At 56.4% G+C, this 69972-nt stretch overlaps 2 protein-coding genes across 3 annotated transcripts; one reads left to right on the forward strand and one right to left on the reverse strand.

The window, feature by feature from the left end:
- Positions 1 to 3291: 3291 nt before the first annotated feature.
- On the forward strand, positions 3292 to 19628 carry SPACA7 (sperm acrosome associated 7). The gene is made up of 7 exons (XM_068984380.1): positions 3292 to 3379; positions 6476 to 6532; positions 7961 to 8089; positions 9042 to 9146; positions 11083 to 11175; positions 18821 to 18901; positions 19420 to 19628. Exons 1-7 carry the CDS (start codon positions 3292 to 3294, stop codon positions 19626 to 19628), a joined length of 762 nt encoding a protein of 253 aa, XP_068840481.1.
- Positions 19629 to 22846: 3218 nt separating this feature from the next.
- On the reverse strand, positions 22847 to 57199 carry TUBGCP3 (tubulin gamma complex component 3). Of its 2 annotated transcripts, none has more exons than XM_068984407.1 (22): positions 57081 to 57199; positions 51491 to 51598; positions 49715 to 49782; positions 48176 to 48253; positions 46887 to 47074; positions 45559 to 45731; positions 44731 to 44849; positions 44011 to 44136; positions 43095 to 43163; positions 42618 to 42750; positions 41947 to 42113; positions 38408 to 38518; positions 37978 to 38086; positions 36112 to 36301; positions 34882 to 35017; positions 34496 to 34564; positions 32504 to 32639; positions 27759 to 27847; positions 27479 to 27610; positions 26207 to 26347; positions 24333 to 24449; positions 22847 to 23779 (listed from the first exon to the last, which is right to left on the reverse strand). In XM_068984407.1, the coding sequence occupies exons 1-22, from the start codon at positions 57154 to 57156 to the stop codon at positions 23621 to 23623; spliced, it is 2694 nt and encodes an 897-aa protein (XP_068840508.1). In that variant the 5' UTR covers positions 57157 to 57199; the 3' UTR covers positions 22847 to 23620. The 2 variants fall into 2 exon arrangements, with proteins under 2 accessions (XP_068840508.1, XP_068840507.1); XM_068984406.1 differs by having other exon boundaries at positions 46887 to 47104.
- Positions 57200 to 69972: the final 12773 nt, after the last annotated feature.

A 69972-nucleotide genomic window follows, 5' to 3' on the forward strand; every position in this document is an offset into this window, starting at 1 on the left:
GGACAAGAACAGAAGCTCAGCAGACGCCAGATCTGAAACAGCAAGTGCGAGAAGTCTCTGCAGAGGATGTGGGACCAGCGATGGCAAAAATGCTTCAACAAGCATTTACAAACACAGTGGGAACAAATGAAAAAATAGAAAGTCTCAACAAAGACAGAGAAGGTTTCAGCAAACAAAGAGAAGATGCAAGGCCGAAGCATACAGACATTTCAGAATTAACAAACGCTGCGTCTAAAAAGAATGTAAAACTCAAGATGGGCTCAACAGCAGCATGGAGAAATGATAAAACAATCTGTGACAAAAAGATAAGACTGTGGAAATTCCTCAGTATGACTGGCCATCTTAGCAAGCTAATGAAGAAAGAGTCACTCAGTCATATCATTTCAGGCAGAAAAAAAAAAATTTTAATAAGCCTCCTCAAATTGATATACAGGTCTCACACAAATTCCAGCAAAATATTTTGCAGATATAGACCAGATTATCCTAAAATACATTCGCGTACGTGTACTCAGTCACTTCAGTCGTGTCCGACTCTGCGACTCCGTGGACGGCAGCACTCCAGGCTCCCCTGTCCTTCACCATCTCCAGGAGCTTGTTCAAGCCCATGTCCATCGAGTCGGTGATGCCATCCAACCATCTCATCCTCCGTCGTCCCCTTCTCCTCCCGCCTTCAGTCTTTCCCAGCAGCAGGGTCTTTTCTGAGTCAGTTCCTCACATCAGGCGGCCACAGTATTAGAGCTTCAGCTTCAGCATCAGTCCTTCTAGCGAATATTCAGGTTTGAGTTCTGGGATGGACTGTTAGCAGTCAAGCTAACCCGCCTTCTCCGGGAAGCCCATAGATGTTTATATAGAGATTTCTTTTAAGGAACTGACTCACAGCTGTGACGGCAGGGCAGGCGAGCAAGCTGGAGACCCAGGGAGGAGCTGGTGCTGCCTTCTGCACGAGTCCCTCTTGCTTGGGGCACTTCAGGCTTTTTTCTTTCTCTATCCAGGCCTTCGGCTGATTGGACAGGGCGCACCCACAATCACCCAGCTTATTTCTTAGTTTCCTCTCATGCCTGGCATTGACTGTCACCACATGCCACAGGCCCTTCCGTGCACTTTACCTCCATACAGCTTCCCCTCCCAGTTTGGAAGACAACATAGCATAAACCCTAACACTCTCAGCATGCTCAAGTGTCAGGTTCCGAGATATGAAGTGCAGTCCTGGGGCTCTTCAGCCCTCACCCCCATCCTTCCCCAGCTCCTTTTTCGAAAAAAAGACATTTCTTTGAAGAGCAGAATATACTTAGAATTATTAGCTTCTAAAAAGCCCGTTTCTGCCAAGCTTTAACTCTGCAATTCCATATTTCACACAAACTAGTTAAACCGTTTAATGGGAACAGCCCCATAACTCTCTTTATCTTGTGAAACAGAACGTCCGTCCCCTTTGAACAGTCCTCATCCCACCCCTCCCCGCCCTTCTGCTTTCTGTCCCCACGGCCCCGACCGCCTCACGTCTCTCATACAAGCGGAGCTGAACAGTACATGTCTTCTTACTGTAACTGCAAAGCCCCCCCACTTGAAACACCAGTCTCACTCTGAACAGCCTCACAGAAACATCCAGAATATTGTCCCATCCATGCAGGCGGTGTGGCCCACTCCGGCTGGCACACGCGGGCGCCAACCAGGGCACTACTGGTCACGCAGGACAGGCAGGACGGGCTGCGAGGAGGGAGGGCAAGGATCGCAGCCCAGGAAAGCGGCGCCTCCCGGGAGCAGGAGGAGGAAACAGCCCCACGGGGCCCCCAGGAGGCACACGGCGCTGCGCGCACCTTCACCGTCGCCCCGGGGCCCCGGTGGGGGCTTCTGCCCCCAGAACCCGCAAGATGACAGCTCTGTGTGTTTGGAGCGAGTCTTCAGGACACCCCTGCCCGAGGCGGCGCTGCCCACACCCTCGCAGGGAGACGTCCGGAGCTTCCTGTGTGTGAGCCAGCTGGCTCTGCTTGGTCTGAGCTGCAGGTGGAGGCTAAACCACGGGGAAATGTCAGTTTCTGATCCAGCCCAGGCGGGGGCCGACCTGGATGGTGGCCGAGACAGCTTCACCTCCGGAGCTGGTTGCCGTAGTGAAGCTTCCACCTCCTCGGTTTGGTGCGGGCGGTGCGCTCCCCCCTGGACGGTCACTGTGGACGCTGGCTTCCCTGCTGCCTCTGGCTGCCGCAGACAGCGGCTCAGACTATGGGTCCTGCAAAGGTGCTGTTTCCCCTTGAGGATGCTGGTCCAAGGCCCTCAGACCACGGACTGGCTCATGTGGGACACGAACCCGCCATGCCACCTGTGAACGCAAGCTCTGTTCACGTTTGATAAGACCACGGACGCTGGGAGCGCTCGCAGCATCCTCTGGGGCCGCTCCTCAGCGTAGACTGCTGCCCACCCGTCCACGTTAGCTCCTGGTATCCTCAAGAAAAACACCACAGTCCTCCAGCAGGCGTGCCACCTTTAGGGTCCGTCCCAGGCTTGGGGGGCACGGCCGTTGTGTGTCCAGGACCGTCGCCCTGTGGCTGGAGGATTGTCCACCTGGGCCCACCCTGCCCTGGGGGAACCAGCCACCCTACTCCGACCCCAGACAAGGGAGGCGGTCCAGGATCCGGACGTGGGATGGCTTAAGGCCCACGGGCCTCCCTGGAGGCTCCACAGCAGAGTCTGCCTGCCAATGCAGGAGACGCAGGAAGACCCCCTGGGGGAGGGAATGGCAGGCCGCTCCAGTATTCTTCCCTGGAGAATCCCATGGACAGAAGAGCCTGGTGGGCTACAGTCCACACGGTCGCAAAGTCGGACGTGACTGTGCACACACACAGGGCCCAGCTGGGCCCACCTGAGGGCTTGCCGTGGGGTCGTCTCACTGGTGCGAGTGGGGCGAGATTCCCCCGGGGTGGAGAAGGGGGCTGGCGCTGCAGGGCCCTGGGGACGTGGGGAGGCCTGGGCGCCACCCCCGCTGCCCTGCTGCCTCCAGCTCTGCGGCTGGGTGAGCCCCAGCCTCCTTCCAATCACCTGTTTTGCCCGAAGCAGAATTTCTGGGTTTTGCCAGGTCCCAGGGCCGACAGGCCTGAGGGAGGGGTGAGGAGAAGGGTCCCCGCTCCCCACCGTCCTGGGGGGGCCCCTCTTCCCTGTCGCAACCCCTCACACACGGGCAGGACCCGCTCCTCTCCTGCCATGATGTCACACACCCTGGGCATTCCGCTGTGTCCTGGAGACCGAGGCGGGAGAAGCTGAGGGGCCTTCAGGAGAGGGTCCTCCCTCTGCTCGGGGCGCATGGCGGCCACCACGGGGCTGACCCTCCTGGTCCTGCTCCTCTACTGCGGGCAGGGAGCCGAGCTCCCGCCGATCAGCATGAGCTCAGGTACAGCCTCGGGGTTGTCGTGGCCGGGAGGAAATGGGGCCCCCGGGTGAGTCCGGGGGCACGGGGTTCTCCCAGGCCCTTCCCCTGCGTGCCGCCCCAGGTTTACCACTCATTCCTGCAGAATGGAGCAAGCTGCCCAGCTATCCTACATTCAAAGAGTGTTTCGGAGGGGAGAGTAGCATGCATTATATACTTTAACTTTTATGATGGACATTTCTGGCTTACCCACTAGTAGAGGAGTCGTGGAGAGACGCTCCATTACCTGGTTTCAGTCGTACACATCTTGCCATCTTGTCTTACACACACACACACACACACACACACACACACACACATGCTTTCGTGGTGGTTGGAGTATTTTAGCATCGCCCAAAATGCCTTATGATTCCCTCCAAATGCGTCTTGCTAAGATAAGGGCATTTTTCTTTTACGCACCTTCAGCGTCACTGAGGCACTAACAAAATGCAGAAAACTCCCAAGCAGGGCCACTCCTGGCCCACGCCCAAACCCCCCCACCCCCGGGGTTCAGAACGTCCTCTACAGGCGGCGGCTTCGAATCCCACCCAGGCAGGCCCCGCTGGGCTCCGGCCGCTGCATCCCGACCCCTGGGTCGAGGAAGACGACAGTGGACGCCCCCGTCCTGGGATGTGACTCGCTGCCCGAGGAGTGCGGGGGGGCAGGAGACCTGAGCCTAGGCCCCCCCCACCCTCCTCAGAGGGATAAGCCCAAGGAACGAGGCCGTGCCAGGCCCCCTGCCCAGTGCCCAGGGGACGAGCGGCCCTGGAGGTCCGCACAGGGCTTGGGTGGCTCCCCCGAGAAGGACGCGGCCTCGGCCTGTCCCCAAGTGACCGGGGAAGCCCAGCCCGCTCCGGGTCTGGGGGGAGGGCAGGGGGTCCCTGCCTGACCTCGCCGTGAAGGAGCTGGTGTCTCCAGCGGTCTTTCCTCAGGATACTGAGTTATGAGGCACCTGCAAGGAGGCCTCCCCTGGGTGCCGGGGTGTGGGGTCTGTGACGGGCGGGGACGGGGCTCACCCCACGCTGGCTCCCCGCTGCAAGGAGGCCTTCCCTGGGTGCCGGGGCGCGGGGTCTGTGACGGGCGGGGACGGGGCTCACCCCACGCTGGCTCCCCGCTGCAAGGAGGCCTTCCCTGGGTGCCGGGGCGCGGGGTCTGTGACGGGCGGGGACGGGGCTCACCCCACGCTGGCTCCCCGCTGCAAGGAGGCCTTCCCTGGGTGCCGGGGCACGGGGTCTGTGACGGGCGGGGACGGGGGCTCACCCCGCGCTGGCTCCCCGCCCCCGGCGCCGTGGGAACCGCTCCGGCTGGGACAGACCCAAGTCTCCCGACGTAGCCCTGAGCCCGTCTGGCTCTTTGTCCCGACAGAGCATCCGCGGCGACCCCAAGGGCAGCTTAGGGCCGGTCCTGGGCACAGTCTCTGCTCCAGCCTCCAGCCTCGGTGGACACCGGGCTGGTCTGACCCGGAGGGAGCTCAGGGCTGATCCCAGGCCGTGGTCTCTGCTCCAGCCTCCAGCCTCGGTGGACACCAGGCTGGCTTGACCCCGAGGCCCGGAAGGGTGAGGGCCTGGGCCCCGGGGGGACAGAGGTCACCATCCTGCTTTCCCCGGGGGGAGCAGCGCACATCCGCAGCGCTCCACGGCGAGCCCATGCCGGGGGCCAGGACGCGCACTGTGCAAGCACGGAGCAAGCAGCGTTGTCCCCGCGCGGGCACAGGGCCGGCGGACCCTGGACGTTGGGAGGAGACGCAGGCAGCCACACTGGGCAGGGCGCTGCCCGGGCCGGGCGGGCGTCACAAACATCAGTATTTCTCTGCACACGCGCGCGGGCGGGCCTGCACAATGGCTCCATTATAATTAGGGACAGACGCGAAACGAGAAGAATATTTTTAACAAAGCGCTCGCAGGAGCAGCTGTGCCCATCCGTAACGACTCACTAACGTCGCCTCCGAAGAGGACTGTGCTTCTGTTTGCGGCGCTGACGGAGGTCAGCACACTGGGAAGCGATTGTCATCGCAGCGCAGACCTTTCTGTGCAGTTTCCCTGCATTGTTCTGAGCCCGCGTGTGCGCAGATGAGCGATTGCTATGCAGATTGTCCGTCATTAAAACCGTTTCAAAATCAGCGTCGTCATTGGTTTAGCGCTGGAACTTGAACGCCTGCAGACACCACCTGAGCGCTCTGTGTGCAGCAACAGGAAGGCCGCCTCGCCCGGGGTCCTGGGGGGCGGCCGTCTGCTCTCCCAGGGTCCTGGGGGTGGCCATCTGCTCCCCGGGGGTCCTGGGGGGGCGGCCGTCTGCTCTCCCAGGGTCCTGGGGGTGGCCGTCTGCTCCCTGGGGGTCCTGGGGGGGTGGCCGTCTGTTCTCTGGTCTCCTGGGGGTCCCGGGGGTCCTGGGCCGACCGTCTGCTCTCTGATCCCCCTGGGGTTGAAGGATGGGGCTGATCTTGATCTTGAGTGGAGGACGTGGACCCCGATACCAGCTCTGAGAAGAGTGGGAGGCGCCCTGGGGGTGCAGTGGGGACCAGTGCTCAGGGGCTCTGCACCCTGCCCGGCCCTGCATGACTGACTCAGGTCAGCGAGGCCGGGAAGGTGGAGCCAGGGGTCCAGGGCCCCACGGGGGACTGGCTTCCAGAGGCCCGCCCCTAGGGACAGAGCCCCCCCACCGGGACCGCTGTTTACAGACGAGGGGCCACAGGGGCCGGGCTCTCAGGTCCCCAAGCAGAGGGGCAGAGGGCAGGTGGCCGTGCCCATCTCCCTTCCTCCTTGCCACATCCACAGCCCCAGACAGGCTCGTGGCTGGAACCCGTCATCGGGGAGGAGAGTGTGGTTTTCACAGAAGGACACGTGTGCCCCTTCTTACCCTCCCTGAGAGCGGTGCCAGTGAGCCTGCCCAGGAGCGGGGTTGGTTCCCAGAGTAGGGCCACCTGTCATCACCCTCCAACCTCCTTCCAGACCAGCCCTGAGGGGAGGGCTCCCTCCCCTCAAGCAGGCTGGTGGCCCTGCAAAACCAAACCTATTTGGAGGAAGTCGGTGCCAATTCGAGGAACACTGTTAACCTACTAGGGTTTTTATTTCCCCGCCCCAGGTACAGCAACTACAACGAATAAGACAAAGGTTCAGGAGGATATGCCTGGAGTGTTCGGTAAGGAACATCCTCCCCTCAAACACGGCCGCGTCTGGGCGGGGTGGGGGGCTGGGGGCCGTCGCCCAGATGCCCTGGTGCAAGCCGCACAGGCGGGAAGGTGGCCGGGTCTGAGGCTCCGCCAGACGGGAGCGGTGACGGGGACGCCACTGAGCGGGGCTGCTGCTTAGACCCAGGGCTGGGGTCAGGCGCCCGCTTGGGGAGGACCCTGCTCCGCCAGGTCAGGGAGCGGCTGTGACTCATGCTGTCCTGGAGGGTCTGACAGTGCGGCTGCGGGTGTCTGGTCTCCAGGGCCGTTGCGGGGGCAGAGTTCAGCGTCCTGCAGGTGTGACGTCCAGAGGCCGCCGGCTGCCCCAAGGGCAATCACACGGGGGTCAGCGTGCTCTCTGTGTGATGCAGGTCTGGTTGTTGTCCGTTTGCACGTTCAACATCTCATTTCTCTAAAAGGAAAGTTTAAGTTAGAAAATACATGAGGTTTAAAAGCACAGGCGTTTCTCACCTTGCACATCTGTCCGGCTCATCGCTACCTGGGATTTTTTCCAGAGACAATTACGTGTATGACGCCCACAGGTGTGGACGTTTCCATGTGTCTCCACGTGAGCTGGAACCGGGGGCCCAGCCGGCCTCCTTGCTGGGACCGAGGGGCTCCTGGGACGTGGAACTTTCTTGCTAAAACAGGAAAAGCAGGGCAAACCAGGGCGGGTTGGTCACCCCGCCGGGCGGGAGTCAGCACAAGCCCAGCGCGTGGACAGGCTGGCCGGCTGGGCCGCGGGGTTCGAAGCTGGGGCTCGGCATTGATGTGTCCTCAGCCCCCACCCTGGTCCCTGACTGTGTTAACCGTGTCCTACACGCACGGCTTCGTTTGAACCTCAAACAAATCCTGATGAGGTAAGCGCAGACCTCATCATATAGACAAGGAAGCCTGAGGCCCGAGAGACACGTGTGTCAGAGGACGTCCAGTGAGCGCAGAGCCAGGTGTGGTCCAGGGTTGCCCCACACCAAGGCCAGGGCCCGCGTTAGACGCTCCCTGGGTGGGCGCGGGGATGCACAGGCAGAAAGCAGGCCGCCTCGGGTAGAAATCAGGAAAGACGCTCGCGCCTGCCTGCCTGCCTGTGGGGCACAGATCACAGAGGCAGGGTGTCTCCAAGGGGACAGAGCGGCCCCGGGGGCAGAGGGAGAATCAGGACCACACAGGGCAGGTGTCCAGCATCTTACCTCCAGCAGGCGTGTCCAGGCACCCAGATGAGCTCAGGTTTCCAGAAGTTACCTAGGGAGGCAGTGGTCTCCCCACCCCTGGACAAGGTGTTTAGAAACCAAGTCCCTCTCCCCCGTCCTTGGGTCCCTGTGTCCAGCCCTGCTCTCACCGCCTGCCTCAGGGCCGCGTAGAGCAGAGGGGTGTAACATGCGTCCTTGTGTGCTTTTCCCAAGATGAAATTCTAGTCCAGGAGATGTTGGAGCCAAACAGATCTTCATTTTTTGAAGCACAAAAACCACTACCAACATTACCAACAATAACAACCTCAACAACCTTAACAACGACTCCGACAAAGAGAAAAAGCAAGTATACCCTTTCCAAGCCTTAATCGCCTGTGTTCCTGGAGGTCTGTGGAGTGTGAGCACAGTCCCACCTGGCAGTGTCTCTGAGATCAGCTACTCCTGGGCGAAAGCAGACGGAGATGTGAAGGACACAGTAGTCCCATGTTTTCTGTCATCTTCCCGAAGCCGGAAGGCCAAACCCAGATGGGCAGAGACAAGCTCCTGTCTCTGAGTGGTCTCCGGGGGCACGTGCAGGAGAGGCCTGGTGCTTGGGGCGCATGTGGGGTTTAGCCACTGCAGGACCCCAGGATGCATGCAGGTCGGAGCTTCCGACTACCCCGCGAGTGTGATGCTCCCCTAAGCCTCCTGAGAGCAGGGGCGGGGACTTGACCCCAGCCGACAGGGGACAAAACTAGGGTCTGAATGGCCTGGCCCTGGGCCACAGAGCTGGTGGCGAACAAAACAGCCGCTTTTTCCAGTGCAGCTTTGTTGCTGTTCAAACGCTCAGTCGTGTCCGACTCTGCGACCCCACGGACTGCGGCACGCCAGGCTTCCCTGTCCTTCACCATCTCCCAGAGTTTGCAGCTTAGCGTAGTCCAAACACACAGAAAAGGGAAATAGCACCCTGAGGTCCAAACAGAACATGCGGTTAACCCTCAATGATGGTGAGAGCGGTGTGTCTGAAATCTACAGCAGAGCCTGGAATGCGTTCAGCAGCAGGAAGGCCAGCGTTTTCTTGAAATTCTGCATCCAGACCTCAATGCCAGTTCCTGGGATTAGCTCTCAGAATGCCCGCCCAACAGCTGGGTTCACAGAGGTCAGAGAATGCCCGCCTGTGCATGTTGACTCACTAGAGCACGTTGTCAGGAGCTGGAAAGTGTGTTAGCATCCCCGCCTCAGGTTCCAAAGCGCAGTGTGGGTCAGAGCATCCTTGCACTCATGCTTTCCCGTTTTTCCCATGCTCTTCATCAAGATGCCGGCATTCATGAGAGCAACCAGCTCAGTGTTCCTGAGGGTTTCCACAAGCTTGCAGAATTGTCACCAATATCCCTGGAGACTGAGGACAAAATTCTCAATGGTAAATGCACCCCGGCGGGCCCGCACCTAAGCTCAGACGTGGTGGGAGACTACAGGGTGCAGACAGAGATGCCTCTTCCCGGGACGAACAGCCCAGGCTGGAGAGCAAGGCTGCTTTCCACAGATCACCGCTGCTCGGGAGGGGAGCTGCCTTAGAACATGTTCCGGCCGGCTGGCTGAGTGTCTCTGCAGGCAGGGCCCGGGGATGTGCATTTCAGCCCGTCCCCCCCGGTCTCTCTAGTGAGCTGGCGGCTGGCATTTGGAATACGGAGCAGGCAGAGGGCTGATATTTCTAACATCCCAGAAGGCGGCACACACTCAGTCTTGTGCGGGTCGCCGCAGCCCAGTGTGGTGTTGGCCAAGCAGTGGTGTTCTGTTTCCATCACACATCTCTGCTTATTGACCGGGGTTCTGCTTTAAGAAAGAGCTTGCCCCTTATAAATATGTGTGCATGTGTGTGCGTATTTAAATGCTTCTTAATACCCATTCACACTCATATTTACTCCATTCGGTCAATTTTAGCACGTTAACGTCGTTATTTTCTTTGTCCACATTGCCCCGAACTTGCCTTGGAAGGCCTTCCGTTTAGTTTTTCTGTCCTTCGTCGCCCCAGCCTTTCAGGCACGTCCTCACTCTCTGGCAGCACAGCACGCCCTGGGCAGAAGCAGACTCAGACACACGCCCACACGCACAGACATGCACCTCTGTGCTGGGTCCCTCGTCTGCCTCCCTGCTCCACTTGTTTCTCTCTAAACCACAGTGCACCCCTCGAGCATCACGGGGTTCTTTCAGGACCCTTCTTGAAGCTCCTTTTGGTACCACTTTGTCAGAAACCTGGCCCCCACTGTCCACAACATATTCAATCACTGCTCAGTCCTGGATTCAGGATGCTGCCCCCACCCCCCCTAGAGAAAATCCAGGCTCCCCGCTGCAGAATGACACCCGTGGTTTAGCGTGGCCCGGGGCTGCCCCTCCCCCCCAGGCACTCTGCACGTGGCTTCTTTCCACCATCAGCTCCCTGCTGCTGTCTGATTTCCATGTCACTCCCTTCTTCCTGTTAATTATAAATACTTGCTTACAGACTTCCCGGGTGGCTCAGACGGTAAAAGCATCTACCTACAATGCAGGAGATCCGGGTTCGATCCCTGGGTTGGGAAGATCCTCTGGAGAAGGAAATGGCAATCCACTCCAGTATTCTTGCCTGGAAAATCCCATGGACGGAGGGAGGAGCCTGGCAGGCTACAGTCCATGGGGTCGCAAAGAGTCAGGCGCGACTGAGAGACTTCACTTCATTTACGTTTGACTCTGCAGCACCACCCTCCCAGGACCCCACCCGGCCGCAGGGGACCAGCCTTGTCAGCTCCACCCTGTCCTTGCCGGTCTCGTTTTGCACAGATGAGGAGATGAGGGATATTCCCCTCCCTCGCTGCTGCAGGGGTTCACACCGTAAGTCTCCTCTGGCCTTTTTCCCCCACTCAGCCTTGAAACCTGAGACTCCCTCCGTGTAAGGACGTCCCGTCTCGCTCTCGCAGCTGCGCGGTGCCCACGGGGTGTGAGCCGCACGAGTGCGCTGCTATCTGCGCGCGGCCTTCTCACCCCTTGCCACCCTCTGCAGCTACGAGCACCACAGACCCTGCTGCGATGAACAGCCTGGCACGTGTGGATGTTTCTGTTGTTGGCGATGAATCTCCAGGGAAAATTCTTAGGACTGGGATAAGGGGTCAAAAAAGGAGTGACTCTGTAATCTTAATAGTCAGATAATGCCTGACCCCGGTATTCATTATACATAATAACTTCCCCAAACACTTTCCAATAAAATCTGAAAACAAGAGTGGTGTTCTAACCCAAACTTCTCAAGACAAAGTGTGAGCCAAGATGTCGACAAGTATGTAATCACGCAAATGTTTCCCCCTTTCTCCCCATGATCTTCATCCAAGAACCCAGTTTGGACGCATCTTACCGAACCAGTGGCCCCGAGGACTACCGTGACTCACAGACCTCAGGCACTACAGACAGTCTTCACAGTAACGGTAACAGCAGCCGGCCGACCCGCCCCTTCCCCGCTCGCACCCCGCATGCAGAGGAGAGGCTGTGGGACCCAGCCTCCCCTCCGTGCGTGCTCACGCTGGTCAGTTACCGCCAAGCTGGTGGGTGAGGAGTGTGTTCCCGTCTTGTTTTAATTTGCAATTTTCTAATTAAGAGTGAGTTTGGACAGCTCATATTTTAAAGACCATTCTTTTCATCAAGATCTTTCCTTCTATTCTTTCCTTTCAGTCATTTTTCAAGGCTTATGTTTAAAATACAGTTGAAACATACGGTATAAACTCTGTAACTTGCTTCTTCAGGCAACATTACAGTGATTTTCCTTTTCCCTTCCAGTTGTATTAAGGCAGAACTGACACACATCACTGGACACGTTCAGGTGTACGGCGGGACTGTCTGACTTACATACGTCACGGAACAATGACCACAGGCCAGGAAGCTCCCTGAGTGCCCTGCTGGTGTCCCCGTTGAGGAAGCCCCAGGAGAAGCAAGCGTCTGGGTGCTTGAATCCTGACAGAGAGAGAACAGTCTAATCCCATTCTCTTACATGTCGCTGTGCAGTTTCCCCAGCACCATTTATTGAGGAGACTGCCCTTGCTCTGCTGTACAGTCTTGCCTCCTTTGCCGTGGATTAACTGGCCGTAGGTGTGCGGGTTTACTTCCGGGCTCTCTTCCGTTACATGGATCTGTGCCCACTTCTGCACCGGTGCCACACGGCTTTGATTGGTGTAGCTTTGCAGCACTTATCTGAAGCCCGGGAGGATTATGCCTCCAGCATTGTTCTTCAATTGCTCTGGCAATTCTGGGTCTTTTGTGGTTCCGTGTGAATTTTAGGATTATTTGTTCTGGTTCTGTGAAAAGTGTCGTGGGTAATTTGATATGGACTGTTAAATCTGTAGCTTGCTTTGAGTAATACATCCATTTTAACTGTACTAATTCTTCCAATCCAAGGGCCCATCTTTCCTTTCTTTTTTGAATCTTCTTCAGTTTCATCCATCACTGTTCTACGGTCCTCATCATATGTCTTTCATCTCCTTTCCTTTATTTCCAATCTTTCAGCATCACTTGAAGCACACAGCACATACTTGCCTATTGCTTTCTAGGGAGTGTTACCAAAAAATAACTTCAATGCCTGAGTTAAGCTGATGCATCACTGATGTGACTGGTAAATCCTGAGAGTTTCACACTCACAGAACTTTAAAGCAAACTGCTAACTATGGGGTAAACCCAAACAAGGATTCCTGACTCAAACAATAATCAAAATAAAGTTTAAGATGTGGCCATCTTACTCCGATTCGGAAACGGACTGAGGCTCAGGGAGGCTCGTCTTCCTTCCTGTGTTCCTTCCTCCCGGGCGGTCAGGTCGCAGCCCCGTGAGGGTGATACCCACGTCCCCGAGAAGAGGGCTGCTCAGGACAAACCCGCTGCAGCTCTGGGTGCTCAGAGCCCATTGCAGTTTAAAGTCCACCCGAGCACCCCGTGAGGAGCTGCGGCCCTGGAGAAGCCACGACTCAGGTCCTCCGGCGTCTGAGCCTGGACTTTTTGCTCGGGCAGGGTGCCCGCGGGCCTCACCAGGAGCGTGGTAGCTCTCATCTGTGGGCTGAGAGTGCGTATCTGCCTGGAGCCTGGTTGTCGGGCAGGAACGTGGAGCGAGGCAACAGCTCAGCTCTCGGATGTGAGATCTGAGGCCCCGCCTGGGAAGTCCTGGGGCTAGAGCCCAGGAACCTGCAAGAGGCCCCTCTCAGGGATGCTGGGAGACCCCCAGGAGAGAGTTTCCCAGAGGCCACTGGTGCAGGGCAGCGACTCCGACTGCTCCCCACCACAGTCCTTCCTGCCTTTCTCTTGGGGGCTCCACTCGCGTTCGTTAGTGAGCCAGAAGCGTTGCCGTGCAGAACAAGGCAGGCTCTGCCTTGTAGGTGTGTGCTCACGCTGGACCTGACATCATCAGTCTAGAAGCCAGCAGCCAGCGCCCAGAGACACAGATTTATCTAGAACTTCCTCCAGCTGCCAGAGATAAAGCCACCTCCATGAAACTGCTCCTGATCCCGTGACACTGCTTTGCCTCCCTGAACTTCTGTGCCATCGTCTGTGAGCTGAGGCTGCTGCTGCTGCTAGGCCGCTTCAGTCGCGTCCGACTCTGTGCGACCCATAGACGGCAGCCCACCAGGCTCCCCCGTCCCTGGGATTCTCCAGACAAGAACACTGGAGTGGGTTGCCATTGCCTTCTCCAATGCATGAAAGTGAAAGGTGAAAGTGAAGTCGCTCAGTCGTGTCCAACTCTTAGTGACCCCATGGACTGCAGCCCACCAGGCTCCTCCATCCATGGGATTCTCCAGGCAAGAGTACTGGAGTGGGGTGCCATTGCCTTCTCCGAAGCTGAGGCTAGTGGTAAATAATTCACCTACCAACGCAAGAGGTTTGATCCCTGGGTCAGGAGGATCCTCTGAAGAAGGAAATGGCAACCCACTCCATCCAGTATTCTTGCCTGGAGAATCCCACGGACAAAGGAACCTGGTGGGCTGCCATCCACAGAGTCTCAAAAAGTCAGACATGACTTACCATGTTGTTGCTGTGTTGTGCCCGACTCTTTGAGACCCCACGGAGCGCAGCACGCCAGGCCTCCCCGTCCGTCACCAACTCCCGGAGCTTGCTCAAACTCATGTCCATTGAGTTGGTGATGCCATCCAACCATCTCATCCTGTCGTCCCCTTCTCCTCCTGCCTTCAGTCTTTCCCACCGTCAGGGTCTTTTCCAGTGAGTCGGCTCTTCACATCAGGTGGCCAAAATACTGGAGCTTCAGCATCAGTCCTTCCGGTGAATATTCAGGACTGATTTTCTTTCGGCTTGATGGCTGAGCAGACACACACAATAGAGCCTTCCCCTGTGGAGCTACTGTGAGGATTAAAGAAATACAGGTAAAGAACATGGGCAGACAGAGCCTTGTTCATAAGAAATGTCGGCCTTCGTGAAGGTGTAACTTGCATGCAGTGAAATCCACCTTCCCCAGCGTCCCGCTTCCTCAAGTTCTGACAAATAGCGCCGTGTCGCCAGCCCCGAGAACAAGACACAGAAAAGGCCCATCGCCCAAGCGCCACGCCTCCGTGCAGTCAGCCCCCGGCCTGCCCCCACCCTACAAAGGCTGGCCTGTTTCCTGTCCCTCCGACGCTGCCTTTCCTGGAATATGGACACGAGGTGAGGTGTTGTTGGCTGCGTAGACCGAGTCTGGTCTCCTCCATCAGCGATTTGCCCAGTCACGCGTGCGTCTGCCACCCCCCTCCTCCTGCGTGAGTGACGCTCCACTTGAACCACAGCTTGCTTATTCCTCACCAGGGGAGTGACATCCGAACTGTTGTCAGGCTTTGGAACATTAAATAAAGCCACTGCAACCGTGTCGAGTAGCTTTGGGGTCGACACCAATTTTCATTTCGTTTAAATGAACATCTAGAGGCATGGTAACCATGTTTCACTTTGGAAGAAAACTGTCAAAACGGGTGTTCCTGGATCCTCCCCAATACTTGCTATTTCTACTATTTAACAAATCTAATGAGCCTGCAGGGGCCTCTTCTTGTAGTGCCGATTTTCATTCCTCTAGTAACCAACACGTGAACCGTGAACGTCCAGATGTTCAAGCTGGTTTTAGAAAAGGCAGAGGAACCAGAGATCAAATTGCCAACATCCGCTGGATCATCAAAAAAGCAAGAGAGTTCCAGGAAAATATCTATTTCTGCTTTACTGACTATGCCAAAGCCTTTGACTGTCTGGATCACAATAAACTGTGGAAAATTCTGAAAGAGATGGGAATACTAGATCACCTGACCTGCCTCTTGAGAAACCTATATGCAGGTCCGGAAGCAACAGTTAGAACTGGACATGGAACAACAGACTGGTTCCAAATAGGAAAAGGAGTACGTCAAGGCTCTATATTGTCACCCTGCTTATTTAACTTCTATGCAGAGTCCATCATGAGAAACGCTGGGCTGGATGAAGCACAAGCCAGAATCAAGATTGCTGGGAGAAATATCAATAACCTCAGATATGCAGATGACACCACCCTTATGGCAGAAAGTGAAGAGGAACTAAAAAGCCTCTTGATGAAAGTGAAAGTGGAGAGTGAAAAAGTTGGCCTAAAGCTCAACATTCAGAAAATGAAGATCATGGCATCTGGTCCCATCACTTCACGGAAATAGATGGGGACACAGTGGAAACAGTGTCAGACTTTATTTTTTTGGGCTCCAAAATCACTGCAGATGGTGATTGCAGCCATGAAATTAAGACTCTTACTCCTTGGAAGGAAAGTTATGACCAACCTAGACAGCATATTAAAAAGCCGAGATATTACTTTGCCAACAAAGTTCTGTCTAGTCAAGGCTATGGTTTTTCCTGTGGTCATGTATGGATGTGAGAGTTGGACTGTGAAGAAAGCTGAGAGCCAAAGAATTGATGCTTTTGAACCGTGGTGTTGGAGAAGACTCTTGAGAGTCCCTTGGACGGCAATGAGATCCAACCAGTCCATCCTAAAGGAGATCAGCCCTGGGATTTCTTTGGAAGGAATGATGCTAAAGCTGAAACTCCAGTACTTTGGCCACCTCATGTGAAGAGTTGACTCATTGGAAAAGACTCTGATGCTGGGAGGGATTGGGGGCGGGAGGAGAAGGTGCCGACAGAGGATGAGATGGCTGCATGGCATCACGGACTCGATGGACATGAGTCTGAGTGAACTCCAGGAGTTGGTGATGGACAGGGAGGCCTGGCGTGCTGCAATTCATGGGGTCGCAAAGGGTCGGACACGACTGAGTGACTGAACTGAACTGAAGTGAGTAACCGATAGTGTTGCGCATCTTGTCCTGTTCACTTGCCTGTAGGAAATGCCAGTCCACCCCAGTGTTCTTACCTGGAGAACCCCATGGACAGAGGAGCCCGGTGCGGGCTACAGTCCATAGGGTCGCAAAGAGTTGGACACAACTGAGCATGCACGCATATGCCTATCTTCTTTGGTCAAACCTCTGTTCAAATATTTTTTCCATTATTAGTTTCTTTTCTTATTGCATTTTGAGAAGCATCTGTATGTTTTGGATACAAGTCCTTCATCAGATACATGATTGGAAAATATTTTCTACCAGGCTATGGTTTGCTTTTTCATTTGCATAACATTGCTTTTCAAAGATCAGAAGTTCTTAATATTGATCAAGTCCAATTTATCAATTTTCATTTTCTGGATCATGTTTTTGGTGTCAAATATGTGAAATCTTTGCATAATTCAAAGTCACAAATGCTTTCTGTTTTTCTGGACGTTTTACGGCTGCAGCTTTTACGTTGGGACTATGGCCAGTTAATGGTGCACATTACACAAGGTACGGACGTCTTGCGTTGGTCTTTCTCGCACATCAAGGTTCCATTGTTTCAACACCATTTGTTGAACAAGCTCAGCTTTCTCTGTTGAGTTGCTTTTGCTGACATTTTGCTCTTGAATTGCCAGATGGTGTCCATCAGTCAAAGGCATGTGTGTGGGTCTGTTTCTGGATTCTCTCTTTCATCCCATTGACGTAAGGCCTGTTCTTTCCCAGATACCACACTGTATCCGCCACTACATGCTTACAATATTTGAAATCAGGTAGTGCGAATCCTCTTACTTTGGTCTTGATTTTCCAAATCAATTTATCTCTTCTGGTTCCTTTGTTTTCTCATAAAAATTTAAGACACAGCTTTTTAATTTCTACAAAAAACAATCAGATGTGGATTTGATTGGGATTTCTACAACTCCACAGACCACTTGGGAAGAAGCCGACATCTGGACAATATCTAGTCTTCGAAACTGCAGTGACTTCGTTTCTTTAGGTCTCCCGTGCCTCTTCTCATCAGTGATCAAAACCGTGCATGTATTTGATAATACTTATACATACTCATTTACTAATGCTTGGTGTTGCTGCAAATGGTACTTTTCATTCCCAGTTGTCTGTTTCTAGTGTATGGAAATGTGGTTGTTTTATACTGATCCTGTAACCATCACCCTGGGCAACCCGCCCTTCAGTTCCAGGAAACTGCCTGCAGAATCATCAGGATTTTCTTTATAATCATATCATCTGTGAACAGTTGTATTTATATACATATACATATATACATACATATATATCTTCTATTTATTATTTTTTTTGCCTTATTATCCCAGCTCCAGTACAGTGCTGAATGTTAAATAGGAGTGGTTAGAATGGACATTCTTTGCTAACTTAGAGTGAAAACATTAAGAATGCTTTTACTAAAGATGTTAGCTGTGGGCATTTTTAACAGAGTCCTTTCATTAGGCTGAAGAAGTTCCCGTCTACTCCTAGTTTACTGACCGTTTTGATGGTGAAGTTCCCTTCCTCCCCGAGTTCACTGAGCATTTTGATGGTGAAGTCCCCGTCCCCGTCTGCCCCGAGTTCACTGAGTGTTCTGATGGTGAAGTCCCCGTCTTCTCCTAGTTTACTGGGCATTTTGATGGTGAAGCTCCCGTCTGCCCCAAGTTTATTGAGCATTTTGATGGTGAAGCTCCCGTCTGCCCCGAGTTCACTGAGTGTTTTGACGGTGAAGCTCCCGTCTGCCCCGAGTTCACTGAGTGTTCTGATGGTGAAGCTCCCGTCTGCCCCGAATTCACTGAGCGTTCTGATGGTGAAGCTCCCGTCTGCCCCGAGTTCACTGAGTGCTCTGACGGTGAGGCTCCCGTCTGCCCCGAGTTCACTGAGCGTTTTGATGGTGAAGCTCCCGTCTGCCCTGAGTTTACCGAGCGTTTTGATGGTGAAGCTCCCGTCTGCCCCGAGTTCACTGAGTGCTCTGATGGTGAAGCTCCCGTCTTCTCCTAGTTTACTGGGCATTTTGATGGTGACCTATTTCACTGAGCGTTCTGACGGTGAGGCTCCCGTCTGCCCCAAGTTCTGACGGTGAAGGCCCGCTCTGCCCCGAGTTCTGACGGTGAACCGGGTGCTGAGTCTCAGCCAAGTCTGTTTCGGTGCCTGTCGTAGGCACAGTGGACTTTGTTGGTGAAAAGCCAGACGGTGCAGAATTTAGCCTCTGGGGGCAACGTGGCTCCTGCTCCCACGGCTTATGTATCCTGGCACAGAAGCAGCCAGAGACGACACACGGAAGCCTGGGTGAGCGTCTCCTCAACAAAACTGCATTCATTAGAATAGGTGCTGATCCACCCTCATCAAGAGAAAAAAGGCAAGAAAAGCAGAGGTCACTGCTTTTAACACAATAACTTACAGCCCACAAGTCCTCATTCACCAATCACTGATCTTTGGAAATGATCAACTGTTTTGTTTTTTTAATGCTTATATGATGAGTTACACGAAATTGATTTCTGAGTGTTGACCCAGCCTTGTATTCCCAGAATAAACCCAGTTGGTCATGACAGTTTCATTGCTATACATCTTGGATTCAGTTCGCTACAATGCACTGAGTTTTCCCACCTGTACTCGATGGCGATAGCTGCCTGAAAGGAAGGGTGTACCCACGGCCCTGCCCGAGGCCACAGGCCACGCCACGGGCTCCGTGAGGTGCTGCTGTCTTGAAGCTCATGGTTTTTTAATGTTGAATAGATGTTTGGAATCTTGCCTTAACTTTCAAAAGGCTTGATTGTTCTATTAATTTTTCCCCCAGGAAAGAAGCACCCCAAAACTGACCAACAATTGAAACAATCGGTTCTGGACATGATCCCTCAAAATATCGGAAAATCTTCAGGTAAAGTGAACAACGGTGTGGTGACGAGAGGGGTCGTCCCCCTGGTGAGAAGGGAAGCACTGAGCCCGCTCAGAGGACCCACGGGAGCCGTGAGCAGCTCTGAGAGGAGCCTCCATCCTAGGGGGACCCTGCGAGCCCCACACCAGAGCCCACAGTCCCGGGGTCACCAGCCACCTGCAGGCTCCCCACCCTCCTTGGCTGAACTGAGCAAGACTGAGCCTCTTTCCAGAGATAACGGGGCTGAGGGGGACTGTCACACACCCACGTGCCCTGGTGCCCAGGCCCAGGGAGGTCATCGCACTGGCGGGCAGCCACGCCCCTCGCCGCCGGCACCTCCCACCTGGGACCTGCTTCCCAGGCCTTTTCAGACGCCTCGGCCTCTGCCTCTCGAGCCTCTGGAGCTGCATTCTGCATCTGCTCTTCGCTCGCTGAGAACCTCCCCTAAACCCACCCTCCCTCCTCCTCCTCCATGCAAACCCACCTCGTAGCCTCACAGCCCTTCCTCTCGCTGCCCGCAGACCAGGGCATCGCCAGTCGAGCCACTGGGATCCCACAGGAGGCTCAGGGCGGAGGTGGAAGCCCTAGAATTTCTCAAGGAAATCTCTCTCCGCACAGGAAACTCTCTCCAGTAAGTGGCAGAGAAGGAGAGGCCCAGAGGCGTCTTGGAGAGGGGTCCGGGGCTGTGCGCTCCGAGGGAGCTCCCGAGCGGGACACCCAGACTGCGTGAGCACACACCCACCCTTGGCAATAAAGAGCATATGTATGTACATACATCATGCTGGTAACCGCTCTGCAGAAGAGCAGAGTTCTGTTCTGGGACCTTAAGCAGTCCCTTTAAATGTTAAGCTAGAAGGTGAGGGTTTGTGTAAAGAAACAAGAAACAAACAAATACATTTGGGAAGAAGAGCATGGAGACCTGCCTCTTCGCTGCAGGGCAAGGCTTGGCGACCCTCGAGGGTCCTGTCCATGAAGAGCCAGTCTGAAGGCCTGAGTGTCAGCCCTCCCGCCTCCCTCCTCCGGCAACAAAGTGCACACACATGTGCGACATGCAAACACGCGCGCACACACACACACGCACACTCACATTCACATAAACACACTCACATACACACACACACTCCACACACACACACACTCACACACACACACTCCACACACACACACACTCACATACACACACACACACACACACACACACTCACACACAATGCTGTTGCGTCGCCATATTTGCCAGGCTGGGGAAACACAAAGTGGGGCTCCGTGCAGGTTTTACGAAACGAGCGTGAGAACACGGAGGAACACGGTCAGGGGTGCGAGAGGATCTGGGCAGCAGCACCTCCGTCTGACCCCTGCTGCCCCCACCACGGCCGGCCAGGGTACTGTGCTGTGCTCCTGTCTGCGAACCCTCCATGGACGTCTTTCCGTTGGATCCCATTCCGCTGAAAAGGCGCTGTGTGCAGCTGAAAGTCAACCTCTCCGCAGCTAAGCCAATGTGTCTGCAGAGACCTCTGCTACACAATTACCAGGGCAGCCTGCACTGTCTTTGTTGAGCTAAAGAGAGGACAAGAAGAACCTCTAAGGGAGGGCAAGCCGGGGAAGAAGGCAGGACCACCTGGAATGGAACAGCTTGTCATTTACTAATCTGATCACTCTCTCTACTGCTCCAGCCTGGGTCAACACGCGGACGTCGTCCCCACCACAGAAATCCTGAACCAGAGGGAAGCAAGGTCTGCGTGGCGGCCAGGAGGTGGGGATGGAGACGCGAGGGCCTCGAGGCCACCACTGGCAGCCCGGTGTGCCCGGGAGGTCCAGGGCCTCCATGGAAACTCTTATCCAAGTTTCACCCCAAGCGAGACTCGGCGCCAGAGGAGGGCGAGAGGTAGGCACCGGCTGTCCACACCTGTCAGACCAGGTCCAGAAGGCCTGGGTCGCAGGGGTGCAGCTGTCCAGACAGGAACCGGCAGGGGCCAGGACCGGCCCCCGTGGGGTAACGAACCACCCGTGGGACCAGCCCTGTGCCCACAGGGGCGTCTCCAGATACCCGGGTAATATGGAAGCCGCGACGGCCGCAGGGGATGCCTGGAGTAGGGCGGGTCCCCCGCAAGGCTGGTCTGCACTCTCGTAGGGAGGGGAGGCCTGAGGGAGGCGGCTGGCCGGCATGCCCGAGAGGCAGACGCAGGCTGTCGCGCCCTCTGGGGACCCTCATGGTTGGGGGCAGGAGTGAGGTTAGTGGTGGAGCTGGTGAACCCCTGGGAGGACACCAGGTGGAAGCTGCCGTCAGCAGCACGAAGCTGGGCTCCAGGCAAGCTGCTGTGCGACTTTCCCTCCTTGCATTTTTATTAAAACCTTAAACCGGAAGAAAGGCAGAGAAACGCATTTCTCTTCCTGAAGAGACACCTGGAAACACGGCCTCAGAACAATATCCACAATCACTCGTACCATTTGACTCAATTCTCTGGAGGCAGAGATCCCCATGTGCTCACGGCCCTGCTCCCTGGGTCCACCCCCCGCAGTGCCCACTCCAAGCAGGCGGGGGTCTGACCCCGAGGCCCGGGGCCCAGCGCCAGGTGACCCCGGCATGGCACCTGCTGCACCTGGGTCCCCCCAGAACACACAGCAGTGGAGACGCCCCCAGGGCGACCACCCCCCACCCCTGGCCTGTGGCGGCCGTGGTTTCCGCCCCTCTTGCCCTCATGCGGACCTGGCGCCCTGTGACCCAGTCTGAGTGTGACCGTCGCTATTCAACCCAAGACTCTTTTCCCTGCAAGTGGGGTTTTCCATGGGCTGTGCCCTCCTGTCCGAGTCCAGTCTGGAGGACACACCCTCCCCAGAGACAGGGAGTCGCCCACAATGGAGTCTGCTGGGGACCAGGCCCGGGGGACAGGGCACTCGCCCCCCAGGACGAGCAGCCAGTCATCCAGCAGGAGCCCAGCCTTGGGGCTTCGGCCTCAGCAACTGGCCCCCCTGGGTGGTGGCGGGGGCCGGGGGCCCCTGTCCACTGAGCGCAGGGCCCCTGGCCAAGGACTGCGCACTGGCCCCATGCAGGCTGTCCCCCGTGACGACCTGGAAGCTGAGAGCAGTGATCACTTTCTGGTGGAAGCAGTGACCTCCCGGGGCCACAGGGGGCTCCTGCCTCCAGACAGCTCACTCACGGTGGGCTCTCCCCTCCCCCGCCCCAGGTGGAGCCCCCACTCGACGCCAACTCTTCTGGGTGAGACCCTGCTGGGTGACAGGCTGCCTGACCCTCGGGGCCCAGACCCACAGCCTGTCCTGAGGTGTGAGAGCCTCCACCTGGCCCCGCCCCACGGCCCTGGCCCCGGCCCCAGGAAGCTCCTCCTCAGCCCACAGGCCGGCCTGACTGCTTGACAGCTCTCTAGACGCAGAGCGGAATGTGAGCGTGCTTTCTGCCAAGGACTCATCTCTGGGAGACGCTCAGGACAGAGCAGAGGCAGGCTCCAAGCCCCTCGGGCTCTGGGCAGTCCGTCTAGCAGCACACAGTGGCCCCTCTGGGGAGCTGTGCGCTGGAGAACCTGCTTCCCAGCTCTGCCACACGAATTTCTAAACCGAAAGTAAGGGTGTATCCTAGGGAGCTCTGCCCCTCACCCTGGGTCTGCCTCTGGGCAGCCGGGGCCCCTGGTGCCCCCCGTCCTGCGGGACCCTGCGCCCCGAGGAGCCAGTGTGGGTGCCGGAGCACCGACCTCCCCTCACCCCGCCCGGCGCAGGGGCCCTCGCACCCAAGCCCGAGGGGCGCACACGGCTTGTTTCCTGGCTTCACAGCCCGTGATTCCCGTGCTGAAGCACAGACCCTGCTGACCCCCGGCCCTGGAGCCCAGAGACTGAACTGTCCTCAGACGAATCGAGAAAGAGCCAACACGTCTGAAAGATAATTGCTTTTAATTGTCTAAGTTTTCACTTATGCAACATAATAAAGGCGGATTTATGTGACTTGATATGACATTTTTACAAAAAATGTCCCCCCAACATCTGGACACAGTATATAAATATTTACAATGAAAAAATAGGCAAGGAAAAAGGGAATCTTCATTATTCAAGACAATTTCTTTCCAATGCTTATCAGAATCCTGAAAATAAAGTACTTCGTTAGCTTTTCAGGCATCCACATTCACACGGAGCTCCAGCTGATGTTCAGAGAATCGAGGCATCAGGACTCTGCCCTTTTCTACACTATTTCCCAAGGTGTCTGAGAGTAAATGAGATACAAAAATGTCAACTTTGAAAGAAGAGAAAAAAGGATAAACGTGTGAACACGCTGATAGAAAGGCCCTTAGGTTAATATTTTACAACACTAAAAACCAAAATAAAACGCTCTGTTTCCTTGGTAGGGACATTAAACTTCAATTTAATTTGGTTATATTAACAAGAATTGCCTCTAAAGAGGATGTTAAAAAAATAGCAATGACATTACCATCTTAACTGATGAATATCCATCGCCTTAATTTTCTCTAAAAGAAAGTGTGATCTTTTAAAAAGTGACAAATATAAATTATATTGTGGAGGGCTTAAGAAGCCTCTAAGTATGGTATCCTTACATATGAAGACTCTAAAAAATAAATCCGGATAGTGCAAGCCAGCCTGTCTAACTTAGTGACGTCACAGACACGGCCCGCTCCGCTGTCTAGAAGCACGTCCTGCCTCTGGCCGAGCCGGCCGTCCCGGAGGCCCCGGGAACGTTTCCATGGCGGCCCCCCGCGCTGGGCCTCAGGTGTGGGAGCTGCGCCGGCCGCGGGCGCCCAGCGACACACGCAGCCGCGGCTCCCGCGCCCGGTAGTGCTCGTTGAAGTCCAGCCTGAAGCTCAGGAAGCGCAGGCTCTCGTCGGGGCTGGTCGTCAGCAGCACCAGGAACTGCTGCACCACACCCTGCGGAGACAGAGGGGGATGCGCTCGCTCAGGCGCCGTCGGAGCCCCCGCCGTGGAGCCCCGTGGGGGTTTCCAGCAGCTCCCACCCTGGCAGGGTCCCGGGACCAGGGGTCACACCATCGATGGAATTCACAACAGCAGCTTCACGGGAAAGGACTAGCCAACAGACTTCCCTTCTGGCCCTTAAGCTCTACAGGAGTCGGGGAAGCCGCAAGCAAGCACGGACAGGGCACCTGTCTTAATTCCGAGCAGGAAAGCCCGCTCACCTTCCACGCGCCTAGAAAGCACACAGAGCCAGGAAGCCCCGCCAGAGACACTCGAGAGCTTAAGGAGCAGACGCGCGCTGGGAACCACGGCCTCAGGGCCCAGGGCCAGGGCTGAGTCGCTAGAGGGGCCCCCGCTCACACCACAGATCCTCCTCCACTCGGGGGACGCGTCTGGGAGTTCCGACCCGTCTGAGCCGCAGAGACGAGGCCGCACTGACTGAGGGAGGCCTGTCCGCCCCTCGACAGCATGTGTCCTTGCGGGGACGGCACGAGGTCTGGACACGCACCTGGTAAAAATGGGTCAGGATGCGCAGCTGGGAGCTCATCTTCGGGATGGACTCCCGGAACTCCCGGACCCTCTGGCTCTCTTGCTCCTCCTCTGCTGCCGTCACGCCCCACTGGCCCTGAGTCAGGAGAACCAGAGGTCAGACTCTGAACGAAGACGCACGCGGGCTGGGGTAGACGTGGGTGGGGGAGCTGTTTCAGGGCTGTCTCCGCGGTTCTGACGCGCGTGGTCAAGGACGCGCAGCCGGGAAATCGCCCTGCTGCTACACCATGGGGGAGAGTCCGGGACGCCCGCTCCAAGACCGTGGCATGCACACGTGTGCACAGGTATGTGCGTCGGGGGGTGGGGGTCAGAGAGCAAAGAGAGGGGTGGGTTCCTGCTGGAAAACAAGACTTCCAAACACGAGACACACAGAAGGCTCCTGTATGTATCCTAGACACCTGACCACATCCGCGGGTGCTGCAGGAAGCTGGGAGAGAGCAGAAAACAGCTCCCCAGGCCCCCTGCACAAGCCCCCATGTGCAGGCCTCAGGTCTGACAGCGGCTTCTTGGGTCACGGCCTCCTGAATGTCAATCACTCCTCAGGCACAGTTTCAGCTCTGCCGGCTCCTGCCGTCTGGACACAACACACCGAACAACCCGCCTCACTATGCAGGTCTGCTCCGCAAGGCGCTGGTGCGCACAGTGGGTGCCGTCTGCAGAGGGGCCTGGCCCAGAGCACAGGCTCACGGCTCCCGGGAAAGGGCAGGCGCTCCAGGCCGGGGCGGTCTGGGAGTCAGCACGGCTGGCTTCCCCAACACTGCCTGCCTGCCCAGCAGCTGACACGGACGAGCACGTGAGAACGGGCACCCCGGGGAGTGTGTGTATTTATCCTCACTCCCACTTTGTGAATCAGGAAATGGGGCTCCGGCAGGGCAAGTCAGCAAAGGCAGGAAGCCGGAGACGGGCGAGAGCCTCCAGGCTTCCCTGCCCAGGAGGCCCTGCGGGTGTCCCCAGCTCTGATGTCTCAGCCACAAACCCTGCTCCTGGCAACGCAAGTGGGGTGAACACACGTTCAGGACACATACAGGAGCCTTCTGTGTGTCTCGTGCCAGCAGGAGCCCACTCTGCTCTTTGCTCTCTGACCACTCCCCCCCAACACACACACACCTGTACACACCTGTGCACACCTCGGCTTCAGAGCAGGCGTCTTGACCTCTTCCCCATGGTGCAGCAGCAGGGTGATTTCCCAGCCACACGTCCATGACCCGGTGCGTCAGAACCGTGAGGGGACGGCCCTGAAACACCTGTCTCCACATACACGGAAGACAACGTGCCGGACACGCTGGATTCTTCCAAGTTACACCCCCACTGACACAGACAAGGAAATACTCAACACAGAACCGAACTGTGGCAGCTGAAAAGCCATCTGTCACCACCCCGAGAACAAGCACCTTGAAAAAGCCAAAGCCTGTACAGATTATGCCCCATACAAGGAGCCCCACCAAGACCCACACTCATTCAGCATTTGCACTCCGAGGTTATAAGTGAAAGACTTCAGGGAGGTCGCTAAACACAGCCAAAGGGCAGAAATCCAGCTCCTGCATGCACACCTGTGTCTACCCGCTCCAGATGAGTGCGTGCAGTCAGGTGTCGCCCATCGGAGACACCGACGCAGACGGGCGTCTGGACACTCCCTGAGGGACACTGGCCGGAGACCCGAGTTTCCCGTGCACTTGGCCTGCATTCGTTTTTAAGCTGGGTGACGGTGACCACCCAGCTCACTCAGGGCCCAGTGGGGCACAAGGCGGCCGCAGCAGAGCCCCTGCGGGCTTGCGGTTTCCACGGCAACTGCTCACCACCTGAACCAACACGCCAGCCGCCCCCAAACCACACCTCAGCTTCCCGCTGCTGCTTCTTGTCCTCAAACTGCAGGCGTCTCTGCAGTTCCTCCAGGGCGGCCCTGCAGATGGCATCCTGCGTGCTCTGAAGCTCAATGATCTGGTCGAAGACGGCTCTCAGCTGGTTGAGAAGGGCCTGGAGAGAGAGAACAGCCTTTTCTCTTATGAACAGAGCCCTCAACATGCGTATTAATCACTACACCTTTCAAATAATACACTGACCATTAGCGAAAAACCACTGTAAACCCAGACATCGACTCTGACTCTCAGGGGCTCTTAGCTGTTCTCACTCATCCACACCAGTCCCCGAGCCTCCACAGTGACGGGAGCGGCCAGAGCCAGCCCCGCCCACCCCACCTCCTGGCCCCGCCACGACCTCGCAAGCCCCCACGTGCCGCCCAACCCCTGGAGCCCGGAGCCGCGTCTGCAGTGCAGCCACTCTGAGGGCCAGAAAGAGATGGGAAAGCATCATTTTTTTTTTTTTTTTTTTGGTGACACATGCCAAAACCAGACCCACAGGATATGAGAGAAACTCTTTAAAAAATGTACTGATTCTGCAAGGATTTTCAGAAAACGGGATCATACCAGGCTTCGCACCAGGAATGGAAGGGCGGTTCTGAACAAGAATGACAGTACGTCTGCTTAATTCCAAGAATCTTTGCCCAGTCACAGATGGCTAACCAGCAGACTCAAAAACTCAGGTGGAAGGAAAGGCCCTGCAAACATCATGCTCCCCAAAAGGGCCCCCGAGGCGAGCACAGGTTTAGTGGGGAGCGGCCCTCCGTCAGCCTGGCGTGCCACTGAAGTCACACAGTTAAACGTCGAAGATGCACTTGAAATTCTACCTCCTACTTCACGTTCATCTCAAGTGAAAGCGAAGTGCTGCTTGTTTCCCCAGATTTTTTAATAAAATGGAAGCTCCCAGAAGCCTCAGCACACATAAGACACAACGTTCAGAGCAGGGCCTGCAGGAGGGACAGTCAGCGACAAGGGGTTATCCTGACAGATGGCCTGTCCTGACTGCAGCCAGGGCCCGAGGTCAGGCTTCCACCTGCGCCCCCGATGGAGGGGCAAGCCCTGAACGCTCATTCCCGAGCTGCCTGGGGCTGTGTGGCTGTCAGAGGTCCCCATCCATCAGGACAGCTCCCCCGCCCAGGAGGCGGGCGGTCACAGCACTCTCCCTGCCTCACGCCCGCTCCTGCCTCAGCCCCACTGCCCCAGCAGACACATACACCAGCGCCGTGACAGGCCCGCCCGGCCACCTTACCCTGGAGTCGGCGTCCAGCAGGCAGCGGGAGATGACGGTGCCCAGGAAGGCCTCGTGTGCAGCGATGATGTGGTCTAGGTCCTGCGCCTGCTGCACCTGGTTCCACAGCTCGTCCCAGGAGCACTCGAGCACCTGGAACCGACACCCAGGCCCAGGGGAGTCGTCCCAGGAGCGCTTGGGCAGCTGGAACCGACACCCAGGCCCGAGGGAGCAGGTGGCGCGGCCTGGCCTGGCGCGGTGGGGCGGGGCCGCGGGGCGGGGCCGCGGGGGCGGGACCCACCTCAAAGGTGATGTAATACTGCATCTGGTGGATGAAGTGGACCATCTCGGAGGCCAGGATGTGGCAGTGGTGCAGCACCCCGGAGAACTCTGCAAGAGAGCGGGGCGGCTGTCAGGCTCCGGGCAGGCCGCGGGGCAGGGCGGCCTTCCTGTAGCGCCGGCTCTGCCGCTCGGCCCCACGGCCGGCAGCCTCCCCGAGCCAGCCTCCACGCGCAGACAGACAGGGCCGCCCAACTGAGCAGCACTCCCACGGAACACGAGGGTCTGACGAGAAACACAAAGCACAGAGCGTAACCGAGTTTCAAAATTAAAGAAAAAGTCACTTTATAATAACGCAGTATCTTGAATAAGATCAATTTTATGGTTTCTTTACAGTTAACTCGGTCTGCCCACAGTGTGTGAGACTTTCACTATTCCCTAGCTATTTGGAGACAAAAATGACACCCCCTTAAGGAATATGACCTTGTCACCTGGGAGGAACGTGAACTTGGAGGGGATGGGCAGAGTCCAGACTCCACTCCTGTTCTTTACGAAACCAGCAAAAGGCTGGCGGGTCGCCAGGGAGCAGCCGCTGTCTGCTTGGAGTTTTCACTTACTCAGGGACTCTGCTGGACCATTATGAGATACCACTGTCCCCAAGGCCCCATCAGGGACTGGCACGGGAGGGGCACCGGCAAGGAGACGTGCCCCGGCACACCGCTGGGGCTGCTCCCGGCCTGTGCTGAGCTGCCCAGACAGCCCGCTCGCTGCAGCTGCGGCTCCGGGAGGAACCGTCTGCACCCCTCCTCAGACAGGAGCAACCCCGCAAGACCCACGAGCAGGGTGAAGAGAACTGCACGCTGTGCGCCCAACACTCCCCTCAAGCTGAGGCCGGGCCACACGCAGGGGCTCTGCGGGCCACAGCAACTCCTGGCCGGGGAGAAGCTGAGGCGCGGGGCCGCTGGACTCACAAGCTGTCAGCTGGCCCTTCACTCCGAGAAGTACAACTCACACCTGAAGCAGCCCTGAGTCTCTTTACCCAGTGCCGTGGGAATACGTTTAAAGCACAGTTAAAACATAAGTACTTCTGTTTTCACTACTAATCCACAAATACGCACATAATTGTAAAAATCCCAAGAGCAAAGCAACCTTCACCCTGAGGTCCAGTAAGGATGCAAGCAAGCACCCCTCCCGCTGGAGCGAGTGGGCAGCAGAGAGCTGCACAGACACCAGGAGGGGCCACCTCCCCTCCGCTGACCCAGGCGTCAGACCGTGAGTGATTCTCTACTGCCCCCTCAAGGCTGCAGGAAGAACTTCAGGGCTGGCTTCAGACACCAGCTCTCAAGGGCTTGACCCCTCCCGCCTTGGCTGGCCTCTGAGCATCTGCACCGGACGCTTCTGCCAACTGGAGAAGCACCAGAAACAGCCTTGACAGTTGTTGAAAATACAAAAACACCCTAAAACCAGGTATTCACAAATTCAGAATCGCCTCCTCCCGCTTGGATCTGCAGCGGACACAGCAGGGTTTGAAAGTAGCCTCACCCCCGACCCTCGCGGCTCGTCTCAGAGCCGGATCCGGGGCCTCCGATCAGAGCCAGGCCTCCAGCAGACCCATCTGACATCCACCGTGCACTGGGGCCCCGGAGCGCTGCACAGACCCCTTCCTGATGGCCGGCCCGGCGCCCGGGTGCGGCACTGAGGCAGGAGACCAGGAACCAGCCGAGGCCATGGCCCCGCTGGGCACCGCTGCCCAGCATCTGGGCAGAGCGCTAACCGCCTGGCTTAGAAGCTGGCAAACAGATGAGGACGACCTACCCATCCACAGGGACAGAAACGAGACACAAGGGGAAGCTCACAGTGAAGAAGGCCCACCGGCCTCAGAGGCACCGTCCCACAAGCCTGGACCACTCCAAGTGTGAGAGGAGCCGTTACCATAGTCATCGCCAGGAGAGGAAAACAGTCCCGAGGTGACGGGGAGCCAACCACTCCTCCCTGCTCAGTTTTATGTCCAACAAGGACCAAAAAGGGGCTATCTGAACACTCCTCTTTGGGGAGGGGGCCTCCCTGCACTTCCCCCAGACCCCTGACACCAAAGCTGTTAGAAAGAACACAGGGTGCTCATCACCAGTGACCCGGGACTGCACGTCCGTCTCACCTGGCTACAGCTTATCTGAAATATAAACCCAGTTGCCACTAACACCAACAGTTTTGAGATTCACTGAATCTAATGAAAGAATTACCATTTCTTTTCAAAGAAAAAAAACCTCTTTAAACCATTTCAGATCAACGTTGTCTTTTGTCCAGTTAAATATATATAAATGGATTTAATCATGTAGGCAGACCATTATCAAAAACTCTTTTCCTAAGCAAATCATTTTCAGGCCTAACTATTTATTCCAAACAGCTGACCTTGACGAACATTACTGAAAGGACACCTAGGATGCTCATCACTGACACTGTGCACGTGACCAGACAGACAGGCTCAGGTGTGAAGGGCTCACACGCCGTTTACAGGAGCATTTTGTGCGTCTTCCCGTATTTCTGCCTCAGGTTTACAGTGGGAAGGACGTTTCTAAACCTCCTGTGCTAACAAGACAAACCACCCAATGGATCTCTGCTCATCAAGCTGCCTGGCCGTTAACAAGGAAAATACTGTCCTATAAGTTAAGTTAAAAGTAAGAACCCTGTACCCCAACAGAATCATGGGCAAAAAGGGCAACTTGCTGGGAAAGGAAACACCAATGACACATGAAGAGGCTCTGCAGGCAAAGGCGATTTTAAAGCTTAAAGGGAAGGAAGTGAGGTTCCAGGGTCCTCCCTGGAAGGGAGATGCAACGGGAACGCCCTCAGTGGTAGGGCTCTGCACGCCCACGGCAGGGGGCACAGGCTCCATTCCTGGTCAGAACCAAGATCGTGTATGCTCTGGGGCACAGCCAAAAAAAAACTTAGAATAACAAACAATAAAAGTAAATAAATGAACCTCAATGTTCACCTATCAAACTGACAGTCTGAACAATTTAATATCCAGCGTTAGCACCCCCTCCCAAAAAAACCCCAACCAGCAGCACAGACAGCTTTCGGCCAGTGAGAGCTCTGTTTACGGGGATGTGAACGAACTGGTACGGCTTTCCTAGAAAGCGATCTGACAGTGTGCACCAAGGAGCTCAAGTGAAAAGACTAACAGATATAAACGTCAGTGAGCATAAAGAGCAGGAGGCGTACCTGTTACCCCAGCAATTCCACTCCCCATTCACCTATGCTGAAGAAGCATTCAGAGGCATGTAGATACGCACTGATAAGACACGGCATCATTTACACTAGTGGAGAATAGGTAAACAACTACTAACCAAAGAGAAAAGATAAAATCTGTCCACATGAGGCCATATCATGCTGTCAGCAGTGTTCTACAGGAAGTTTTAATGACAAGCAAAAAAGGTTCAGTGAAAGAAGCTGAGACTGAACACAACATAATAGAATTATGTTAAAATTACACAGAAAATTGATCGAGTAAGTGTGTAGTTATCTCCAAGGAGTAAACTCACTGATGATTAGGCAAAGGAAGAGAGAAGCCGGTTCACACAGACACTGCTGACACCCCCATGAGAAAATGCACCACAACCAGCTAACACGCTCAGCTGCTACAGAGCTCAGATCTCCCCACGTCTATGAACATCACAGCTGCTTATTTAGAAGACTGAAATAATGACAGAGTCCATCCACCACACTGAACGGACCCACATCAGGCAACGGGGAGGATGGGAACCCTGGGCCCACAGGGAGGAGGGCAGGGCAGAGGGAAGGTGGGACGGGCCAGGAACACGCAGGGGTGCTCCTCCCGAAGGTCCCACAGGTGAGGCAGCGCACGGCCACTAGAAGGTGGACGCTGAAGGCATTTACCGTCCACAACCATGGCAGGATCTAACGGGACACGTCCCCTCTGGCCTCCGCCCCAGCTACTTCAGGGGCCCCACTACCCACCTTCTTGGACATGAGCCCAGAGAAAACTGGGCCAGGACCACAAGGGCACCACGGGCCACCGGCCGGGTCCCGGGGATACGGGCAGCAAGGGCATCCAGCAAGCCCTCGACTCCGCACAATCAGACAGAGCTGGGTGCCTGCCAGCCCCAGCCTCAGGGCTGCCCCTGACCTGAACTCGGGGGCCTCCACCTGGTGAACAGGCAGAGCCCACATGGGCCCCCTTACAGAACCTGCTTCCACCACCCGAGGACTAAGGGTATGACTGCCTGTTCTTCTGGTGACATCATTGGTGGAAATACTTTCTCGAAGGTTCTGATCAAATTCCTTTCAATACAAAGACTTCAAAATTACAACTGAAGTCATTCAATATTTATAAAATTAAAAGAAACTTAACTATATGACATGAGAGTTTTATTACAGCTTTTAATTGTAAAAATTATAAAATCTTTTCATGTTCTGGTTAATGATCCAAATCAGTACATAAAGCAATTTCCATATAGACTTTAATTAAAACACTGATAAGTGAATTTTAAACGAGCTGGTGATTTACTAAACAGCTTTATTTCCTTAATATTTTTTTAAACATGTATGAACACTATATGATTCTGTAAGAAACTTCATGGCCTAAAAAAAAGCTAATGACTCAATTTGTTTTTCCTGATTTGCACTGAAGTCAAGATAGCGATATTACAAACGAGCCTCTTCACGAAAGACAAGCCCACCAGCACACTTTTCAATCTCTTTAGGGACCTCCGCATCAGGCTGCGGACGCCGAGGGCGGGCAGCTACCTGGCAGGCTTCTCAGGAGCTTGGCGTTGCACATGTGGCCCTTCCGGATGTCCGTGAGGATGTACTCCATCCGCTTGGCCCTCCACAAGAAGTTGAACACGCGCAGGTAGTGGCTCATGCACTCTCGAGTGAACACCTGCAAAGAGCAGAGCAGGCTGACGGGGCGCAGGACACGCACGTCCTCCCGGCAGGGCTGCGTCCCCTGTGTGCTCCCAAAACAAGAAGCCAGGACATGCACGTCCTCCCGGCAGGGCTGCGTCCCCTGTGTGCTCCCAAAACAAGAAGCCAGGACACGCACGTCCTCCCGGCAGGGCTGCGTCTCCTGTGTGCTCCCAAAACAAGAAGCCAGAGCACACAGAACCAGCTCTCACACCTTCTAAGCAGCAGGTAAGCACGCACACAGTCCATTTTAGGAAAGCCTCCTCGTGTAACAGCCTCACTGACCACTAGTGTGCCAGAGCAGACTCAACGGCCTGGCCTGATGACCACAAGTTCCATGTGAAAGACATTGGCTGAGCACGCAGCAACCCAAGACAAACGCCCACCCGAGGGCTGGAGGGCAAAGACCGGATGGGCAGCGGCCACTTCCCTGCGAGTCCCTGGCGGATCTCCACCAACGACGAGACCCCTCGTCCTTCCAACCCAGACTCTCTCATCGGACCACCAACCCACTGGAGATGGCATGGAAACTGACGCCTATTAGTCACAGGTAGGATCTATCCCAAATTTCTTTTCAAATAAATCTACGATGCTAACTTCTTTTCCTAACTCTACTTAAGCTTTTAAAAATCTAAAATTCTGAAGACAGAACACTGCACAGTCGATCGTTTATGCAAAGTCCACAGCACAAAACCTCGATACTACAATAATTAAGTAACCATATATGCAGACCAAGTTCAGTTCAGCTATTATTCCAGACATGTTCTGTGAAATAATCGAGGCAGCTGGCTTTGCTGTGGTATCATTTATACTACAAAAAAAACACATGAGTATACAATATTAACATGGTAGATGATATGACAGTTTCCAGCAACTTGTTAAAATATCCGGTTTTGTACCCTAAAATTACTAGAACTGTTTAAGATATACGTTAATGGGGAAAAAACTAATTTGCATATGACCAAAAATAAAGCTTGAGAGCAGCTATGTATTGAAAACACGGTAGCTTTGATCTGGGAATCTGTGTGTAAAAACCTGCCCCGGCAGCTGCCACCTCGGAGCAGACGGACGGCAGAGCCGGCAGCCTCGGGGGAGCCCAGCCTTGGCGCCGACAGTCCACCCGGCCGGGCTGAGCCGCTGGGGACAGGCAGGCTGGCCAGGACGGCACCCACAGAGGCCACGAGGGAGCCGCTGCAGAGCCAGGGACGCGGCGCCTCAACACGGGAGCTCCCGAGAATGAGAAGAAACGGGGGTCCATCTTCAATACTTCAGAGGGAAAGCGACAAGCAAGGCCAGAGGGACCTCGGTCAAGGACATCCTCCCGAGTCTCAGTAAGACAGACTGGGCGTGAAGAGGGTGTCTAACCACAGAGGCAGGAGAGAGCCCTGCTGGTCACTCCCATTCAAGCCAACAGTGCTTCTGTTTAAACACAGTGAAAGCGCTACACACAACAGAACAGCTATGCCCTCAGCCATTTAAACGAGTAATAAACACCAAACGTTACCCAAGGAGCAAAAATACGACTCCCCCAAAGCACACTTCGTAGTTCGCTCCAAATGATCCTAACTTAGTCGATCCAGTCTAAGAATAACGGAACAAAATGAATAATCCATCTATCAAGTACCTGCTGAAACCTACGATAGGATAAATGATATTTTTAAGAATTGTTAAGATATTAAAGCACTTAGCACTCAGTGACTGCCTCACACATACACACACACGCATGCCCCTGGCTTGAGTGCTCATTCAGCGGGTATGTCTTGGTGCCAAGTGATCACTTCCAAGAGAGGCTGTCAGAGACGCAGCAGCTCTGAAGCTGCCCGCGGGCCTTACAGTGGCGATGGGGCCGTCCACGTGGTAGTCCAGGCTGAACACATCCCAGCCGGTGTCCCCCGGAGAGACCTGCGGGAGAGCACACACGCTGCAGGGCCTCCAGCCCCGCGCGGCCACGGCCCTCACGCGGCCACACCCCAAGGAGAACAGTAAACGAAGCCGCTTCTAAACCCACTCAGCGTGTGGAGCGCCAGCCGTGCGCGAGCAGAGACGCGCAGCTCTGTCCACACGGCACCGGGCATCACGTGCAGGGATGAAGGGCACGTCTGGCTCAGACTCACCCCCTCCCTCTCCAGACCACCCCCAGACCAGAGTAGCCTCGAGAGCAGGGCCCCAAGCCCCACGAGGCACTGCCCGCAGCCCCGCGCGGGGCCCAGAGTCGGCACCTCCAGCAGCCTCACGTCCAGTCGCCTGAGGATCTCCGGGCTGTCAAACTGGGCGTTGGTGGCTCTGACGGCGGTCTCCAGAATTCCAGTCAAGTTGTGCTGGTACAGAGTCGTAGCTGGACGGGCAAGCTCTGGTCTTCACAGATTCGTATAAAAGTAAAAGAGGACATTACTTGAATTCACAATAATCTCTGGAGAAACTTAAAATTAGAGAGCTCAAATTATAAAAACACAGATGGAAACGACACAACCCGGGAGCAGAAGTTTCACAGAATCAACGGCGAGTGAGATTCCATCGGGCACTGGGGGAGTAAGACATTCCTTTAAAAATTAATTTCGATTCAGCTTAAAACTGGTCTTGAGAGTTTCGATTCCTAAAACACTGAACCACGTCACATGTTAAGAAACACAGCTCCTCACTCCAGCCCGGCCCTGGGGCAGCGTGAGCCCCGGCACCGCCTGCAGATCCCCACGGAGGACAGGCCTCGGCTAAACCAGAGCAACGGGACGTGGGACACCCAGAGCCGCACCGCCAGCAGACCCTGAGGACGCGCGGCAGCTGCGGCCCCACACACCACACTAACAGCTCTCTGGCCGAGCCCACCCTCCCCAGCGGGGCGCAGAAACTGCCCCGCAGCCTTCAGGGTGCAGGATGTCGGCAGGAGAGGCTGAGGAGACCAACAACGCCAGCGTTGCTCAGGTGCCGAGGCAACCTGGCCAGGGATGGCGCCTCCTTTTAAATTAGAAACTGGAAACGCACTTTTGAGAAGAAATGAAGCTTTTGTTTGATACCAAGGATGAGATGCTCCAATTATTAAAACCGAGCAGATGGCAAACACAGGTAAGTCACCCAGAGGACGAGATCTGTAACGTGGCCCTAAAGGTTCAGAAACGCCCGTGTCCCCGCCCACCCCCCCACACCTGCCCCCCACACACACTCACGTTTGCTCCCATTTGCCCTACAGACAACTTCCACCCAGAGCTAAGCCAACAGAGCAGGGCACACACCCCTTACACATCCGTCGGGGCCTGTATTCACAGGCACACGAGCCTCCGCAAACAAGGCAAACAGAGCTAGAGGGGCTGACGTGACAAGGCTTTATCTTCCCAAGGCTCTACGCGAAGTCAACAAATTTCCTCTAATGCCACTCGCTCTTTAGACAACAACTGCCAGACCCCTGGCCTTGCTGAACCCCTGCACACGCATGGGAGCACCCGGCGCCGCCTTACTTGAGCAGGTCCATCAGGTGCCGGATGAAGTCCCCCTGGCCGAGCAGCAGGTACCGGCGCACGGCCTGCATGTGGTCCAGCAGGCTGTACTTCCTGTTCAGGACGTCCAGGAGGTACTTGCTGGTCTCAAAATAAGCTGCATCAATTTTCCCCTGAAACGCATTTTCCAAATCTGTGAATAAATCTGCAGCTGTGAAGAACAAAGGGGAAAGCACACACACACATAATCGCGTTTCACGGAGGAGTGAGAGGCCCCCAGGCACACGCGTCGGCCCACGGCCCCCGTGGCTCCTCACGCACACGCGTCGGCCCACGCCCCCCGTGGCTCCCAGGCACACGCGTTGGCCCACGCCCCCCCGTGGCTCCCCACACGCACACGCGTCGGCCCACGCCCCCCGTGGCTCCTCACACGCACACGCGTCGGCCCACGCCCCCCGTGGCTCCCCACACGCACACGCGTCGGCCCACGCCCCCCGTGGCTCCTCACACGCACACGCGTCGGCCCACGCCCCCCGTGGCTCCTCACGCACACGCGTCGGCCCACGCCCCCCGTGGCTCCCAGGCACACGCGTCGGCCCACGCCCCCCGTGGCTCCTCACGCACACGCGTCGGCCCACGCCCCCCGTGGCTCCCCACACCCACACGCGTCGGCCCACGCCCCCCGTGGCTCCTCACGCACACGCGTCGGCCCACGCCCCCCGTGGCTCCCCACACGCACACGCGTCGGCCCACGCCCCCCGTGGCTCCTCACACGCACACGCGTCGGCCCACGCCCCCCGTGGCTCCCCACACGCACACGCGTCGGCCCACGCCCCCCGTGGCTCCCCACACGCACACGCGTCGGCCCACGCCCCCCGTGGCTCCCCACACGCACACGCGTCGGCCCACGCCCCCCGTGGCTCCCCACACGCACACGCGTCGGCCCACGCCCCCCCGTGGCTCCTCACACGCACACGCGTCGGTCCACACCCCCCATGGCTCCCAGGCACACGCGTCGGCCCACGCCCCCCGTGGCTCCTCACACGCACACGCGTCGGTCCACACCCCCCGTGGCTCCCAGGCACACGCGTCGGCCCACGCCCCCCGTGGCTCCCCACACGCACATGCATCGGTCGGCCCACGCCCGCCCGTGGCTCCTCACGCACACGTGTCAGCCCACGCCCGCCCGTGGTTCCTCACACGCACACGCGTCGGCCCACGCCCCCCGTGGCTCCTCACACGCACACGCACCAGCCCATGCCCGCCCGTGGCTCCTCACACGCACATGCGTCGGCCCACGCCCGCCCGTGGCTCCAAGACAGGCCACAGGAGCCGCTGCGGCCACCAGCATCCCCAGCTGGGACCCCACAACACTGCCAACGCTGGACATGGAGCAGACACCTGTGTTCCCACCTGGAGAAGCCCAGAGGGGACTGCTCACCACATCACAGATTTAAAGGTCACAGCCCTTCCACAACGGAGCCAACTCTAGGCCGCACTGAAACAGTGGTTCCGAGGGCATGGGGCGGGTCAGGGGTGATGGTGTTGAGGATAAGCCCGAGATGGCACAGGTTACAGGCATGACGGCTAGGCACTGCCAGCATGCAGCCACATCAGGGCATCACAGGCTCCAGGGAGGCCAGACAGCATCCAGGGCAGATGGGGGCAGCACACGGGGCCCAGAGGGGCCGAGCCCCCAGCTTCAGATGGAGGAGGAGCACGCCGAGCTGATTCACACAAGCAGCTTCTTAACGCAGGTTTGCACCCACGTAACCCAAAACCACACCTCAACACTGGGTTTCTACTGAAAACCCAGACACCGCGTGCGCAGGCGAGGAGAGGCCCCCGCGTGGAGCAGCCGGCACCCCGCCAGTGTCGCCCACGTACCGTCCTGCAGGGGCTCCGCAGACCTGGCCACAGCAATCGCCTTCGCAGGGGGCGTCTGGTCGTGGCACACCTGGTGCAGGAAGTTTATTGACTTTCCTATCAGAAGGACCTGAAGGGGGAGACACCCAGGAGTCACCTTCACCCAGAATTAGAATGATCGCACATCCAAGCTCTACAGACATTCATAAGCCACAGGGTTTTCCACTGACTCAAAACCAGCAGGAACACTGGGGATAGTATCAGTGAATTTCAGGACCTGAAAAAACTGTTATTAACAGACACACACAAATACACGTGGGTGCAGTCAACTAACATACACTCCACTTCAAGAACGCAAACCCTAAAAGGCCACGAGGCACGTTTCACCGCAGACCGGCCTTGTCCCCCGCGAAGGCAGGCACACACTGGTGCCCGAGCCGCAGGAGCCCACCTTCCGGCACTGGTCCATCGTCATGAAGGACGGGATCATGGACGTGCGCAGCGTGTACTTGTCATGCCACAGCCGGTCCGTCTTCACGGTCGGATCTGACGCCACGAAGAACTGCAAGTGAGGAGGCGTAAGTCGCGACAAAGTGATGCTTCCGGCAAAGTGTGCACTAACCGCACAGCAGAAAGCCAGCAACCCCAGACCTCCAGATGCAGGAGAGCTGCCATTTACAGTAACACTTGTTTCAAAGGGCATCCTGGACAGCTCTCTCTAAACGCAATCACTTATTCCCCATTTCTTGTAACCAAAGGTGGGCGCTGAGACAAGCTTTTCCCTAAAACACGAGGTGGCCCTTCAATCGCAGCATCTGCTCCCCACCTGGAAGGCGGGTGGGGGCAGTGCTAACCCACAGGGACCCTTCCCGGACCTCTGAGCCCGGCTCCATTTTCAACTCAAGCCGACTCAAGAGTTTTCCCGCCCTCCTGTGTCAAACAACTGCGTCTCCGCCGCCAGGGTGTCTGCCCCAGCCCTGCAGGGGCCTGGGTCTGGAGCACAGGCGCCTTGCCTGAGGCACACAGCTCAGAGGCCGGGCGTGGCCAGCTCCCGACCTGCGCACGGCCAGCACCAGCCCACCCAGCAGTCCCACGTGGAGTGACCTTCTCGGGGCGGCTCTGTCCTGAGAACCACTGTGCTCGGAAGCTCCCCGGTCCGCCTCCTCAGCCTCACCAACCCGGGGACCAGCCGGATGGCTGACGGCAGAAACGACGCGGGACGCGAAGGAGGAAACTGAGTCACGGCTGCTTCCAGCTCCTCTGCTCTGCACCGAGGACGTTCTCCTTTCCAGGCACAGCCCTAACAGACTTGCACTTTTATTTTGTAAGCTCCATCTTACTCTCTACATCCAAGTGAGCTCCCTTCCCGTCACGCTCATGAGTCTGCCGTATGTCCAGATCGCACGTGTAAGGGCTGACGCACACAGTGCTGGCCTTTCTCTGTCTTCTTTCACTCAGCATAATGTCCCTCCAAGTCCATCCGTGTTGCTGAAAATGGCAGAACCCCACTCTTCCCTGGCCGAGTAGTATTCCACTGCAGACACACCGCGTCTTCTTTCCTCATGCACCTGCTGACGGGACACTTCAGCTGCTTCCACACGTCAGCAACCGGCAGTAACGATGCTGCGAACGCCAGCCCGCACCTCTTTCCAAATGGGCGCTTCTGTTCGTTGGGTGAAAGCCCAGGAGGCGGCGTTTGTTGAGAAAGCTCTGTGCTGTCTCCACAGGGGCTGCGCCAGTGCCCGTCACCAGCCACAGGCCCCTTTCCTGCACGCTCGCCAACATCGGCCGTTTCCTGACGGCCAACCTGACAGGCGTGAGGTGCCGTAATGCCTCCCTACGGCCTCGGTTTGCGTGTCTCTAGCCATCAGTGATGCTGAGCATCCCTTCACGTGCCTGTGGACCGTCTCTGCGTCTCCTCTGGAGAAATACCTATTTCAGAAGGTCCCTTCAGGGCTCTAGTCTTGCCCAACTAGTGGACCCAGAGGCAGGTTAATGCTGCTGCAGAAGTAGCAAGCTCAGGGGCCACCTGGGATTTTTTCCTTCAGGGAAAAGGAGTGAAAGCTCAACCCTAGGGCGTAGGTCAGTCCCACCCAGAGGCAGCCAAGGTGGGACGCTGGGCCTCACTCTGCAGCAGCAGCAGGAGAGGGAAGTGTCCCAACAGCAGGGAAACACGGTGTTCAAGAGAGCTGTCTGGGAGGCCCACACGATGAGCCCGGGGCCAGGGTTAGATGAAAAACTGTCCTGCTCAGGGTGAGTCATGTGAGGCGCACAGAAGGGAGGGATAAGCCAGTGGGGTGCGGGGTGGGCGGGGGACAGTCCCCCAGCGCAGGAGACACACTCAAAGCTACAGGTGCAGCCCCCTCCGCCGCCAAGCCAGCCCCTCCAGAACTGACTTCAGAGAAGCTGCTAGACACACATGGAGGCCCATGAAGACATGGCCACCTCATTAATGCGGTGGAGACACACACCTACAAGAGCACGGTCTGCTCAGACAGAGTCACCGGGTAGAGCGCCGAGTCCACGCCGGAGCCACGCCACGGGGGCTGCAGGGCCCCCAGAACACACGCACGGGGCCCGCGCGCGCTCACACCAGGGACGGGGCGCCCAGGGCACACGCACGGGGGCTCACACCAGGGGACGGGGCGCCCAGGGCACAGGCCCGGGACCCCGTGTGCGCTCACACCAGGGACGGGGCGCCCGGAGCACACGCACGTGCGCTCACACCAGGGACGGGGCAGTGTGGTCCTGTCTACTTCCATTATTCACATGCAGTTTCACCCACGAGAACCGAGGTGAACCCAGGAACCCAGCCACAAGGGCCAGGACCTCCCACTGCCACTCCGCCCAGGCCTACCTGCCAACCCCTGGGCTTTGCCAAGGTCACGGCCGCGTCTGTTCTAGACCCCGCGCGTTTCTTAGCCGCTTACTGTGTGCTAGAAGCTGCAACTCCCACTCGATCCCCTTCTTTACTAGCACGACGCGGCGTCAAGGCCGAGCGGCGGGCCCTCTCTACTTCCGGTCAGAAGCCTGCAGTTTCACGGGGTGACTGTAACAGTGACTTTCAGACAAATACGTCGCTTTCTAGCAGAACTAAGCATGTTTCAATGTGTAGAATACAAATACACATACAGATGGCCTGGCTCAGCTAACCAGTAACCGTGACGGCATCAGAACACACCATGGGCGCCTCCAGGACAGAGCAGGACAAGGACACCCAGGCCCCAGCGCTGCCGCCAGCGTGCTGAGGAGCAGGGACCCGGCCCAGGCTCCTGAGTTACGGGGAGAACCATTTCCCACCATCACACACGGCTCTGCTCGACCCGGTGTTGGGAGGACAGGCTGGCCCCATGGGTGCGCCCAGCACCCCGCTGCTCCAAGGAGATGCCTGCAAGCCTGGCCCGTGGGTGTGCCTGGCACCTTGCTGCTCCAAGGAAACACCGCAAGTCTGCCTCACCTCAGGGTGCGCCCGGTGCCCCGCTGCTCTGAAACACCGCACACTCAGCCCATGGGTGCGCCTGGTGCCTCACTGCTCCAAAGAGATGCCTGCAAGCCCGGCCCACGGGTGCGCCCTGCGCCTCACTGCTTCGAGACACCGCAGGCCCAGCCCATGGGTGCGCCCGGCGCCCCGCTGCTCTAAGATACCACGGGCCACCTCACCTCGTGGTGCGCCCGGCGCCCCGCTGCTCTGAGAAGACGCCGCGGGCCGCCTCGCCCCGGGGTGCGCCCGGCGCCCCGCTGCTCTGAGAAGACGCCGCGGGCCGCCTCGCCCCGGGGTGCGCCCGGCGCCCCGCTGCTCTGAGAAGACGCCGCGGGCCGCCTCGCCCCGGGGTGCGCCCGGCGCCCCGCTGCTCTGAGAAGACGCCGCGGGCCGCCTCGCCCCGGGGTGCGCCCGGCGCCCCGCTGCTCTGAGAAGACGCCGCGGGCCGCCTCGCCCCGGGGTGCGCCCGGCGCCCCGCTGCTCTGAGAAGACGCCGCGGGCCGCCTCACCTCGTGGTGCGCGTCCTCCAGCTCGCCGTCGTAGATCCAGCAGTACAGGAAGCTCAGGACGGGGCGCGACACCAGGCTGAGGATGTGCTGCACCAGGGACCGCATGGACGGGTCCCCTGTCTTGGTGTAGGCGTGGACGGCCGAGGCCAGCTCGCCTCCCTTCCTTCCTGGGGACACAGAAGCCACCGTGAACACACACGCTGAGGCCGAGGCGCAGAGACAAAGCGAGGAGGAAAAGGCAAGGGGCCCCTGGCCAGGAGAGCATGCGCGCTGCGCAGAGTGCCGAGACCCAGGCTGAAGGTGGGAGAGGCCCAGGCAGACGCACGCACGGGGGCATGCAACACAGCTGCTGAGCCAGACCTGGGGCCGAGGGGGGGCGGGGGAGGCCGAGGAGAGGCCGCAGAGTAAGGGCAGCTCCGACAAGCCCCGTGACCCCGGGGGGCTCCGGAGCACAAGAGGCCTCAGGGGACCACACCCCCACGCCTACGTCATCTCAGGGAGGTCCTGAGCGCCACGAGCGTAAACCCTGGCCCACGGGCTCTCCCCCTGGAAGTCCAAGTCTATCCACCTGTCTTTGGTAGCACCCTTCCGGCTGCCATGCATACAGGGCAGACACAGAGTCAGGCCTCAGTGACCCTCCCTAGAGCTGCCTTGAAACCGCGCAGAATGACCTTGGCAGTGGTCCACCAGGGCCGCCAGGGTCTTCAGTCTTATCTTGGGGTCATAGGTCCACACCAGGAGGCGCCGGAGCGTCAAGCTGCTCTCGAAGCCCAAATTCACACCCTGATCGTCCTCCAGCTGCAGCTGAAAAACGGGAACAAAAGAACAGCTGAGTACAGCCACCCAGGAGCCCTAACCCACGTCTTAACCCACATCAAGTCCCGGGGAAGGGGTGACCCTCACGTAAACGAGACAGAGGGCCTCTGGGAGAGGACAGCTCCTTCAAGATACAGGAGGTCTGCCTCAGGCCGATAGGACCCTGAAAGCGAGCCGCAAGCTGACTCCAGGACACACCACAGCTCTACAGGGGCCCAACCCTTCCACCAGGACCACCACACCTTAAAATTAACGCAGAGGAAATGTAGAGATTCTGGAGAGTGGAATTCTGCGGCATTTCAGACCGTGGTGAAATGAGAACAAGGGCTTACCTGGGAGTGCAGAACGGAGAGCAGCCGGTAGTACTCCTTGAGCTCCTGGTGCAAGGCCGCGCAGAAGCTCTGTGGAAAGAGAGGCAGGTCGTGGTCGCTGCGCTCAGGACAGGCGCCACCCAGCTGCGCAGGACGGCCCTCAGACGCGCCTGCTTCTGGCCACGGAGCTCGTGCAGGTGAACCACCTCAACACACGGACTCTACGGTGTCGGGGGCCGTCTCAGCACGGGCTTTGCAGGAGCACAGTGGAGACACAGCGCCGTGCTCATAACCCGCAGGGCGTTTCCTCCCTCCACACACTGACGCTGTGTTTTTAGCTACACGCCTTTTACTCTGGCTCATGGAAGTACCGTTGATGTACAATGCCATGGTAGCTTCAGGTGAACAGCAAAGTCAAGAAGATCCCCTGAAGGGGGAATGGCAACCCACCCCAGTACTCTTGCCTGCAAAATCCCATGGACAGAGGAGCCTGGTGGGCTACAGTCCGTGGGGTCACGCTGGGTCGGACACGACAGAAACAACTTAACATATATATACACACATAACCGAATCACTTTGACATATACTTGAAACACGACACTGTTAACCAATTATCCTTCAATTAAACAAAGTTTAACTGAGAGAATTGTAGGTCAAAGGGAAGTCATTAAAATACGTCAAGTGACTCGGACAGGTCAGCGTTCCTAAATATTCGTTAAACATTAGAAGTTTCCTGGTCGATCACCTGTGTCAACATTTACTGTGCTTTCTATTTTCTTGAGAGGACCGTGGCTGACAAAGTGCATCGTACCAAACCTGCTTCATGTAAAAAGGACCCGCCTCAGGATGACTTTCACGTGAGGTTCTAAGGAAATGAAGCGCTTCCTGAGGCGAGCGCCGCCTGAATCCCCAGGCGTCTCGCTACCGAAGCACACACCTGGCCGACAAGCCCAAACGAGCGGTCCAGGCTCCTCTGGTCTGTGTACTTTCTGATCTTGTTGTGCAGCCACCCCAGCTCGGCCAGTCTCATAGCCGTATCCCGCAAGGATTTGTTCAGGTTTGCCTAAAAAGCAAACACGTCCACAGTTAAAAAAATGCTTTTAACGCTGGAATTTTATTACTTTTTTCCAACCACTTGCACTTTTATGTTTGTGATTCTCAGGCTTCAACACGAGAAACTTAAAGGTCAACAACACAGCACCCTGACATGAGGACAGTGAGGCCCGGGACACAGGCCGCGCCCTGGCGCAGACACGCGTCAGGCGGGAGAGCCGCCACCCCCAGGAGGGCCCGGCGTGGCAAGGGCCGTCTGTGAGGCCAGCTGCCTGAGCCTCAGCCAAGAGACGCAGAAGGACAGATCGTCAGCAAGAAGGACTATGAGAAAGGCAGGCTCCGGAGGAAGCAAAACGGGGCAGGAGCACCTCACGTGGGACCTGTGTCAGAGCAGATGCCAGGACAGCGGTCCGGCAAGTAAGCCTGGCACGGGCACCACAGGAGGGAGGAGGTGAGCGCGGAGGACGAGCCGGTACGGGGGCCAGGACCTGGCCTGCAGACCACCCGCGTCAACGAGCAGCACCTCCCAGACCAGCGGCTCCCGCCTGGCCCTGGGGACAGTCACCCTGACTCGTGAGGGCTGCAGCAGGTCAGGGCACCGTACCTTCCCCTCCACTTTGTAACAGTTGTCAGCGCTGCTCATCTTGATGTTCCTGCCGTCTATGCCCTGGAAGACGTACAGGATGTCTCTGACAAGGGCCGCCTCGGTGACCTCCACAGCACCTGTAACATGGTTTCCGTACGGTGAACTGCACGACACAATTCGTTCTAGGTAATATATTTGCAACCAGAACAAAATTTAAAAGCTAACTGAGTTCAAGATGGAAAAGAATACGAAGTTATATTTTTTAAAAAACGGATTTTCTGAAGAGCATCTGGAGATCATATGGTTTGTCTTCCAAAAGTCCTTTTTTCAAAGACAAAGCAAAATCTGCGGGAGTTTACCATATGGTCCAGGAGCAGCACAAACCAATCCCAGAGCGGTGGACTGTTCCATACAGCGCCAGAGACCTGGCTGACTACGCAGCAGGCGTGTAAGCCGGGCTCCGTCTCCGCCAGAGCAACGGCGTTGACACACCAGAGAGGGTTCACGAGCCCCACAAACCCTGGAACAAAGGCCAGCTCAGAGCGTGGCTGTCACCCAATATCACGAGAAGGCAAGGCCCAGAGAGGCGAGGTTCCAGCGGGAGAGGCCCCGTCCGAGCGCAGCCGGGGGCCCTCCGGGGCGGCCGCCAGCACGGGGCGACCCTCCACCAACACCAGATAAACAGACAGGCCGGCCGGGAGGAGGAGGGTGCACACCCAGGGCCACGCCCGGCAGTCGTGAGCGCAGGCGGGGCTGGGTGGCAAGGCCAACACAGGCACCCCCACGGGACGCGCGGGACGCTGTTGGCTGCAAACCCCGGAAAACCCGGAGCCCGTCCTCACTCACCGCCCGCATCCCCGTCTCTCCGTGGCCGCGTCACGCTGCGGGAAGTCGCGCTGGGGACACCTTTGGAGGTAGTGGTTTGTAAGGAAGGCTGGCTTGCAGTCAACGTCCATGCCAGACGGGCGCCCAGCTGCTGCCGGAGACAGTCGCCCGTCCCTGGGCCCGGGTGAGACTGTCTGAAAAGAGGAGGTGCCTGCTGGGTCCGCACGCCAGGCTAGTCACAGAGGTCGCTGAGACGCTGCAGACACGCTCCCCGAGTCACCACACTGAACCACTGGCCCGGGTGAGCCCGAGCCCCGCGCGGCTGTCCCTCCCCGACTGCGGCCCCTGGGCTCCTCCCACCTCCTGCACAGCCCTCCGGGCTCTGTCACAGGCCGACCCGGCTCTGCCTGCAAACACCCACATACACTTCCAGCTCAGAGCACTCTAGGGTTCACTGCTGATTTTACCCTGGAAACCCATCCACGTTTGCTGAGTAAAAACCAATGACACCGCCCCCTGCCCTGTCTATCTCTCAGCCTTCACAGCACTTGACGCAAACAGTGGGATCTGCAACCAGCGTCACACACAGCAACATCAACCATAGGGAGAGGCCACCCCCGTCAGGACGGTGCTCAGTGACGCCCGCGGGCAGCCCACCAGGGAGTTCCACAAGGACCCGGAGACAGCCCTCCCCCCACCCCCACCCCCGGCAGGGGAGACACTGATCAAACGATGGTTTTGAGTATAGTTCCAAATTTAAGAGAAAGTCTAAACGACCACTTCAGTTCACAGTTCTCTATACCGCTTTTTCAGTATCATGACAATAATTATTCCAACTACTTGTATTAAAGGCGAAAATAAGAAAGTGTGTTTCAGGCAGACTCCTTCAGCCGGCATGTGCGTCTGAGATTAAATTTTGGGGTTCACGGCGCTGTCTTTACAAAGTCCTAGGCTCGGTGTGTGATCCCCGCGTCTGGACACGCGCTCTGTCCCCAGTGGACTCTCACCTGGCTGGTCCAGCGGCAGGCGCACCGCCGGGCCACGCCCACGTGGGGGCCCGTCTGAAGGCGGCTGCGCCAGCCCACTCCCAGTCCCCACCGACCAAGGCACCGCGCACCTCCCTGCGAGCCGGCCCTGCCGCAGCAGCTGCATTACCAGGTGAGGAGGCAGCCGACCCAACGGTCAAGCACCCCGGAGGGTGTGCTCAGACAGCTGACTCCCGCCAGAGCACGTCGGACCCAGGGCCGAGACAGCCCGGACACGCACGAGGCTCTGAAGACTGAATGCTGGACTGAGAGCAAGGCCGCGCCCGCCTCCACCGCGGAGGACCCGCGCGAGTGCTGGCTTACCCCGGCAGCAGGGACGGGGGCGGCGGGGTCGGGCCGTTGAGGGTGTGCACACCGACGCTGCTGATGCCGCTGCTCCCCAGGCTGCCCGAGCTCTGGGCCGATGGGGCGCTGCGCTCCTGGTAGTTCAGCGGCAGGGTCTGAGGCCGGGCGTAGTAGTAGGGCGTGGAGTGGGCATCGCGTGGTAACGCCTGAGCGAACAGCGTGGCGTAGCTGGAGACCTGAAAATAAGCGCATTGCGAATGCAGCTACAGAATCACACGCGTCCCCAGCCGATAGACAGCTCACACTCCGTCTCTCTTCAGCTGCGTTTCTGTGCCTGGAGTGGCACAGGCAGACCTCAGAAAGTCCAGACCAGCTCCGGGAAGCAAACGGCAGAGCAGGCCACACGACTGTCCGCCTTCCCAGCGTGCCTGCGGGCCCTGCGCACGCTGCCCGTCTGCTGGGCGGGCAGGGCAGCAGGCCTCTAGAGCAACACACACCCCCGCTTAAAATGGCAACCACCACCTGACAAGGCACAACTGCCACCAGCCCTCCACTGACATATGCTCGAGCCAATAAAAGTTTTAGAAAGCTTTCTGAATCCCAAGACTCCCACACGGTCTGATAACTAAACACTCTACTCAGAAGCTAAGCAAACTAAAAGTCAAATAATTACTCAAATAGCTTTAAAAGTCTGGCGTTGTTATATAAGGAAAGAAGGCTCGTTACTCAAGACTGTGGCTTTCAAGGTAAATCTGACTCCTTCGCGCACGCTCTCCAAACTCCTAAGCTCTCAGACTTCTGGGGTGGGGCACCTCATTACACCAGACCCTCGGAGACTCGGGCAGCTGCCCAATCGCACCTTCAAACACTGCATGGGTCAAAACCTGAACCCACAGACAATGAGCTTTTCAGGATATAACAGTAATTAATGCTCATCGTGGCATCTGAAAAGAAAACCTTAAAAGCTCTTCTGACTCAAAGAACAATGAAGCTGGGCTCACAGCAACTGTGCACAGCAAAAACCTGAGCAACGGCAGCTCTGCTCTGCTGACCAGAAGTGGTGTTTGAAGCAATGTTGTAACGTGATTCTCAAAGACACCGTAAGGGAACACAGCACAATGACTAAAAATGCCCTTAAAAGTAAAGGGAAAAACCCTTGACCCTCATGGCCGCCCAGAAAGCAAGCTTTTTGCTTTTCTAATACTGTTTTCTTGAGTACAGAAGCCAATTCCTCTCAGCACTTGGTGTAGCTATCCCAACACAACACCATGCCTTGGGGTGGTGCCGCGATGTGAAAACAGCCTCACCTTGCCGGGCTGCCTGCGCGGATCTTCACTGAGGCTTAGCAAGAGGTAGAGAATCGACCATTTATTTTTCAAAACTCCCTGTTGAGAAAGAAAACGTTAGAAGAAAAACTCTGTGCTACCCCGCAGTTTCACCGTCCCCTCTCCTAAGTTATCCTGATTTCCCAAAATGGAAGCGCATCTTAAAATCCATGCGAAAAAAAAAGAAAAAAAAAAACCCATGTGGCAACGTGGCGACATGGCACCCAAGCGCACCCGCTTTCAGGCGCGGCCACAGTGCCCCAGCAGCAGGCGAGAGAACGCTCTCAGAGCCCAAGCCCCTGGGAGCCTTCAACCCCTGGAAGCTCACCCCAAGGCCCGAAGCGCACAAGCTTCCAGATTACCCTATTCCCGACGCACAGCATGTCGTCCCTGAAACAACCCTCTCAATAGCCGGCTTCCCAAACACAGTGACTCTCCGAACAGTGCCATCACGAAGTGTGTGAATGCCTCCCCCACGTAAGCCTGACTTAGGCCATAGCAAAAGAATACTAGACAAAAAGAAAACAGTTCTAAAGCCTAAGATGTGGGTCTTGGCATCAGGCATTCCTGGGAAACCCAGGTCCTGAAACATTCACAAGTCAGCAGCCCCCCCAGGGTTCGTGCACGGTTGTCACAGAGATCCCGTTCGTTTCCACGGACACGCTGATCAGAGGCCCTGATGGGCAGGAGAGAGGACGGAACAGCGACTGCAGCTGCAGTTTCCAAGAACCAGACGTTTCAGCAACAAGGAGCGGGCGCACGGCTCCCTGACACCTCCCATCCTTCTTCAGCCACGCCCTGAGCCCCAGGAAGCTGGCTACTATTTAAAACATGACTACTTGAGGAATAAGCATTCAGGGTTCCAAACTGAATTGTGGAAAGCAACCGTTCCAATCAAACCGCCTCAATGTGTGATCACAGAAGGGCCAACGCGAGCAGCCACAACAGCTGTCACCGACCAATCTCCCGCTCAGGGTCCTGAAGGTGAAAGTTGCTCAGCCGTGTCTGACTCTCTGCAACCCCATGGACTATGCAGTCCGTGGGGGTCTCCAGGCCAGAACACTGGAGTGGGTGAGCTGCTCCCTTCTCCAGGGGATCTTCCCAACCCAGGGGTCGAGCCCAGGTCTCTCACACTGCAGTCCTGGTAAGGCCTATGAGCACCTTGGGATATGACTCCTGAGACGGAGCTGCTTTTAAAAACAGAAAGATTCAGGGAAAACAAGTGATGCAGCAGTCTGAGACCGTCTGCCTAAAAACGGCCACAAAGAAAAGTTCCTGTTTCGTGATTTTCTGTATATCATCAGAGACGGAAAAACAGACTCAGAGCAATGAATCCAAGTCAACCCAACCGCACTAAGGAGCCAAAACGGTCCGCAAACAAGGCCGTGCTCATCGTGCGGGCACAGGAGACGGAGCAGAGGGGCCTGCGGGCCCGAGCCTGGCAGTGCCGGATGCGCTCGGGGCCCCCACGCGACGGAGCGTGGCCGTGCAGAGCGGCCGCCCCGCGGACTCCGTGCGTACCTGCGAGTGCAGCTTCCTGTGGAGCTCTGAGAACAGCGCCGCGTCCGCCTCTCGTCTCTGCCGGGTCACTGCAAGGCCGGAGAGGAGCGTGTTAGTGACACAAAGCATGCTCCCACGACACTATCCCCACAGCCACAGGTAACTGACGTCTGCAGGGACTCCTGAGCTGAAGAGTCAGAACCACCAGTCACTTCGTTCCATGAATTTCATCAAGTCATCAAAACACTGATATTTGTAAAACATGAACACAATTAGGCTGGAATCAAAGAATTCCCGTGAACAGTAGCTGAAGTAATAGAATCTCTGAAAACCCCATCATTTCCATCTATAAACAGTAGTGAAGAGCCAGTGAGGCCGAGTGCCACCAGGCTAGTCAGCTGACAGAGAAGGCCGGGGCCCACGCCAGGGTCGGGCACTCGGGCAGGGGCCCCAAACAGCTGTGGGCACCAGCGGGCAACCGGCAGAGGAAGAGCACTGTGTCTACACAGCAAACCTTGCTTCAAACCGCAGAGAGCATGCAGAATAACCATCTGCACACGGTTACAATTTCCTTCCTGAAAACAGACCCTCAGGACCCCCTCGACAGCACGGCTGCCCGGCCTCTAACTCTGAAGACAGGCCATCTTTAGCTGCTCCCAGCGCGTGTAACATGCCCACCAGGGGCCTGGATCTGTGCACTGCAAACAAACGGTCTGTGAACACACCCAGCACTGGGGTCCTCACTAGTGAACCAAAATGTGCGAAGCATCAGAGATCAAGAAGGCGCTACAATGGCCTCAGGTTCCGTTTTACAGACAAGAAGGGAGAGTACGGGTTTACAGCAGGACAGACGGCCTACCACCCCCACCTCAGTACACCTACATGCTAGAACACCCCAAGAACTGAACCACCTCAGTCCTGCACGGCTCACCAAGCACCCCCCCAGGCCCAGTCGCTCACGCGCCAGGGCCTCACCCCACCCCCAGCTGCCACAGCACCCAGCTCTGAAACCGGACATCCACGCAGACGCCAGCCAATATTATTATAGTTAAGAACGCAACAGCCGGGGCGGGTAGAGACCGTGCCGTGGGAGCCTCCTCCTAGGAGGCATCGCTACCGCCTGCAACAGCCAGGCCCGCAGGGAGGAAGCACTGGCCAAGGCTGCGTCCCGGGCGGCGGGGACCCGCTCCTAAGGCCCGGGAGCTATGAGGAAAGGGGGCCTGGCGACCAGAGAGGGTGACCCTCTGACCAGGACGGGAGTGGCTCTCACAGGGGGTCCCGGTGCTCAAAGCCTCTCCGAGAACACACAGGCAGAGACCCATTCCTAACCAGGCGCTAACACACGGACAGCTTTCTTCTCTAAGGCGACAAGGCGTAGGAGAGCTTCGGTACCATCTCAGAAAACGTTCAACAGGAGGTTGCAAAGCACTGGAATTCTGGATGGTGACAATCAACAGACGCAGTACTCAACTCACACGGCTGTTTAGCTGCCAAGATAACATGCTAGGGTACCTGCTCAAAAGGCGCATAGGATTAAAACTGAATCACAAGAGAGGCAGCAAGTGATATCAAGTCTTCTCATCTTCCTCACATTCCTATCCCAAGTTGTGCTGTTGAAACAGTATTTAAAACAACCCCCTCCCATGTTCTGGTAAAAGAACTGAGCCGTCCCTACGTTACTATGTACATACAGAGCTACAGAGACAGAGATACATACCTGGGTGAACACACACACATTCTTAAGCTTTGACAAGGTTAACAATGCAACACGAGATAACGCTGAAGAAAAATACATACGTTCCTTCTTGATTTTCTCAGCTACTAGAAATTCATCTCTTTCAACAGTTGGGGCAAAGTTGCTGCCAATGACGCGCACGGCATACTGGAACTGCTGGGCCACATCGGCTGGAAGGTAAACAGAGGATGCAAGTTATGGCCAATCAGGCTCAGCAGTGATCACCTGAAGCTCCCACTTCTTCAAGACAGCGCGCTGGGCAGCCACCTCCCACCTGCTCCAGGTCCTACCTGAGTGGCCCGAAGGGCCACAAGGCAACAGGATGAAGGACTAAAAAGAGTGTTTTATGGGCAAAGAAAGACAGCGACAGGCCACCAAGACTGAAAGCTGCTCGGAGCCAGAAAACCAACTGGACAGATAATCCTAAGGAGCAGGCAAAGTCCCAGCCACACCATGGTACCTGCGGAGCAGGGCTTACTCACACATGTGCACACACACACACACAACGGTACCTGCGGAGCAGGGCTTACTCACACGTGTGCACACACACACACACACACAATGGTACCTGCGGAGCAGGGCTTACTCACACGTGTGCACACACACACACAACGGTACCTGCGGAGCAGGGCTTACACACGCACACATACATTCACACACACCACGGTACTCAGGGCGCACATGTGTACACGCACACACACACACACACACACCATGGTACCTGCAGAGCAGGGCTTACTCACACGTGTGCACACACACACACACACACCACGGTACCTGCGGAGCAGGGCTTACACATGCACACATACATTCACACACACCACGGTACTCAGGGCTTACTCACGTGTGCGCGTGCACACACACACACACACACACACACACACACACACACACACACACACCAGGAGTGGCCACAAGCTGCCAACAGGGGCAGTAACTTTTGACAACATGTGCCATTCCAGATAAAGAGGACGGCTTAAACACAGACGCGTGTCGCCACCCCCTTCAGAAGCCCCACTAAACTTAGGAAAAGGGAGGCTGAAGGCATAAAGCTACGAGAGCAAAGGAAACCAGGCGTATCAGTAAACCCTGCTGTCGGCCGAGTCTCACTGTCGGTTGAACCCGGGAGGCAGGCGGGAGCAGGGAAGCTGGAAGACGACGGAAGGAGCAGCGGGAACTGCAGCCAGGCTCGCTCTCCCCGGCCGGCACCCGCCGGCAGCAGGCTCGCTGCGTTCTCCGTGGCCGGCACCCGCCGGCAGCAGGCTCGCTGCGTTCTCCGTGGCTGACCAGGCGGCCCCGGCAGCAGGCTCGCTGCGTTCTCCGTGGCCGGCACCCGCCGGCAGCAGGCTCGCTGCGTTCTCCGTGGCTGACCAGGCGGCCCCGGCAGCAGGCTCGCTGCGTTCTCTGTGGCTGACCAGGCGGCCCGGCAGCAGGCTCGCTGCGTTCTCCGTGGCTGACCAGGCGGCCCGGCAGCAGGCTCGCTGCGTTCTCCGTGGCTGACCAAGGCGGCCGTAAGGCAGCCCCAGGGCGCGTCAGGCGCGCTGACGGACCGCACGCGGCCAAGCGGGTACAGCGGCACGCGCAGTGCTGTGAGGCATCCCGGCTGTCACACGAGCACGGATCTACGACACGTGGGGCGAGAGCCGTCTTGGCTCATTTGCTCTCTCCCTAACCTGCTGACCCGGCTTCTCCCAGCAGGTCCCTCCGCGACCACGCCACAGCCTCCGGCCCGTCGCAGCATCCTGAGGAGCAGGCGCCTGCTCCTCCTGCCCCTGGAGCGAACGCCCCTCCAGGCACGGCGGTCTGAGCAGAGCCCGGCTCACAGCACCAGCGAGGACCCGCTCAGGCCCACTGAGATCCTTGACCTCCCCCCAGCTCCCAGACCGCTGCCCCGCTCCCCACAGCAGCGCGCACGCACACACACACACACATGCACGCACACACACACGCACGCACGGCGTCTTCCTCGGACACCGGCACGCACGACGCTGGTACTGACACGGTGAGACACGCGGAGGGAAGAGCCACAGGGAGGAACACGGAGTGCTCCCGTGGGCTCACGGGGCTCGAGGGGATCTTCTTCCTCATGCTGCTCCACACGCAAACATATTCCTACATCAAGAATACTTTAATTGTATAAACATTAAAAGGGTCACTGAAATCACATATTTAAAAGGAGAGCTGTGTAACTATTTTAGTTAAAAATTATTTTTAGACTGCCAGGATCCTGAGCTCTCCAAACAATAGTCCATTAACAGCATGCTCAGGGACGTCAGACAAAAATCCCCAGTCTAAGAGTTTCACAAGCGTCTGAATTTTCTCCGACCACAAATCCAGGCCTCCTCGGTGCCAGAAGCACACCCCCATCTCCACACCCTCTCCACGTGTCCATGAGTCTCTCATGTCCCTCCCACCTCCGCAGCCACGCTGCAGTTTCCATCTGTCCGCCAGCCACACTTCAGTCTGTCTTTCCTGCTAATGATAAAATACTTGGAAAATCCATCAGCTTTTTCTTAAACCAATCCCCAGCCCAGATGCAGGTCAGAATGCCTGTGTACCAGACACCACGGTCTCAGCAGACGGGGCGCACGGACTCGCTCGGAGCCAGCGCCACACTGAGAGGGTTCGCGGTGGAAAGGCCGCCGGCGGACACGGGGAGGCCGCCCCTCCACCACTGTCTGGCCACCAGCTCCTCTCCCCAGAGCAGCGGCGGTGCATCAGCTTCTCAGGGGTCACAGGCCACTCTGACCACACAGCCAGCTGAAAAGCGACACTCAAGAACAAAACCAAAACACTGCTCTAGGCTGGTGGTTCTCAAGCTTCCCGGTCGTAAGTCACCTTTACACGTCTAAGACTGAGGCCCCTGGGAGTTTTTCTTTATGGGGTCACATCTATCTATACTGTATTAGAAATGTAAACCAAGACTATTTAAATACTAATTCCTTTAAAATAACAACGAGCCCATTAAGTACAATTTTCAAGTGAAGCCTAAACCTTTAAAAAGTCACATACCCATTAATCAACACTTAGTGAACATTTTCATAATACATGACAAGTTTTAATGTATATCTAACAGACATTCATTTCCCCACGAGTAAGACTATTCTTTATTTGGAACTTTATCGAGAGCTCTTCACCATCTTCAAAAATCACAAAACCCACAGCAACACCACTTGCGGCCCATGAGCTACCAAGACACCCATCCCTGCCCGCACGGGGGCTCCCACGACCCTCACACAGGGCTTCCAGGTCAGGTCATCGTCCGGCCACACTGTGCAGGGGACTGTAGCCCCACCTAAGCATTTGCGCGAAACACTCAACCTAACAGAAACTCCTGCGCTTCTCCTTAACCTCCGACTAGAAACAGGGCTACAAAGGAAAGGAATGTTGCCTCTGGCAGAGGTGAAGCGACGTAACGCCAAGGACAATGTTTCCAAAGACAGAAATGCCATCCAAAGATGGCATAATAGGTAAAATGTTCTCCAGGGGAGGCTCGGGGGTGCTGAGACCTCCCCTGTCACTGGCTGGCACTGGGTGTTTCCAGCAAGCCCACAAGTGTTAGAAGTAGGAAAAGGTGGGCAATAATGGTTACACTAACTTTCTAAAAATATCAAGCACCATTAGAGCTCAGGGCTTGGTTTCTGAAGGTCTGTTGAGTACAACTACAAATTTTTAAAAATACTTTATGAAAAAGTAATTCATATGAAGTTCACATAAAAAGTAACAAGTGTCTATAGCTTCAATTTCATAGTCTTAGAAAAGCAATAAATCATAAAAGCATAAGGCCAGTTGTTTGTAACATCACTAGAAAATGAAGGAGGTAATCAAATGTTCTAGTTAGTGAGCAAACAGAGCACCCACTAATGAAGTCCCTTTAAAATCTCAAACACTGTAGAGGCAGCAATTAGCACCGCTTCTTTACTCAGAAGGCAGAAGAAATCAGAGCAAGGGGCGTTATTAAAGACATAAATTCTTCAGTGAACAGAAGCATAACTTGGAAACGTGAATACAATTGTTTGGCAATCCTAGTTGTCCAGAACAGGGGAAAGAGAGCATCATTTTAGTGAATTTTACATTTTATTATGAGAGGATCTCATACGTTATTTACTTTTTTTTCCTTCTAATTTTGTAGAAATGTAACTGACATATATCACTCTGTAAGTTTAAGGTGTACAGGAGCCTATTTACTCTTAATTTAGACAAAATTCTAAATGAGAGGGTGGTGCACAACTTTCTGAAAAGAAGTTTTTCAGCCTCCTAGAATGGGTGAAGCTAAGTCAATCGACAGGGTCCTCAGATGTTAAAAAAAAGTATTCTGAGAAACACGATGGGGGCTGTGAACGTCTTCAGAGTCCAGCTGTGACCACCGTAACTCAGGAACGTGTGGCTTCACTCGAGGACAACTGAGGGCCCGCTGCTTTAAAGCAAACCCCAATGAAACACGCCTGAGTCCTGACCACCAAGTTCAGTTCCCTGGTGTCTACGGGTATCCTCAGGTCTGGAAGATCCGGATGTCAAATCAGAAAGGCAACTCGGAGCGCAGGAAGCGCTGGAGGCAAACGACGAAGACAGCCAGGCCCCCACCCGCCTCAAGACCTTGGCCCCGGGGTGCCGGGGACCCCGCTGTCTGCACTCGGGTCTGCGTTCCCTCCACAGCCACCTGCCCCGCGCGCTTTTTCCGCAGACACGCCACTGCTCCACACCGTAAGCGCGCTGATTCTGCCGGCTCCCCTGCACGGTCAGCAGGAAGCAGGAGGCCCTGTCTCCCGCTTTGCGCCACCGGCACCTCGCGCAGAGCCTGCAGGGGGGGGGAAGCCCAGGCTTCTCAGAGGAACCGAGCGGACACTGGAGCGAGACCCGCGTGGAGCCAGGGTCACTTCACGGGCTGAACCGAAACAGCCATCTTTCGCCAGGCAGGCTGCGCGGGAGCACAGGGGCCGTCCCACCGCCTCTGGGTAGCTCCAAGTCTTCCTGCAAAGCCTGCAGACTCTTGCCCGCACCGTGGTGCCTAGGGGAAGCCTGCAGACTCTGGCCCGCACCGTGGTGCCTAGGGGACGCCTGCAGACTCTGGCCCGCACCGTGGTGCCTAGGGGACGCCTGCAGACTCTTGCCCGCACCGTGGTGCCTAGGGAACGCCTGCAGACTCTTGCCCGCACCGTGGTGCCTAGGGGAAGCCTGCAGACTCTGGCCCGCACCGCGGTGCCTAGGGGACGCCTGCAGACTCTGGCCCGCACCGTGGTGCCTAGGGGACGCCTGCAGACTCTGGCCCGCACCGTGGTGCCTAGGGGACGCCTGCAGACTCTTGCCCGCACCGTGGTGCCTAGGGGAAGCCTGCAGACTCTTGCCCGCACCGCGGTGCCTAGGGGACGACAACGCTGCCTCCAGCGCCCGGGGCGCCCTCGCAGGGCCGCCCCGCCGCGCGCGCCGAGACGACGGGCAGCGACGCCCCGCGGGCCCGGGACCGCACGGCGCGCACCGCGGGGGCCGAGGCCGCGGGCGGGCCTCCGCGTCCCCCGGGGCCCGCTCCTCGCCCGCGTCCGGGGGCGCCGCGCGCGCCCGGGGCCGCCGTGACTCAGCCGGCCCGGCCCCTCGGCCTGCCGCCCCGACCCTGAGGGCCCGGGGGCGCCTCGCAGCCGCCCGCAGCCCCGCTACCTTCGCTCCTGCCCAGGATCCGGCAGCACAGGCTCTGCAGCAGGACGTTGGGCGACTTCTGGTCCGGGGTCGCCATCCTCGCCCCGGGCTGCCCGCGCCGGCCCCGCGGGCTCCCGGCTCCCCCACCGGCTAAGGCCCCGCGGGCAGCGCCGGCAAGAAGGGCGCCATTTTAACGGAACCCGCCGAAACGCGCGCCCTCCCACAATGCCCCGCTTCTTCCGGGCGCGCGGGGCCGCGGGGGCGCAGGCCTCAGAGCTCCCCCCGAGCCCTGCGGCCACGGCAGAAGAGTTCCGGCCCCAGGCGTGGCAGCCGCTCGCGCCCGCGGTGCTCAGACGCCCCCAAAGGCGCCCGGCAGAGGGCCTGAGCCTGCAGGGAGCGCTGGGCGCCCAGGAGCGCCTTCAGAGGGCTCGCCGATTTTACAAGGCCGTTGGTTCTACTTTCCTTTGGGGTGGAAGAAGCCCGCTTATGGAAGCACGAGGGTGTTACGATTTTCTGCACTGGCTGAGCATCCGCACCTGCCCCAGTGTCTCGTTATTTTCCGGTCGCTCAGTCGTGTCAACTCTGCGACCCGTGGGCCGCAGCACGCCAGGCCTCCCTGTCCACCACCAGCCCCCGGAGCTTGGCCCGTGCCCACTGAGTCGTGCTGCCATCCGACCATCTCAGCCTCTGTCTTCCCCTTCTCCTCCTGCCTTCAATCTTCCCCAGCATCAGGGGCTTTTCAAACGAGTCAGGTCTTCGCCTCGGGCGGTCAGAGTATTGGAGCTTCGGCTCCAGTCCTTTCTGGCTTCTCTTAAGAGCGGTGTTGGCTCCTCCCCACCCCCAGCTGAGGCTCCAGCACTTTGAGTCAGACAAGACTTAGCTATTGAACAACAGCAGCAACGCCCTCAGCCCCAGGTAACTAATCACCCAGCAGTGGGAGACGGGGCGGGCCTTTGGACCACCGGAAAGGCTTATATGACCGTGTGGCTTCCTGGGACAAAGACCTGCGGATGACAAGACATGGGGGATTTCAGCAGCCACGGTGATGGGGGTTGACTGCTGCGGTGATGGCTGCAGAGAGACCGCGTAGTGTGGACTGTGCTGCGGAAAGCTGGGGCCCTTGCATTTCTAGCTAGAGGCGCAGGTGTGGACAGAACCAGAGAGCCCAGTAACAGCCCGAGAAGAAGTCTCTTACTCTGTACCTGCAGAGTCGTCAGAACTGAGGACCAGACTCTGATCCTGATTGTTTGAGTTGTAAATTATGATGTGAGTTGAATACACAGGCCTACGGAGTCTCTCCTATTAAGGATGGCTTGCTAGTTAAGAAGTGGACCCTGAGATTTGGGATGGAGATGTTTGAGTAAAACGTGAAAACCCAAACAGCCTGAACCTTCCTCAACACAGCAGGATCCCCTCCTCATGTGTGTGCAGAGTCTGGCCTTTCCTTGATTTGCTAAAGAACCAGGACGGCTCTTCTCAGTGGCAAATAAAGCAGAATTCAAAATGACTCAAATTATCCAGAAGAAGGAATGAAAGAGTGGACAAACAAAAATCATACAGGAAAACAAAAAGCAGACTTTCAAAACTGTTCATGAATCCAACCTAACCACACTAATGACTGCAGCTAGTTTGATAGCGGATGAAACACCCACCACTCAGAAGGCCGAGATCGGCAGAATGAGTGAAGGAAAAAGCAGGACTTAATCACAGGTCACGTGAGGACCTATTTTAATACAAAGATGTACATTCAGTTCCGTTCAGTTCAGTCACTCAGTCGTGTCTGACTCTGCGACCCCATGAATCGCAGCACACCAGGCCTCCCTGTCCATCACCAACTCCCAGAGTTCACTCAGACTCACGTCCATCAAGTCCGTGATGCCATCCAGCCATCTCATCCTCTGTCGTCCCCTTCTCTTCCTGCCCCTAATCCCTCCCAGCATCAGAGTCTTTTCCAATGAGTCAACTCTTCGCATGAGGTGGCCAAAGTAATGGAGTTTCAGCTTTAGCATCATTCCTTCCAAAGAAATCCCAGGGTTGATCTCCTTCAGAATGGACTGGTTGGATCTCCTTGCAGCCCAAGAGACTCTCAAGAGTCTTCTCCAACACCACAGTTCAAAAGCATCAATTCTTCGGCCCTCAGCCTTCTTCACAGTCCAACTCTCACATCCATACATGACCACTGGAAAAACTGTAGCCTTGACTAGACGGACCTTAGTCGGCAAAGTAATGTCTCTGCTTTTGAATATGCTATCTAGGTTGGTCATAACTTTTCTTTCAAGGAGTAAGCGTCTTTTAATTTCATGGCTGCAATCACGTACATTGGTTGGGAGTAAATGAGCAGAGAAAAGATATACCATGGAAACAGTGAGTGTAGCGAGGCTGGAGTGGTCACATTAACATCAGGTAGAATACACTTGGAGACAAGGAGTGTCCGAGACAGAGCGGGGCATCTCGTGCTGCTGAAAGGGCCAGTTCATTGGGAAGCACGCCTGTGACTGCGCGTGTGCCTGAGGACAGGCCCGCAGAACACACGGAGCCAGTGGGGCTTACAGAAGTGACAGGTGAGGATGTAGGTGCCCCATTTCCACCAGAATTTTTTAAAAAGTGTGAAACTGGACGAAATTGCCCAAATGAACCAAGACATGGCAACCTGAGATGGACCACAAATTGGCAAGCACTCGCTCCTGAAGAAGCGATGTCTCTAGGGAGACATGTGCACCCGTGGTCTCACCAGGGCTGTTCCAGGCCCACCGCACAACGGGAGCCGGGAGAGTGTGTGCCCCCGTGCAGGGCGGCTGCAGACCGTCAGCTGAGGTCCCAGAAGGGGCAGGCTCCGGCGAAAAGCCGTGGCTCACCAGGTGAGTTGACAGCGTGGCACTGCAGCCCAAGCTAAGCCCAGAGTTGGGCGCCCACTTGGCGCAAGTGGCAGCCCCGCCAGGATCTTCATGCTGTGAGCGTGGGTTTCATGTCACCTCGACTGGGCCGTGGTGCCCAGACGTGTGGTCAGACACTGTTCTAGGTGTTTCTGAGAGAGCGTTTGGGGGATGAGATTTACATGGAAATAGTGGCCTTTGAGGAAATGGTGTGAGTGGGCCACATCTGATCAGTTGAAGGCCAGAGTAGAACAAAAGCCTGACCCTCCTCAAGAAGGTGGGAGTCTGCCAGCAGGCGGCCTTCAGACTCAAGCTGCAGCACCAACTCTTCTCTGGTTCCCCAGCCTGCAGCCCACCCTGGAGACTGTGGACTCACCAGCCCCACACTCATGCGAGCCAGTCCCTTGAAATAACTCAAGCTCTTTCCCTCGCCCTAGACAGATGATACAGTAGAATATAGAACCGTAAAAAAACAAATCATCCATTAAAAATAGGAAAGAAAAGTGAACACAGAACAGGAGGAATGAGAAAACGTTTCAAGAAGGTATGTTGAAGCCAAAATTGGTCACAAATGGCTTAGACATGAATGCGCTAAGTCCGCAGAGGCGAGGCACAGTCCCAACCGCAGCTCGCGAAGGCTGCAGTGCATCCGGGCGTCTCCCTGCCGCTGTGACCTCGGTCGGCCGCCCTTGGCGGCGTTGGTTGCGTCTCCATTTCTTGCTCTTGGGGAGGCCGTCACCGTGCAGCCCGGCTGCAGGGAGGAGGGCGCTGTGGTCCCCTCCCCTCGGCGTGAAATATTCACACAGATTCTTTACATTTCTTCTGCGTGCAGATTAGTTTATTTGCCCCCACTTGTTTGTTCATTCAGCGATGCGCTTCCATCACTGTGCACTTGTGGGTGCTCGTCATCACCCATCTTCCTGCTCAGACTGTTCCAGCCTTGGCCCCGGGAGCCCTCTCAGGCGACTGCTGTGGCCCTGTGACATTCCCACGTGGCTGTGAGCTCTTAAAAAATAACAAGTAGACAGTGGGTTTTCGTGTCCCTTTGGACTTGGAGAAAACTGAGTAGATGGCACAGAAGCGCTCACGCCCCCATCCGCCCGGGCACACAGTCTCCCCTGTTACGGCCCTTCTTAATTTGGTCGTTTGGGGCTGTGCCGGACCCTTGCTGCTCGGCGTGGGCTCCTCTCTCGTTGCGGCGGATGGCGCCGCTCCTCACTGCAGGGCCTTCCCTTGCCGCGGAGCACAGGCTCCAGGGACAAAGACCTCAGCAGCTACAGCACACGGGCGTGGCAGGCGGGCTCCAGAGCAGGACTGCCGCGGTGCTTGCCACACGAGGGCTTGGTCCTTCCAAGGCGTGTGGCATCTTCCCAGACCGTGGATCGAGCCCACGCCCCCTGCGTTGGCAGGTGGACTCTTATCCCCGGCACCGTCAATAAGCCCTACTACCCGCGTTAGGGCGGTGTACGATTGATGGAGCAACGTGGACACGACATTGCTAACTGAAGTCCAAAGTCTATGTTAGCCCAGTGCTTCGCGGTGATGGAAGCTGCGAGAAGACGGTGGGTTCCGTGGCCGTGCGCCGCTGCGTTCCTCGCTTCATCTGAGGCTGAGGCCCGTGGGAGGCGGTTCCCACGCCTGGCCCCTCACCTTCCCTTCGTCGCCGTGTGACGAGGTGCTCGCTCTGCCTTCCCCTTGACCCGGGCCAGACTTAAAATTCTCTCATTTCCCATCTTCCACGTCACATTTGACATGGTTGGAAAAACGCACTGAAGCCACCTCCAAGGAAAGCTTTCTGATTCCCGAGCTTTTGGTACCCAACTCCATCATTGTAAAGATTGTTAGTGACTGACTGACTGCAGCTAGTGAACAGGCTTTCAAATTCCAGAGAACTCTTCAATCAATGTTCACTCTTCTTTCTCGAGACCATGACGATCTGCTGTCCTGACATCAGATCAACAGAGAGAAACTCCAACTAAGCTTTGAAGACGCACGCATCTCAGGAACTTGTCATCCGGCCCTTGTGAGTCGACGGGTAAATCACTATAGAAGTCAAGAAGGCTTTTGAGCCACTGCCCTTCCTGTTTTCTTGTTTTGTGAGTGTGTTATGCTTCTTCGCGCACGTCTGAAGAATTGGCCTCGGTTTTCAAAGGCTGACACCTGACACCCTTGCTGTACACACCACCAGGCCTGAGTCCTAACTTCCCTTCTCAGCCCAGCTTGGGAAGCAGAAACCCTCCGCCCACCCTGTTTTCCAGCACTGTTTTTGCCTGTGTTCTTTGATCTTCTTTCTCTATATTTACAGTGTTTGAAGCATATCACGTTTTTTTAATATGGTGTTCAACTGGAATGTTGCTTCTTTGATTTTAAACATATTTTAAATTAATTTTAAAACACTTGTAAAAGAAAATAAATGACTTTTCATAACAGGGATGCTGCTGCTGCTGCTGCTGCTGCTGCTGCTGCTAAGGCACTTCAGTCGTGTCCGACTCTGTGCGACCCCATAGATGGCAGCCCACCAGGCTCCCCTGTCCCTGGGATTCTCCAGCCAAGAACACTGGAGTGGGTTGCCATTTCCTTCTCCAATGGATGAAAGTGAAAGGTGAAAGTGAAGTCGTTCAGTCATGTCTGACTCTTCGCAACCCCAGAACTGCAGCCCACCAGGCTCCTCCATCGATGGGATTTTCCAGGCAAGAATACTGGAGTGGGGTGCCATTGCCTTCTCCGAATAGGGATGAAACATCCTTATTTGGATGCAAAATTCCATCCTGCCTTCATCTCTACCCATTTGACCGTGCATTTACCAACGTGAACATCCCAGTTCATTCCCATCTGGTCAACTGTTCACTCTGTTGTCTGGGGGTGACTGGGGATACGTTGATTCTGTTGGTAGAAGGTTTGAACAACTTTTTCAAGATTCCCCAAGTCTAAGAAGAGCCGTCGTGAGGCGTGAGGAAGGTGGAGGTGTGCAGTGGAGAGGCTGTCCTCGGAGCTGGGGCCACGTCTGCAGGGTCTGGCCTGAGGTCGGCACGGGGCAACTGGTCTTTGAGACCTGGAACCTGCCTCCAGGGTTGGGGACCGGACACGCCTCTCGGGCCAGGTTGAAGGCGACAGTGCTCCCTGCACGTCCCTCCTTGCCCTCTGCCCTATCCCATCGCCCCAGGCACCGTCAGTAGGCTTGACTTAGGGGAGAGATGGGCTCCAGGCTGGATTCCCATCTGCAGTTGTTGGGCACCAAGTGGGCTTCAGGCTGGATGCTTAGAGCTATCAGCATTTTCTGAGACAAGAGATGGGTGGGCTCCAGCTGAAGCATTTACAATCAGCCTCCTGCTTGCCCTCCGGAGCGGAAGTGATGACAGAAACAGGGCAAAGGCCAGCGTCTGCCTTTTGTGAGCACGTTAGGGTGGCAGTCACAGCAACAGTCACGGCAAGGACAAAGAGGGCAAAACCCTCTCTGAGTGAGGGCTCAAGGGCCTCCGCTCCGCCCTTTTTGGGACAAAAGAGACCCTACACACGTGCAGAAAGGCTCCTTGTGGGTCAAAAGTCAAGGGCCAATGCCAGGCCGTAATGAGTCTTGCTCTCCCCAGAAGCCTTCACTTTGAGATCCATCTTGGCTGAGGCGGGTGTGCTCACCCAGGGTGGGTCCCCGGGTAGGTCCGGTGTGGAAGAAGAAACCAGTAATGGGCTGAAGGGAGACCTGACCAACCTGAGTGGCTTGGCCGCCCCTCCTCTGCGCCGTCCCCCCGGGCGCCCGTCCGCGCGCCTTCTCTCTGGGCGCGTCTCTGCCCCGCGTCCGTCTCGGCCCCGCGTCCGTCTCGGCCGAACACACCGCTGCTGCGTGCGCGGCCCCACGGGCTCTTGCGCTGTGCCTCCAAGAATAACCTCTGAACCTGCATGTACAGTTTCTTCCTCCGCGATAAATGCCTTTTTCACCGGGCAAAGATCCAGGGAGAAACGCTTCTAGCCTGTTTCCTTTACTGGCCTGGTGGCTACGATTCGTGGTTCCCTTCCAGGCTTCCCACATTCAGTTCCCGGGCAGGGAGTTAAGATCTGGCTTCACCACTGGTCACGGCATCCCAGGCTAAATCAGGCTGATAAACCCAAGCTGAGTCTCCACAGGCCCAGGCTGGCCCCCGTGTCCCAGAGCCTGTGACGCTTCTGGGAACCAGGCTGCCTCCGTCTACTCAGGACCCCCAGGGCCCTCTGCAGGGACCGCTGGGTTACGGTGCCCACCAGCCCAGCACAGCATTGCCAGGGTTGTGATGGGCCCCGCGACCTGCTCTCTGTGTCCAGCACAGAGTAGCCCCTTGCCGATCTCCACAAGCCCTGTCCCGTCCCCCCGTTGCCCCCCAAAGCCATGAGTCCCTCTGCCGAGGTCTCAGCCGTGGGTGGACCCAGGGTTCACATCTCGGTGTCAGGACTCAAGGGCAGTCCGTTTCAACCCGTTGTGAAGACACACCTGAGCGCTGATACCTCTTGGAGCAGCTCCCGGGTCTTCAGCCCTTCAGTCCTGAGGAGACCGAGGAAAGCTGCAAAGGAGAAATGCGATCAAGCGTTTGAAAAAAAGAAGTTAGTTTTCCGGATGATTAGAGCGCTTGGCCCCCTTTTGCGGAACAAACGCTGCGCCCAAATCAACAATGGGAGCCAGGGGGCCTCCGTGGGCCACAGAACCTTCGGCTGCAAGCCTTCCAGGAGCCATCGTGGCCGCTGGGGTCTCCCAGACAGTTTGAATAGATTCTTTCTCCCGCGCTGGGGTTTTGTGCTCCGGGCTTGATTCGAAGCACACGAAACGACTGGATGGCTCACTCATTTCTATAAATACCTGTCCTGCGTTACCGTGGCAGCAGCAGGATTCAGCTCATCTCTGCAGAGTGGAGAACAGCATTTGCTCTTGGTCATAACAGTCCATCTACTGTCCTCCCAAGAAAACGGGACAGACCCAGGACCCACTGTGCACAACCCGGCCGCTTGTTCTTGTTACGTAAAGTCAGCTCAAGGGTATTTTTAAAGATACAGCTGGGATACACAGGGCAAGTCTATACAACATGAAGCACAGAATCGAAGCGTCTTACACGTTAACACTTCAGTTTGCACAAACCACACACCCGCACAGTCCCTCCCCAGTGCCCACATTCGGAGTATAATGTAAATATGAGATTGCCGTGAGGACATTCCCAAGGCAAGGACTGCAGTCTGAAGCCTCCCTGTGTGCAGACTCAGTTTACAGTTTAGAAGTTGCAGACGTGACGCGACGTCGGAAGCCCACTGCATTTCGGTAAAAGGCTATTTTCCCTATAAAAGCGACTGACTTGACTGAAGCGCAGGAGGAGCCGCGAGCCCCGAGGCAGGCTGTCGGGCGCCTCCGCTCCTGACGAGGGCTGCTGGTTTCACTGCGTGCCCACTTTCTGACCTGAAAAGCAAGAATGGAGGTGTTTCATGAATTTGGGGTTCTTGCTGAAAGAACCGAGCGGACCGCGCCTCGTCCACTCTGACCTCTGGCCTTGGCACCCCAGCGCCCCTCACCAGCCGTCACGGAAGCGCTTCCCGAGAGGGCCGCGCCATCTGCAGCGCCCACGGCCGCCTTTGGGCTGTAAGGGGCTGCGTCAGAGCTTCCTTCTCCTCAAACTAGGCACGTCTTTGCTCTTTGTGGGTAATTCAGTTACCACTTCTCTGTGTCTGGTAGATTGGCTTGGCTTGGCTTTGAAACTTAGAAGCCATTAACAGTTCAGGAGAGGGCTTCCCTGGCGCCTCCGTGGTAAAGAATCCGCCTGCCAACGCAGGGGACACAGGTGTGACCCCTGGTCCCGGAAGGTCCCACGTGCCACAGGACACCTAAGCCGTGAGCCACAACTGCCGAAGCCCGAAGCCCGAGTGCCTGGAGCCTGTGACCCGCGACAGGAGAATCGGCAGAAAGAGCGGCCTGCCCGCCGCAGCTGGGCGCAGGGGGCAGCGTGTGGGCGCACGGGGGCCTCCCCCCGGCTCGCCAGGACCGGGGAGCGCCCGCGTGCAGCGGCGACGACCCGTGCGGCCGTAAGCAAACGCGTCAAGGGCCCGTGGAAAGGAAAGGAATCCAGTGCGGCAGCCCCACACGCGAGCAGCACCCACGGGCCTTTTCCACCTGTGTGTACAGAGGGGGGATGAGGTGACGTGTGCATGAAGAGGCCGGGGGTGGGCGGGGGGCGGCGGGGAGAGGCTGGCCTCGCTCCCGCTGACTGCTCCAAGCCGACCCTCAGCTCTTTATCGTGAGACCGTCCACGTCTCTGATCAGATCACTGTTTCTCCCTGGGCTCTCAGAGCAAGCTCCCAGACACAGCATCACTGCCGAAGCTCTATTTCCGGAACTCCAGACAGCATTTTAGCCGTAACCCGATAGGATTTCTCATTTTCCTGGGAGAAAACAATCCAATCAATGCCAAATGCTTTGTTCTAATTTCCACTAGGTCCTATTAGGTTTTACCCAATTTTCCTTAGTCTTGGCATTGTGGCCTCTTATTCTCAATTGAAGCATTCATTTTGTATTTTCAGAGTTTTCTCTTGTCATCTTTGTAGTTGGGGAAATGGTCTCCATATATTAACTTACAAAATTGTTTTTATTTCAGGGGCAATATATACATATGCTTATTTTAAAGTAGACTTTTTCTGCCCCCCAAATAGCAAATGTACATGGAAAAACGGAGAAGCCACAGAAGTGCCTGAAGGCCAACAATCAGGCATAATTGTGCCCGTAGGGACAGCCCCATTAGCCTTTTCTTTTTTTGAGATTTTTTTACGTGGACATTTTTTAAGCCTTTACTGAATCTGTTGCAATATTGCTTCTGTTTTCTGTTTCGGTTGTTTGGTTGTGAGACGTGCGGGATCTCAGCTCCCCGACCAGAGATGGAACCTGAGCCCTCGGCATCGGAACACACGGTCCTCACTGCTGGGCCGCCGGGCCGTCCTCCCCCAGCAAACTTGTTTTGGGCGTTAATGTCTTAGCATCTGCACGCCCAGCCCCCCTCTGGCCCTGCATGGCCACGGAGCAGTGTGTAAGGACATGCCACAGTTCACGTGACGAACCTTCCTCTCCCCCATCTTAGAAGCCCCGTTGCTTTCAAACACTTTGTTATTATACGTAAAGAACACTAAAGCCAGTGAAGTCAGCCTTGGACCCAAACCGCCGGCTGAAGTCCGTTTAGAAAGCTGTGAGTTCAGAGGAGACCCAGACGCTGAGTCTTCATCAGAGCCCCGTCCCTGGGGATGGCGTTCTCTTAGCCCGTCTCCTGAGCAGGCGGGGTGTCGGGCCGCCTCCGCTTCCCAGGCCGGCCAGGCAGTGCCATGGGGCGCGGGGGGACAGGGTGTGGGTGCACGAGTGCTTCCCCCCCACGCCGTGGACCACCCACGGGACACCGCACAGGCTCGGCCGCGCTGGAACCGTGGCTTCCTGGCCAGGACGGTGGAGGCAGGCGCGCTGCGGAGGAGAGCAGAGCTGGATGCCGCCCAGGCTGAGCTCTGGCCAGTGACCCTGAGCGCCTGTGTCAGTTACACCTGTGCCGCCGACCAGGCGTCGGAGATGAGACAGCTCTCCTCGCCAGGCCTCCCTGATGAGGACTGTGTGACCTGAGCTGTGGAAATAGGGAGCCTGCGGCTCAGAGAAGCTGAGGGTTTTACTGAAGCTGGCACAGCGCCAAGCGGTCAAGCAGAGTCTGGGATCCATGTCTCTTGCAGGCTAGGTTCTTTCTGCTCTCAACACACTACCTAAGAGTAACTGAAAGAAGCCTAAGTTACTACCCGGAATGCAATGTTTAAATCTCTGTTTGGTGAGTGATGGCCGATAAGAGGCATTGCTTCCCAGGTGGCCCTAGTGGTGAAGAACCTGCCTGCCAGGGCAGGAGACACGAGAGGCGCGGGGTCGGTCCCGGAACCCGGAAGATCCCCTGGAGGAGGAGGTGGCAGCCCACTCCAGTACTCTTGCCTGGAGAATCCCAGGAACAGAGCAGCCTGGCGGACAGCAGTCCATGAGCGAGCGGGTGAGTGAGTAAAGTCACTCAGTCATGTCTGACTCTCTGGGACCCCGTGGTCTGTCCATAGAGCTCTCCAGGCAGGAGTACCGGGGTGGGCTGCCATTCCCTTCTCCAGGGGCTCCTCCCCACCCAGGGATTGAACTTGGGTCTCCTGCATTGCAGGCGGATTCTTCGCCGTCTGAACTACAGCCCCTGGGTCTACAAACAATCAGACGCAGCTGAACACACACACATGAAGTGTATTAATACTGCTTATTTTAACACTTCATGTAAGAATTAGGTGATACAAACTTATAAAACGTATTGAATATAAAACCTTATTAAAGACAGAAACTTACTAAATATGAAATTGTGTACTGAAACATCTTGCAGGGCCTCCCTGGCCGCCCAGTGGTTAAGCCTCAGCACTTTCTCTGCTGTGACCGAGGTTCAATCCCTGGTCACGGCATGACCATCCCACAGGCAGAAAATTCTTTGCCAGTTGACATGCACCATGTCAGAGCTTCTGTCTCCGTATGCTTTTTTAAAGCACCATGCTATTTTTTCTTCCCAGTGAGTGCTCTTTGCTTTCCAAAAGTCCCTGGTGGGCTGTGTGGAAATTTCAGGTTCTTTGTTCCTGGGAAATCATTTGGAATTCTTGCTGCAGGACATAGAGTAGAAACATTTTTGAAGGAAGCATTCACTACGTGGGATGCAGAAATCTGACAGGATCACTAGGTGGAGAAAATGTAGTTTGGTTCAGAATTTTCTCAACCCTTCCCTCCATTCCGCAAACCCTCAGAGGACCAGCGAGGAATCCCCTCTTTGTCATTACAGCGCCAGGCCACCAGCGCCCCCTACAGGCCCGAGGTGGGCTGCAGCCGGGTAATCGGGGGGCAAGCCAGGCGACGGGGGTCGCTGCGGGCGGTCTTCGTGAGCCGGCCTGGTGCTGCCCTCTGGTGTTCAGAGGGGTGAATTGCCACCGTGAGACCTGGGTATTGCAACTTAATCCAATCAACGGGCTTTAGAGAAAAAAACCTCAGTTCAGTTCAGTTCAGCGGCTCAGTCGTGTCCGACTCTGCGACCCCATGAATCGCAGCACGCCAGGCCTCCCTGTCCATCACCATCTCCCGGAGTTCACTCAGACTCACGTCCATCGAGTCAGTGATGCCATCCAGCCATCTCATCCTCGGTCGTCCCCTTCTCCTCCTGCCCCCAATTCCTCTCAGCATCAGAGTCTTTTCCAATGAGTCAACTCTTCGCATGAGGTGGCCAAAGTACTGGAGTTTCAGCTTTAGCATCATTCCCTCCAAAGAAATCCCAGGGTTGATCTCCTTCAGAATGGATTAGTTGGATCTCCTTGCAGTCCAAGGGACTCTCAAGAATCTTCTCCAACACCACAGTTCAAAAGCATCAATTCTTCAGCGCTCAGCTTTCTTCACAGTCCAACTCTCACATCCATACATGACCACTGGAAAAACCATAGCCTTGACTAGACGGACCTTTGTTGGCAAAGTAATGTCTCTGCTTTTCAACATGCTATCAAGATTGGTCATAACTTTTCTTCCAAGGAGCAAGTGTCTTTTAATTTCATGGCTGTAATCACTATCTGCGGTGATTTTGGAGCCCAAAAAATAAAGTCTGACACTGTTTCCACTGTTTCCCCATCTGTTTCCCATGAAGTGATGGGACCAGATGCCATGATCTTCGTTTTCTGAATGTTGAGCTTTAAGCCAACTTTTTCACTCTCCTCTTTCACTTTCATCAAGAGGCTTTTTAGCTCCTCTTCACTTTCTGCCATAAGGGTGGTGTCATCTGCATATCTGAGGTTATTGATATTTCTCCCAGCAATCTTGATTCCGGCTTGTGCTTCTTCCAGCCCAGCGTTTCTCATGATATACTCTGCATATAAGTTAAATAAGCAGGGTGACAATATACAGCCTTGACGCACTCCTTTTCCTATTTGGAACCAGTCTGTTGTTTCATGTCCAGTTCTAAGTGTTGCTTCCTGACCTGCATATAGGTTTCTCAAGAAGCAGGCCAGGTGGTCTGGTATTCCCA

Source organism: Capricornis sumatraensis, chromosome 12, assembly GCF_032405125.1.
Source record: "Capricornis sumatraensis isolate serow.1 chromosome 12, serow.2, whole genome shotgun sequence".
Lineage (NCBI taxonomy): Eukaryota > Metazoa > Chordata > Mammalia > Artiodactyla > Bovidae > Capricornis > Capricornis sumatraensis.

What these genes read in the sequence shown, in the direction of transcription:
- SPACA7 (XM_068984380.1), top strand. Translation starts at nt 3,292, where the DNA reads ATGGCGGCCACCACGGGGCTGACCCTCCTGGTCCTGCTCCTCTACTGC. An exon ending in GACTCCGACAAAGAGAAAAA is followed by an intron (nt 8,090 to 9,041) that starts GCAAGTATACCC and finishes CTCTTCATCAAG; the next exon opens with ATGCCGGCATTCATGAGAGC. An exon ending in AAATATCGGAAAATCTTCAG is followed by an intron (nt 18,902 to 19,419) that starts GTAAAGTGAACA and finishes CGCTGCCCGCAG; the next exon opens with ACCAGGGCATCGCCAGTCGA.
- TUBGCP3 (XM_068984406.1), bottom strand. Translation starts at nt 57,156, where the DNA reads ATGGCGACCCCGGACCAGAAGTCGCCCAACGTCCTGCTGCAGAGCCTG. An exon ending in TGAGAAAATCAAGAAGGAAC is followed by an intron (nt 49,783 to 51,490) that starts GTATGTATTTTT and finishes CCGGCCTTGCAG; the next exon opens with TGACCCGGCAGAGACGAGAG. An exon ending in CGATGGACCAGTGCCGGAAG is followed by an intron (nt 38,087 to 38,407) that starts GTGGGCTCCTGC and finishes CTCCCCCTTCAG; the next exon opens with GTCCTTCTGATAGGAAAGTC.